At 37.8% G+C, this 69342-nt stretch overlaps 3 protein-coding genes across 6 annotated transcripts in view; 1 reads left to right on the forward strand and 2 right to left on the reverse strand.

Moving 5' to 3' along the window:
* Positions 1-813, reverse strand: part of LVRN (laeverin) — a 47045-nt gene extending 46232 nt beyond the window's left edge. Inside the window, exon 1 of the mRNA XM_026069477.1 lies at positions 763-813. Coding sequence (XP_025925262.1) covers positions 763-813 — 51 coding nt within the window. The remainder of the gene's footprint in view (positions 1-762) is intronic.
* A 21751-nt stretch (positions 814-22564) lies between these two features.
* AP3S1 (adaptor related protein complex 3 subunit sigma 1) lies at positions 22565-57477 on the reverse strand. Of its 4 annotated transcripts, XR_003254136.1 has the most exons (8): positions 57256-57477; positions 53175-53266; positions 50376-50487; positions 44547-44618; positions 35714-35821; positions 26279-26421; positions 25415-25578; positions 22565-23823 (listed from the first exon to the last, which is right to left on the reverse strand). XR_003254136.1 is itself a non-coding variant. In XM_026069472.1 (7 exons), exons 1-6 carry the CDS (start codon positions 57322-57324, stop codon positions 26293-26295), a joined length of 582 nt encoding a protein of 193 aa, XP_025925257.1. In that variant the 5' UTR covers positions 57325-57477; the 3' UTR covers positions 25119-25578; positions 26279-26292. The 4 variants fall into 4 exon arrangements, 3 of the variants coding, with proteins under 3 accessions (XP_025925257.1, XP_025925256.1, XP_025925258.1); XM_026069472.1 differs by lacking the exon at positions 22565-23823 and having other exon boundaries at positions 25119-25578; XM_026069471.1 differs by lacking the exons at positions 22565-23823; positions 25415-25578 and having other exon boundaries at positions 25770-26421.
* An 89-nt stretch (positions 57478-57566) lies between these two features.
* On the forward strand, positions 57567-60601 carry ATG12 (autophagy related 12). The gene is made up of 4 exons (XM_026069474.1): positions 57567-57764; positions 57928-58064; positions 59738-59800; positions 60154-60601. The coding sequence occupies exons 1-4, from the start codon at positions 57596-57598 to the stop codon at positions 60211-60213; spliced, it is 429 nt and encodes a 142-aa protein (XP_025925259.1). The 5' UTR covers positions 57567-57595; the 3' UTR covers positions 60214-60601.
* The last annotated feature ends 8741 nt before the right edge of the window (positions 60602-69342 follow it).

The raw sequence follows: 69342 nt of genomic DNA on the forward strand, positions 1-69342 counted from the left end.
AAAGAGACACATCAGAAAAGGAGGATTCCAAATTCCTCATGTCTGCTACAGGAGTGACAGAGCAGAGCTCACCCCAAGAAAATGAGAAGAGGCTGGAGACTGCGACAGGTTAAYGAAAGAATTAAGCCAAGTTCAGCCTGAGAAAGATGGGCACATGCCACATATGCTACTAGTTTGTTCTGCAAACAGAAAGAATGATGTCAGTAGAGCACAGTAATGGGCTCCTGGCACACTCTTTGCTCTGAGATTAGCAAATCCAGCAGCAAGACAAGAAGAGATGGCAGCCTAGCCAGCAGGGAAACCACAACAAGTAATCACAGACAACAAAAGTACATTGTGCAAAAGTGTCTAAAGCTCCAAGCTTTGGGGAGCTTGATGCTAACATGGGGAAAGAGCACTGTTTTAGTGTGCCTGCCACACTGAAGAAGAGGGGCGTTGTGATTCCTCCTACTCCACTGCCTGTGGAAACGGCAGTGACCCAACTCAGTGAGCCAGTTAGCCAGCTTTTAAAAAATTGCATCCTTAGACTCAGTCTGGAGGAAGAGAAGCTGTTCAGTGACAAACTGGATAAATCACCTATCCTCTCTTACGGCTTGTCTACACCATCTACCACCATTACTTTCTAAATTCTGTTGTCACTTTAGTGACTTTTGGGAAATCCACTCGGTTACTTGGAGAGAGAGAGGTTTGGTGTATTTTCTGATGAACTTCACTTCCTAAAGCAGTCTTCCCACTGCTGTCCCAAGTTGGTCTGCTTCTTACCTTGATGGACCTCTTTGGTTCACTATACTTTCTCTGCTGCTCTGGTATCATACTGACTCAGTGTCACATCCAGCTTTAAGTACCAGCGTGCAGCCCAATCTTCCTCTTTTTCAAGGATTTATTGCTAGCATCACATACACACTTGGCCTAACACCACTCACATCTGGTTCTGGATGGACAAGTGCAGAGATCAAGGATTTCCTTACGGTTTAGGGAAAGGATAGGATGTCACCCTCTCTTGACAGCATCGCTGGAGAGCTCTTGCATAAGAATAATAATGGACAGCAATCAGACACATGCTCACATTTTCAGTCCCTGCCCTAGCATTATGAATGGGTCTTATTTTCTTCCCTGGGGAATCATTCCTGACAGGAGTGAAGTAACCCTGGGTCCCAAAAGATCCATCTCCCACAGCCTGAGCCTGACCCCGAGGAAGAGATAATCCTCAAACCCCAAACAGATGTCCAGCTTAACTGTACCAGGATTATCATGGGCTTGCTTACAAAAATGTATTTTAAAATAACTTTTGTTCTGGGGGCCTCTTGGGAAGCTATTGGCTGCTTTTCAAACAAGTTCAGCTTTTATTACCAACCCCACACCCATTTTCTGGAGGCTGCGAAAGATGTCCAGGATGAGTGGTGTATGTATGCTTTGTAGCATTTCCTTTTCTGAAATATCAAATCCTCCTGGTTTTGATTACCCTTTTCAAGAACCCCCTCAATCCTACCTACCCATCCTATTTAATATTCCCTCAGTCCCTTGTTGCATGACTTCTTCCCTCGCCATGTGCTCAAAATAGGGTCTGTGCCAGTAAAATGTGAACTCCGACGTGTTTATTTTTGTAATATAACAAAGTGTTCCCTTTCAGATGGCTACCACTCCATAATCCTCAGCTTCAGCTGATGGCACCGCAGAGGTTATAAACAGATACTTCACATCAAAGGCATTTTTATTGGAGTGGCTGATCCACAAAGATGAATCTTAGCATAAAGAGTAGATGGCTTAACATCTGAGCAACACCTTGAGTTTATAGCTACTTTAATCCTTGATGGGGTGTTTTTCCACAAAACAAGACATTCCAAAATGCAGAGAAATGATTAAGACAGGAGGTTACTTTTTAATCTGACTCTCAGAATCACTATCATGGAAGCCTATTTTGGAGAGCGCTTTCTGTTGGTTTGCATATACAATAAAGGGAAACTATAGCAACACGGAATGATTTTGGCATGAATGGTGAAAGGCAAGAAAAATCATTCCAGGACTGATAAAAAGTGGCACTGTTGTTCAGTGCTGGCCTTCTACTGCAGCAAATTTTAGGAGTCCATTGTAATGAATACATCACTCATATCTTGATGATATTCTCATCACTTTCTCTGCAATGTGCTAAAACCTGAGATGACATCTTTCAGAGTAAAGGCAACCCACAACATGTGGATTTTCTTATTAAAAAGGCAGTAGTTTAGGGCATCCATAGAGACACCAAACTCCACACAAGTTTATACATAAAAGTAAATCCAACAAACATTTTCCCCCGATGTTATATAGGCAAGGTTTGAGACATCTCACCTACATCCAGCACTTAATTCCACATAATAGATTAAATGAAGAGGATTACTTCCTCTTCTCATATTCATTTTCACATACGTATTACGTTTACTGCATCAAACTTATTCCTGCTCGACAGTGATATGTGAGAAAAGTACTGTATCGAGTTTGTAAAGCAAGAAATAGCACTGTTCAAAAATAATCACTTCTTATTTTCCTCTCCCCCATTGTCCACCACTCTTCTCTCTGCTCACTTCAGTGTGTTGCTAACCCTGGGGTGGGAGCCTCCAGGAACTTGCTTAGGCAGAGAGCACATTCTGATCTCTTCAAGGGCACTGTTAGCTCAGAGTTTGTGCATGGAGACCTTTGGGATTCACAAAACTCAGAGGTGGAGCTGAAGAATCATGTTCAACATGCAGAGCCACAATCTGAAAAACACGTTCTTTTCCTTGAGTTTGTTTACTGGCATGATACTCGTTGGATGTGGCTAGTCATTGCAGATGTTTCTCCAACTCCCAGAACGGCCAACTTTGCAAAACATTAATAAACGGTGCAGCCTTTGACCCTTCTGCCAAATCTGACTCTTCTCTCCCTCATCCTTGTTCCTTTTCATTTTTTTGTTGTTAGGGCTGTATTTTCTTTCTTAAAGTTGGGTTACAATCAAGACAACCTTACACCCCACCCCTTTACAATACTCCTTCAGATCTCATTTTAAAAGAGTTGGAAATCTCAAAAGTTGAACTCTAACATCTCATCTCCATTTTGATTTTGGAAGCAGAAGCAGCAAAATGCAGACCTCACATCAACTGAGTTCTTCCAGCAAGTCTCTGGATTGTAATCACTGGTCAATGGTATAATAAGATACTGAGTGGGTGCAAGCTAGTCAGGAAATGAGTGTAAATGGCAGTGCAATTGATATGGCATTAAATGGGTGTACAATATCTAACAACTGCTTCTTGGGGCCAGAAAGATGTAGTCAAATGGAACAAGCAACACTCATCACCATGTACAATGCACAATGGTCTCCCAAAGAAACAGCTGCCCTTATCTGTCTGCTTCTATTAGCTGCCTATCCTGAAGCACATCACTTTCATTCCTCTTGGTAATTAATTTGCCCTTAAATTATTCTGCATAGAATGCAAATAGAAAAAAGTTGCACCGTTTTACCCTATACTCAGTTTCTTTACTTCCCTCTATTCACATTCTACAAATTATGAGATCAGTCCTATAGCTAGAGAATTTGCTCAGGCAATGAGTAATTTCTCAAAAGAATATTATGGGAAATATCCCAAACAAACTTGCTGGACCAAATGCAGCTATACAGGACTCTACTTCTGAATAGAGACAACTACATATTGCAGTTGCTGCAAAGAAGCACTTTGATTATTTTTATTTCTCAAACTGGGAATATTTTCAAAGTTTAGATAACAAAATTGTTGAATTTATATAAAAAGAAAATGAGCTAAATCCCTGCCAGCACATTCCTTTTGTTATACTAATTAATCATTCTTCTCCTTCACTCACATAATAGATCCTTCAGTTGCATAAACATATTTTATTGTATCATAAAATGGCAATCTGGGTTCAAATATCTTACTGGTTTCTTGGTGTGGGTAGTATGTAGCAGAAACAGTGAAGCTTGGAGTACTTCCCAAGAATTATCTCAGTACTCTCCCAAATTCATTGTGTCATTTCTAAACAAAGTGGTGTGATCATAATAGGCAGGAACTGAAGACTTCACCATGGGGAATGGTGACTTCATTTTCATATCAGGCCTGTCCCTCTGAAACTGGGACCAAGCTGACTGTTGCCCAACAACTGTGTTTACTGTTATTTTYTTCTCTGTTGCCATGCTATAACCATCACTACCACCACAGAGGGGTGTATTACACAGGTTCCCAATTATCCCAGCGCCCCATAGCTCATTCGCCCTAGACCAGTTACTACAGCAGCACAGGGAAGACAGGGCCAAGCTAAAAAGTTCATCTAGAAGATGTTGACCACTTACACAGCTGTCACTTTTCCTTGCTTGTGCTCTCATTAGAGCATTGCTTATACACCCAGTGTTGAGAGGCAACTTGAAATCTTCATCATCCCGGTTTCTGCCCAGCATTCGTGAGATAACGACACTTGCCAGCAGGCTGAGGCAACCAAAGACCTCAGGAACCAAAAAGAACCTGTTTCCTCACCTACCACCAAACCAGCCATAGAAATGGTGTCTAGTCGCAAGCCAAACTCTCGCATGTGGTGACCTGAGGATACCCATTTGCCATGCCAGCACTTGCCAGCACTGTGACTGTTCTGCCAGATAACGAAGCTTTCCTGAAATGAGCAGAATGGGGAAGAAGTACCGTGGCAGGAACCGAGTGATTAATTTGGAAGTGGAAAGAAGTATGGAATGAAGGCACTGTTAAGTGTGAATTTGATGGGTGAAAGGAAGATCTCCAAGTATCTCTACCTGAGGACTGTCATACATATTGCCAGTTGAGACAGCACAGGTTTCTGAGAAGCCCTTGTAAAAAATTTTAGCATGGCACTGCTGTAAGTATACATCCATTATTACTTTTCTGCCAGCTGAACTAGGAATGGGTTTTATGACACCTCTAGAAAGTGATACCCACATCTTTCTGCACACACCTGATTAGTTAAAGGAAAAAATAGTGAGTGTGAATATGTACAGCTAAAACTGCAAGCATTTAAACATTCTCCTATTTTGTATTGTAAATATTGTCAGCAAAGCACTTTTGTTTCCAGTTGCAAAAGAAAGAGGCAGACAAGCAGCATGACAACATTTCTGGAATTTTTAAGTTAAAAACAAGAATTCCAGGAATAGATCCAAACAATCAGAAAACTGGAACAATAGATTCCCAATGAAAAAAAAAAAAAAAGAGAGAGAGAGAGAGAGAGGGGGGAAATTCTAAGCATCTGCTCACTTATTTACATTACATGTTTTAAATATTTGTAGAAAGACTGTTGCCTCAAAACCAAAAAAAAAAAAAAAAAGAAATTAGTAAAGGTCTAATGTTGCATCCTTTAAGCTAAAAACTTTATGTAATACACTTCTTTCTAAAATACCTAGAAAAATCTTTGTGGTTGTTTCCAAAACTGTCTTACCTTTTCTCCTTTGTCCAAAATTGAATTGCTGTAATAAAATCACTGCAGAATCAAAACATACCCACAAAGAGCTAACTAAGCATCATATCATACAGAAAGCACCACCTTTGCCAATAGCTTCAGAAATCAGATCTTGACCACTCAGTCCACAACAACCATCTGGTGAAATCAAGAGAAGCTGTGCAAGCAGAGAGCTTGCTGCATTCCAGCAATATATGCAAGCAGCAAAACAGATTAGAAGCAGCAAAGTAATACAAGTGGCTTATATTTGGCATTCTGATACTGCAGCTTTTTCTTCTATTATTTTACTTGTTTCTTTGCTTACTATCCAAAAGCCTTCATAACTGAAACAGCATCCTGAAGGTTGAATCCTTAACTCTTGTCAACTGTAGACAAAAAAATTTTGTATGTGCAACTGCTAGCACAGCTACCCAGGCAAACCTTCCTACATAGCATAGGTAAAAAAAGAAAAAATATATATATATGTTCAGCAACAGATAGGAAACTTTAGTTTCAATGAAGAATACAAAAAATAATACAGTGCATTAAGAAAGAAGCACAATGAAGTAAAGCATTTCAAAAGTACTGAACTGTATCCTTTCAAAATTATTTTCATTTTGAAATGTATTTGGAATAATTCATATTTTAATTTTAAACTGTTATTTTGGTTTGTATTATCTTTTTCAATATCAGTTAAGAAACAATTAACAATCAACTATCTATCATTTACTAACCTCAACAATTACTGTTTCATATACCTGTTACTAAAATACCTATTACAATTCTAATTACAAAAGTAACTATGAACAAATATACTATAAATAATAATTTAAGGAATAAAAGCATATCTAAAAAGATCTAAATTCAATGCGAAGCATTTAAATTTCAGTAAAGCACTTCAACTAAAGTGAAACGAAAGCCATGTAGAAATGGTGGAATTGTTCATGAAGCGGGTGTGCTGTTTCAGCCAGCTCTACCCTCGCTGGGGATGTGATTTATCCAGGCAAGTATGTTACCGCATGACTTTTGCCACATTAGCAAACCTTCGACTCCACGTTATAAGAGAGGGTGCAATTTCATCTTCCAGTGTCTCTGGCAGCAATGCTGGTTTAAGAGATTCCCGTCCTCCCTCTGCCTCGACTATTTATTCCTGCCTCTGTGCAGCTGTTCCCGCCTCCTGTGCTGAGCTGATGTTACCGCCTGCGAGAGGAATGGGAAGGATAATGTTCAAAACCCCCCACTGCTGCAAAGAAATGGAGGAAGGAGGAAGAAGGGAAGCAAAGAAATGGTGAGGTGTTGATTGTGCCCCTTGCACTCATATTGAATGAATTACTCGCTTCTCTGAAGCCAATGCAAGTACTGCCGATGCCAGCACAGTATCACTGAGTGCCCATGAGTCACGCGGCTTTTCCCACTTCAAATCCAGGAGACTGTCTGAGGGCTGACAAGCAGGAGCTAGCTCAGGGTTAGCATTACAAATTTGGATTCTTAGTAAGAATAGCAGGACAAAGCCAAACTAGTGCAAATGATATGACTTAGACTCCTAGACCTTGTGCTTAGACTCTGCTGCGTTGGGATGAATGACTTGCATGGAGGTTGCACCCACTTTTTCTAGGCAGCATTGGCTGAAGAATGCACTTCACTGTGACAATAACATTATAACAAAGAATCCACCTTCAGAGATCAGAAAGGAACCGAACCATCTTATTCTCAGCCACATCAATATTGCTATTTATCCTGAGCCCAGAAAGCACAAGACACAACAAGAGCAGAGTCGCGTGGCTGAAGCACAAGGCACAGCCTAGAAACTTGGGATCTTTATCAGTTCTACCTCCAAGCTGCAGCAGCATCCCACCAAGTAACATCTCTGTGGCTGTGTTTTAGGCATTCTCATCCATTTTTCACTGTCTCAGAAGCAGTTGTGAGGTTTAATTGTAAAATGCTTTGAGATCTGTGGCTGGGAAGCACTATAGGAATTCTGCATAAATAATGATTGATTCTTAACTTGCTGAGTGCTGTTATAGAGCTTACAATGAATATTTCATGTCAGAGAGGCTTATATAGTCCTAAGATTTTTAATGCAAAGGTAATAAGCTTAGAAAGCATTACACAGAATCTTTCTCAACTAAAGAAACATGTTAACATTTTAACTCAAAGTTTGGTGCAATAAGTAGGTGTTTATTTTATTTTTCAATTCAAGTCACTGTAAGATGAAAAACTTTATGCTGATACAGAGTTAATAAAGAATGGAAAATGTAAACCTCTGCCTGTGAAAAAATGTAAAGGATTTCTGGAATGGTTGGGAGGACTTCTGTGCAATGTATGGGTCATAGAAAGCTTCTGCTTTTGATCAAGAGACAGGATATGCTGCAATGGCCATGGAGTGTTTGCCAGCATGTGGTACAAAAACAGCAGTCAGCAGAGAGTCATAACCTTAGTTCTGGCTTTACCATGTGTTTGGAGACACCTGGCCACAGATCTATTCCCTTTATCATTTCACATCTTGCCTGTTTAACATAGAGAGCTTTACCCTAGTTTCAGATATACTCAAAGAAACCAGCAGTAATTCAAACCACTCAGAAAGTTAACACAGCCTGACATGCAATAGGAGCATCAGAAAAGCCCCACACTGGCTCTCTACATGCTAACTCAGTGTTGCTTAAAATGTGGCTCACAAGAGAGATGTGAGGATTTAGAAAAGCCCTAAAAATTGTTCCATTCAGATGGCTGAAATAATCAGATTCATTCAGTTGTAACACCAGGAAAGATCAGAGGTCCCTTTGGGTTCAGTGAGTCTGCAGAGAATCTGTCTGGCTGGAACAGGTGAGAATAACATCCTGGTCAGAAGTACCAAGAGGTTTCCCAGACGGGAAAGCGCAGGAATAGATACAGTCTTGGTGAGAAACTTTAGGCCAAGATTTATGCTCTGTTATTATTATTCAGTAACCAGTAAAGCCAAATCCCATAAAACATGTACAGTTACATGGCATGCTGTATTTTGCAAGCCAGCAACTCTTTTCTATGCTTCTGATGTCATGGAAAAGCAGAAGTACAGTTTGAGGGGGTAACAGCATGCTCCAGATCCCATAAACGCTGAGAAACAGCAACAGGTTTTTGTTCTGAATTACCCTTTTAGGCTTCCTGTACTTCACCTGTCTCTTTGTGTCTCCTCTCATGAGCTCCTTTTCATCTCCTCTTTCCCTCATGGCATGTCTACCTTTCCCTTGCACTTTCTAAGGGATTACTGAAGTTGAATCCTACTGAAGGCTGGAGAAGGCAGGGAAGAGAAACGCTCAAACGGCCAGGTAGCACAGATCCACAGGATGAGGAGCAGACTGGTAATTCGTCATGCACCTATGACAAAACCAGTAAGAGCCCTTATAAAGGAAAAAAAAAAAAAACATAATGTCTTATGGTAAAATTACCCAGCTCTGAAGAGCAGCTTATGACTCTGCCAGGCAAGCAGCTGCCCCTCTCCAGCAGGGATGGCAGGATGACCAGCAGCGGCACCAACTGTTAGCAAGGTTGCCAAAATGGCACAATGGACATGGATAACACACCCCTTTGCCAGATAGGAAATATTTGGTCCAAAAGGAAACAGAAGGATAGAAAATAGGTTTTCAGAGTTTTAGAACACGTTACCAGAATTTTTCACCTGGTCAGAGTAGTAGATTTTTCACCAGCCTTATTCACAGAGTGAATTAACCATTTTATTTGAAATTTTATTTGAAATTTTCCAAAATAAGCAGCAAGATGTGACAGATATCTGTTACTGAAAATTCCAGCTCAGCTGACTGAAACTGGGAAAAATTGTAAGCAATTCATTTGTCTAAGGGGAAGAGTCAGTGCTCTCTAGTTTTTTATACTATAACAGGGTTACTACAGTTCGGATTATAGAGTATATCTGTGTCTTGTGATTTTGGTCACAACACAAACCACTCATTCCTCATACACCATGTTTATGACATTGGTAGAAATCCAATGTCCCTAGAAGGACAGCGTACATACTCTTCCACATTATTTGAATTATTTTGATGGCATGGGTCTATTGACTAAATCTGTCCTGGACCAGTGATTAGCCTGAATCAGAAGCATATTTTATCTGTAAGTGCTTTAACAGTAACTGGAACAAACATTTTGTGAGCTGTAAGAAATGCTTATGTAGTTCTGAATTTTTCAAGTTAGTTATTTGTTTCCATTGTATTTACTTGTACTGAATAGCTTATACTTTTGGATCCAGTTAAAAAAGCCACTTTTTAAGTATGCAGTCTTGTTTCTTGAGACTTAAATATAAATGCTATAGCCACAAGAAGAAAGTTCTCCCAGTGTGATCAACATTAAAAGACCTCTTGGGCATAATCAGATTACACCAGTTACAGGGATGTGGTTTATATAAGACATAGGAATCATATTTTAAATCCCAGCAGCAAGCAGAAGAAAGGACATCAGATAAACCATTTTCTTATGTGAGGTTTCCATAATGACAGCAAAAAGGGAAAATGACATGAGAATGAGTGGAAATATACTCATACAAGAAGGATTTGGATCAGTATCTACATACAGATTAAAACAATTTTTTCCTCAATAGATGAAGGTGTCTGGACAATAACTTATCCAACATGGTGATAACATCACAAAACCCATAAACACAATCTCCTAAGTCTGTTGGTCTATGCATTCATTTGAAAATAATCCATTCATTCCATAGACTGGAGTTGGCGTGGTTGAGCTGTGGAATAACACCGCCCTCTTAGTTCAGTGACAAATAAAACTTTCAAAAGCCTGAACACATTTATCCGATTCCAAATAGTAACCCATCTAGGAAGTCAGAGATATCTTTGATTGCTCTGTTAAAGGGGACAACCATTTCAAGAAAAGTATCTGCACAGTGTGACTCAGATTCTACTCCTTTAAAACCATGTAATTAGGACGATGGAACTAAGAGCAGATACTAAACCCATTTGCAAATATCTCCTCCAGCTCAGTGACACAGGAGGGGAGCCTTTTGGCTTTTATGCTAAACCTCACACCCACTAGATTATCTAACTAGTAGATTACTCATTTTATTTTCTCTATCTGGATTTTTATATCACAACCATTATACACCATCAGAATGTCTCAAATAGCTTGCACTATACCTAGCAACACTAAATTGCAGGTACTGTTATTAGTTATATTCTCAGCATACCTTTACAAGGAAGAAGGCTTTTTCAGTCCTCCCTTCTTCTCATTTTGAACTTGTTGATCCATTTCAGCCAATACGACAAAATCAGAAATCTCAAAGATAATTAATTACGCATTTGCTAAGGAGCTACAGAGAGGGAAAAAAAACCACCCTACTGCTGTTCTTACTGAAGGCAAGGCTAGAGACACAGCTATTACTGAATTGGAAATGCTGCCAGCCCAGGARGGTCTCAACTTACTGAGATGCAAGTGTCTTGGGAAGCTGGAAAGGAAACGGGCTTCTTGCAGGGAGAGGTATTGGGTGACAGAGGATACAAAGCTGGAGGAAATCAGGCTTCATTAGTTCCACTGCTCATGGAACAACTTTCCTCTCTTCTATTTGATTCACCATGTCTCAGCAAGTATGTGGAAAGCAAGTATTTTAATAGTGTACAAATATTTTAGGAAGTGTACTCTAATATGGTTTCTCTTTTTCTTGGTGTGATGTGCTGGATGTAGCTGTCATGGGATACTGCTGTTCAAATGTAATACTCAGCTAGGTAATTTCTCCCTTTTTGCAGTCACAATTGCCAAACAGCTGGGCAAAGGACCAAATCCTGAGGCAGGACGCTTACTCAACCCTGAAAAGCTCCAAGTCAGTGGGAGTTTCAAGGTACTCAGCACCTTCCAGGATCACATATTTCAGTAACACGTATGTTGGCATCTTGTTATTGAGTGGTTTACACAGGTGTCCCTGACCACAGCAAGTTATGTTCAGGAAGACACATCCACCCAGATATTGGCTGCTGGGCTTTTGTTAATACTTAACCTGTGTTTCTTTCCTCAACATCTCTAGTGATTCTCCCCCTCAGCATTGCCTTGTTTTGGAAGGCTTGACTCTCAGAGGCCTAGTTCTCCAGATCCACTGGCAAAGAAGCTGGGCTGGGACTTCCAGGCAGCAGGAAGGCACTCCATTCATTTTTTCTTGTTTTAAATCTCGTTCAGCATTTTGTTCTCCTAAACTCTAGAAGCCGACTCAGATAAGCAGGTACATGGAGATGCACAACTCCTGATCTTAAGGCAGAGGCGCTTGCCAATACATTCTTCTACAACTGGGCAGACACCAGTTCTGCCTCTGCTCTAGGTAGAAATTTTTTGTGTGTGAAGAGATAGCTTCAATTTAGACTGCTTCTCTAAGGACCTTTCTGTTTGGAGACAGAGACTGCTGCCTACAAAACTTTCTGGCTGCTTTGGTCAAGCCTCTTTGGACAAGGTTTGGGAGCACTTCTGCCTTCCATGGCCTCAATCCCCTTACCTGGCTTTGCTGCCATATTATGACTCCTCCAACAAAATTCATTGCTGCCAGAAAGCTCTGATCTCATTACACTAACAGCACAAAGCTTTCCTATGGGTTGTATACTGGAGGAACATTTGGCCTTCCATTTGTATTACCATTATTAATGGTAAATAGCACTATCCATTATTAATCAATAAAAGAATTACCATCTAACCAAGGAAATGCACTAGGAATGTCTTATGTACAAGCAACCCTATAAATCAAATGCAAGGTGACAATTCAGTCAAAACCATTCATAAAACCAAAACAAATCAAACATCATCATGTGGGAAAGGTTGTGGGACCTTCCTTGGCAAAGGCAGCTGTTGCTGGGTCTTCTTTTAGTAATGAGCAGAGAACAGCTGCAAGTCTGTTCAAAAGGGTGAAAGAACATTAAAAGCAGAGATGTTAAGCTACTTTATGAACCTGGGCATACAGCAATAGTAGTTAGGTGCTCACAAGCATTTCAAAAAATACGACCTTAGAGCCCCTCTTGTCTTTGCACAGCCATATTTTAAAACACTTAGGAACGTTATGATTTGTGGTTTGATACAGTCTGTGGTTTTAAAACCATGCTGAGTTTGTTGTTGTTGAGGTTACCTTGGAGAGATGGTCAGGTTTGTTTTGGTCATTCTTTGCCAGTCTTTGTTAATATGTGCACTCTTTGGAGCGGTTTGTGCAAACTGCAACATCCCAAGAGCCTTCCAGAATTACATGGGTCCCAGAAGATTTGGACTGTCCAGAGTATGAAAAGGCATTGAGCAACACTGGCACATTTGATTCCAGGGTTCAGACCCCCATCCTACTTTCAAGACCCTTCCTGAGACTTGGATAGCCCCTTAGTCCAGTTATATAAATACAGAGTTAAATGAAGCCTGACGTTTTGTTTAGGACTCACAGCAAGGTCTAACTTTCAATTTCCATCGTTCCCATCACAACAGGAGACTCTGAAGTGCAAGGATTTCAAGGACACTGCTTGGATCAGTCCTGCTCTCAGCCTCAGCAATATCAGCTGCAGGTTTTATGGTGCTCTTCTGAACGTGCAGCTATTGAAGAGGCACTTTCAGCTCCCACTGATTCTGCATGCAATGCTGAAGGTCTGGCACTGCTGAAAGTTCAACTCTGTTTTTTATTAGAACGAGCCTGATTTTTGGAATCCACATTCTTCGCGGTTAGTCCTCTGGTCTCCAGGTTTCCTGACACCATCGGTTCCTGCTACAGAACATAAAGGAAGGCAAATCTGCAGCTGGTATAATTTGGCAAAGTCAATGAAGAGTCTGGCATGTAACCTCTCCCCCTACAGCCATCATAAACTAAATGAAGGGTTAGAAGGATATAGAGGAGGATAAAAGTGTTACATAAACAAATCATGGCATCCATAAGGACAAGCATCCTTCTGTATAGCATGAGTTGTCACCTGAAATAAAGACTCCTCTCTTTTGAAAATATTTAATTTTTGCTATTGCATTATCCAGAAGACAAAACAGCTCCACTTGTATTAGTTTGAGATGTTACCTACAGAAACAATAATCTTTGCTACAGTGGTTTTAATACAAGATAGATGAATGTGATGGATGTTGTACATTTTCAACTGGAGGAAAACACATGCAAGTTAAGTGGAGGTCAAATTTCTTGTGGTTGAACCCATGAAGTAAATACAGAACATATTTTGTTTGTTTAGATTTTGGGGGAACAAACTGTTTTTATAGTAGTGTAGTCATATTACACTAACGCACTGTAATGTACTGCATTTCAAAATCACATAATTATAAAACAGAGAATGTACTAACATCCAATTAGACTCAATCATGAAAACTGGAAACAATTCTGAAAAATAAAACTCTTGAAAGAAATCACTTTTATTTTCTAAATCACAACATACAAATGAGGAAAAAAACTGCTTTGAATGCTGATGTAAGACTTCATATCACTAGGATCTAATAGGGAAAAGCAGTTGTTCATGCATGAGTTTCTAATGAGTCTCATTCAGACTGGTGATTTGAAATGGCTGCATTTGAAATATCCTTTCTTGCTAAACCTCGCTAGCCTCCTCCTGCTCCGGGTCTAAATAACACAATTGCCTTAACTCTCATACTTGCGTTACATTAGAAGAATGTATCATAAAAATAAAGATCGTACATCATATTGAATATGACTGTTTAAGGCTTTTTTGGACTTATAAGGCTAGTATTTCATAACTGTTACTAGTAAAACTAAAGACAATGGTATCTTAAGGCAATTACGGTTCAGAAATGGTTAGCAGGAGAGTGTGGAAACAGATTTCCTGTTCTGAAAACTTTTCAAACTTAAAAACTGTTTCCTATAGGGAGAAAAACAAGATTCTTCAAATTTTCCTGCCAAGAAACAGCAAATGAGAAGCTCAGAGCAGGCAACAACCCTGTGCATAAGGGAGTCTCCTCTGACAGGGCAGGAATTTGGTTCCTGGTTCTTTCCCATACCAGCTGATATCATTATCACAAGGGTATAAATACTGTAAAGTAGCTCTTTCTGGCTGATTCTAGCTGGATGCAGCACCTCTGTACAGCTAATCAAAAAAATGACTTGATTCCAGGGTATCAGCACTCCACATAGAGGTGCTGCTTTGGGAGCTTCTTTAGCTTTAAGCAAAAATTGCATCCAGTGAACACGTTCAGCAAAAGTCCTGTCAACTCTGATCTACTCATTAAAAGTTGTAGTTGCAACTAATCATCATTTTCCAAAATCCTTATGTTGCAAAATTCCTAACCTGCTGTATCTATGCCTCACTCCCAAGATCAGCACACTACTTTGTTTTGACTCATAAATGGTTGCATTTCGGAAATTTAGATGTGGTAGGGAATTCCAAATTTTTAAATAAACAACAAAGTTGAGAGTGGAAATGCTAGCCTCTGTTTATGATCCACTGGAACAAAAGATACATCTTCAAGGTATCTAAAAAAGGAAGAAGGTTAACTTATGAGTTTTAAGGATACAAATAAACACAGTGTGTTTCTAATTTTATCAGTGAGTCACAGTAGAGTGCAAATTAATAGGATATAGGATTAATAGGATTTTTGTCTCTGCCTGAAGTCGGTCAGCCTCTTTCTTTCAAAGCTGGGGAGAGTATTCCAATGTAGCCCAACCTCATGTATATGCTGAGCAGGACTTCCACACTTGTGCAAAAGCTCCTGAAAAAAATGCTGTGCTTTTCCATCCCAAAGTGCCTCCCACTTAACTGAGCAGTGGAGCTGAAAAGGGCTATATAAGTGTATTGAGGATGACCCAAAAGCCTCCCAATAACGCCTACTCAGACCACCACAAACTCAAAAAACAGATGAAAACTAAAAAACATACTTTAAAAAAGTCTGTTTTTCAAGGATCACAATAAAAGAAATAGAAACATGAAATTATTTAAACAAAACCCAAACTTCAGAATAGGGATCCAAGTATTATGGTCTTGACAATCTCTTATGAAACAACCTTTTGCAGGTGTTTACTGCTATTATTTCCTCATTATGGGTGTACCACTTTTCCTATCAGAAGTACACTTTAAAGAGCTATTGAACTATATCTCTAACTTCCTGGCTGTTTAATTTTGTAAGTTTCTGTTCATTAGGAAAACACAGGAAAAAGAAGAGAAGTTTTCTAAGTTGGAAATTTCTTGTAGGTATCTGGGTTTTTTTGGTTTTTTGTTTTTTTTTGTTTTTTTAACTCCAGAGATACCGTGGTAAATGCTGTTTAATTATCACAGTTGTGATTATTGCATCAATTGCCATCTAATGGTTSACCGTGCGTATGCTGCACAGTCATCTTGACTAACCTGCCATACAAATAAGGCTACGGTTTATTCAGCTTAGACAAAGTACACTTTCATGGTTAGGAAAAGAGCTTAGAGAAATAGTAAGAAAAGACTTAGTTACACTTTTATTGATTTCCTGAGGCTACTCCTGCATAGCATTTTAGAAATTTCACAAGCTCACAAACTTCCAKTAGATCTTTGATCCCATTTTCCTCAGCAGGCACCAGGAATAACCACTTGATCCCTTCCTTAGTTCACATTCCTCTCTCTGCTAGTCCCTCTACCCAAACAATTCCATAAGCAGAAGGGCACACCCCTTAAGCATAACTTGCAATACCATTTAACTATATGTTGATATTAAAGCAATGCGTTAATAAAAACAGCACAGTCATGACATTCTCACTCCAAAACAAAAAGATTTTATGGCCTTCATTTGGACCTGTACAATTTGCCAAATATACTTGCATAACTTATGCAAATTCTCTACCCTGAATAAAATTGTTTTTTTTCTGGAGCAATTACTATGTTCACAAAACAGGTGTGATGCATTTTTGGTATTAACATTTCTTTTATGCCGGAAAAGTGCGTCCACCTGCAGAAGACATTTCAGACCATTCTGAAGAAAAAAGTTCCCCCACAGTCCTCCCCAGTGGTTTTATATGACCTACACCATCAAATCAGTCAAACAGGTCTTCAAGAAACTCACAGCCCTTCCTGATTTTCTTATCTGGCAGTCCTCCAGCAAACCCCACCTGGTGCAGCAGGAGTCTCCCAGTAGCATCTTGATTCTTACCTTCCCATCCTATATTCACCAGTCACCTTCCCGTTTTTCCTTCAGACATTTCTTCGTATGCCCTCTGTGTACTTGTCCTCCTTCCCATAACTTTCTCCACCCTCTCCATCTCTCAAACTCTCCTCTTCCCACACTCCCCTCAAATCCTATTCTTTCCTTCCAGGAGACTCTATTTTTCGGTTTCTACTCCCATCCCAAAGTTTTCTCATTCTTTCGTTTGAATCCATGAGATTCTAACACTGTCTTTGTCAAAAACTGCTTCTTGCCCATTTTGCATGGCCACCCCAAAATCCATCTTCTTTTCTCAACATAGCTCTCATAGCTTCTTCCTTCTTTCCACCTCCACCCTCTTTCCATCACCATCACAATTGTTTCATCCACAACTGGGTCTTACCGGAATAAGAAGTTCCATTAGCTATGTCTGCTCCTCATGCTTCCTTCAGACCACTCTTGCTCTGCCCTCTACCAAAGCAGAGAGATGCAACAGGCATGGAAGATGTACACAGGCCAGTTACACTCATGATTTGCATACTCCTAACTCTCAGGAAGGAAGCTAAATGTCCCTTTCTGCAGAAAAACTGTAGCTACAGCTGCCTTGCCAACTAAATGGGCAATCTGCAGCTCCGTATATGTGCTGTGAGCCAGCAAATTAGAGGATTTGCATGGACATGAAGCTGTGAACCCCAGCTGTGCATCAGACCGCCTACAAGCCAGTGCTCCACTTGAACTGCGTCCCCAAAACTCCTACCCACCAAATCTTTGCCGAGAAGAAAAAGAGCTCTACCAAAACTCTGAAGGCAGGGGATGGATTTTTACACTGAAACACAGAAACATTAGAGAGAGGGGAAGAAAGAGCAATTTTGTCAACGCAGAGGAAATGTGGTGTAATAATTAACTTGGGTACAACATAAAATCACATTATAATATATTTGCACTGGCCCTRTACTGAAACTCTATCTGCTAAACAAGTCTAATGTTTGATCATTAGTCAGTGAAGTTCCCGAGGCTTTGGCACAATGTTTCAGTTTAATAAAACGATTACATATGTGGAAAGCCACTGGCAGCGTATCTTCTGGTGGTGGACTGCTTTCCTTTTCTTCGCTCTTTTCCCTAACTTGAAACATCCCCTATTCAGCCTCCCCACTGCTGCTCAGAGACAGCTCTGCTTTTGTCATCCACAGCAGGGTGGGTCTGCAGCCTGAAATCCCAGTAGCACAATTTCAGCCCTTGTAAAGCTGTCAGTGTTGTCAGGGGGCTGTATGCAGTCCCCTTTGAAACTCGAAAGAAAGGGAGGGGAAATTGCATCACCGAACCACAAGAAACAGGCACATATGTGCTGCACACTGCAGAGCTCACAGGAGGCTACGATCTTCTTAGCTCTTCTAATAAATCTAATTTTGGTGCCAATGCTTTCCTTCTGCGTCCCGGCACTATGGCTAATGGAGATGTGATCCACAGAATCAGCCTAGGAGGGAGAAGTGTTTTCACTTTGCAAACTCAAAGTCATCACCACTCTCATATCCATTATCAATGCTAAGACTTTCCAGTGGTGCAATCTTCCCAATATATCCTGCTGATTGAATATTTGGGTTAGCATACTTTAGATAAAAGCTTGGATATTTACAGCTAAATCTTCCTGACACTTTTCAGACAAGTCTCTAACTTTTCTGGGCCCTCTAATATTGAATCTCTGTCTCAATATCCCATCAAACACTTCTCATCTGCCACTCAGCTTGAAGATTAACTACTGCGTATCTTCATTTGAGCTGACACTTAACTGCTATTTGGAATCTGATTGCCAAAAAATTTGATGTCAGGCAAGGCCAGTGGGAACGACAAGGAAAGGCATTTTAAATTCCACAAATATGTTCTCCTGAGAACAAGTATTAGTGCCACACTGCACACCAACTGGTGAATGGAAGTTATAAACAGCTACAGTCAAAGTCAACTCTGACAGGAACATATGACAGCTGAATTACTAAATGCATCTCTAAAGCATTAAACAACCTGTTATTTTCACTTTTGTTTTCAATCAAGAGACTTTGCATTGCTTATATGCTTTTACTTTTCAGTTCACAGAAATCCAAATAATATCTGAAAAATTTTTTTAAATGGATACCAAGCAAACATACTAGTTTTGGACTACTGTTCATACTTTTTGTGGGCAGAAGGGATATTTTGTCTTTCTTAGAAAACATATATTACTTGAGAATCTCAGACTCTTGGCACTGACATTAGCATATCCATTGAAGTAATGCAACTACCCTCTCCTTTTAGCCTGTCATTTACTGTAACAGTTGGCACTGCTAGGAAAGGACTAGGGAAAAGAGGAAGCTAAGGAACTTGACAGTTACTACTATGTACCTTGAATATTCAGCTCGCCAGCAGCTCTATCAGCTGTTTKGTCTCAAAGACTGCATAAACATGATATAAATAAGTTCTTACATTTAGGAACACTTTTAATGCTATGTAATAGTTACTAAGAAACAGCAAGTTTTCTCTTTTTTAATATTCAAGTCCATTTGCTTCCTTCTTGTGTTTTTCTCTGTTACTGCTTCCTCATCACTCATGCCAGCTTTTAGACTAAGAGGAAATTTTTGTCAGAAAAAGTAAAATTACATCAGCCAACAATGGTCAGAAGAAACACATACTTTAGAAGCAGTTTAGAGCTTCTTGCTTATGTCTCCACCTGGCAAAGGTCTGTTTTTGCAAAGGTTTGTACATTTATATATATATCTGTTAATCTAATGAATGATTTTATAACTGCCACACTTTTATTCTTAGGCTATAAAATAACCCATTTAGCTGCTGCTTCTTTTACAACCTTTCTTATGCTTAGTGTCCTTCTGACCTTTCCAGTAGCACTCTTTCCAAACTGTTCTACAGATTACCAATTTCTGTTCATCCAAACCTTCTCCTGCATATTTCTCTCCTGGGAAACCTAAGAGAGATTAGATCCATCACACATGTTTGTGAAAGAATGAATTTAAAATAATGTCTTCATACATGATGCAAAGCCCTACTGAGCTACCACCTTACCACCTTCTCTTCTCACACCCTTTTACCTCCCTTACTATTCTCTTGGATATGAATATTTAGTAAACTGCAATCTAACTTAAATTACAAAGGTACTGCAGTGACAGTGGACTACCTAAAAGGGCTATAATAGATTCCCACGACCTGAAATTTCCAAGGCCAAGAGGGCTCATACACTGTGGGAATACTTTTTAGCTTTTGCAATCTACTTCACTAATGCCAGGAGAGAAGAACAAGCACTAACCATTTCTTACACTGCTACAGATTTCCTGGGTGATTCAAAGTTGTAAAATGCTTTGGCTATTCCTACCAGCACTGTTGGTTTGCTCCTGAAGATTATCTCAGTGATAGCATCTCAGGCTCAAGAACTGTAATTCAGGCCTTTCTGGTAACTTCACATCACCAAGAACCATAACACCACATGGAGCTTCCTCAGACAATCAGTCCCATAGTACAAGCTTGCATGGTACCTTCTGGCAAGATGTTCTCATATTAACCTTATCCCTCTCCTGTCTGCACATGACTCCAGCATGCAAGTCTACATAAGGGCTCCTCCCTAACCATGTCTATCTGCCAGTGTTTCAAAGCAAGTGGGGAAAACCTGCACCAGGATGCAAATGTCTCTGCTAACATCCTTCCATATTGTTTCCCAGGGCAACTGCATGCTGCATCAGCACACAACATCTTGCAGAGGGCTGGCAGCCAGGATGTGCCCTCCTGGGCTTTGCCAGAGAAACTCCAGTTCGACTTTTCTCTATGTACTTGTATAGACTATCTGCTCAAAAATGGTGGGATTGGCCAGGTTAGCCTTTCGTGGAAAAGGTGAAGCAAAGATGTAGATGCTGTTTACAATGGCTACCAAAGGCAAAAGTTTGTCAGACACACAGATCATGCAGGCATCTTGCCACACACTCTGGCCAGGCAGGTACCTTGCAGATAACTGAAGCTCTGAGATCTGACTTGGCTCCCCCAGCAACTCTGCTGGCTGAGTGCTGAAAATCACACCAGAGGAGGGTCCGCGGATTGGTCTGAGAGCCAAAAGGAAACAAGATGACCACACACTAACCCATCCAAGCAGCTTACAGTCATCACTACTGACCTGCCTTTAGCTCCAGCTTTGGTGACATATTTATGGTCCTGTTCAGAGAGTTCAGAGTGGAATACACTCCTAGCTCAGTCCTGCTGGCTGGCCTGGCAGCACAGCCAGCCTGAAAAGGGGGGCATGGGGGACCCCTTTGTGCTGCTCAGTTTCCAAAGAGCCAGAATGAGCAGGAAAGCAGTGGAATACGGCACAAGCGCATCTGTCACCCTACCTCAAAACCTCTAGCATTCTAGCTATGAGGGTACCCAGACTGTACACAGGGATACAATTGGACCCCAGGGTCCTTCCCAACTGGGCCCCACTGTCATGTCGCTCCTAACACTCAACAAGGTGAAAAGCTTACGTAGGCAAGAAATCTGGCTGTTGCACAGCCATGACTGCACCTGCCTCTCCCTTTCTACCTATGAAATTAAGGAAACAACATTACCTTACCTCAAAAAGCATTTTGAGGTAAACAGTAAACATTAAGAATTGCAAGGTGTTCATATATGCAGTAATGGGACAGATTATTTCCTTAAATGAAAGGATGGAGAGATTTAAAGTTTATCTTATGATAATTATACAAATATATGACAAAGATTCTTTTAAAAAAATTGTTCAGCCTTCATTGTTTCTGGCAGTACATGGTTGCTTTCCTTACTCTCAGTAAAATTTTAACTGCTCTGTGCAAAAGTTGAAATATATTTTGTCCAAGATCTATGCTCTGTTTTTCTTTAGCAGAATTATAAATAGACTATGATTTTATTTGTGACATTTTAATTCCCAATTTCACCCAATAGCTTACATCTTGCACATGCTGGGATTCAGTTTCAAGCAACTTTATTATGTAACCCCTGCAAAGTTAGCAAGCTCCCCTTTGGCTGTCAGAGTAGGACCTACTAAAATCTATGATTATTTTAGCATTTATTGGAATGTGCTATTAGAAAGAAAAGGTCAAATGTGCTCCCGGGAAGGCAGGGCCAGTTTAAGTTTCCATCTCGAACCCATTTCTCGCATGCAACAAGCAACCCCTTCCTCCACCCATTTCTGTCAGGCAGGATGAATCACAGCAGCAACATCTGTTTTAGAGAAGGAATTTCTGATACACATTTAATGTGTTGTAAATATTTGCTTTTCCATCAAAATGTATTTGAAATGGCAAGTCACTATTCAGGAAGAGAGGGGAATACAGTGACACATACAGTGATATGCTCCGACTGCACTGTCACCACTGCAGAGAGCATTCTCAAATCATTCTACAAGAAGACAGTTCTCTTTTAGGGACAGATTTCAAAAAATTTGTCAGCAGTACTCATTACCCATCTCACTGGGAAAATGGACTGCGTTGTTTTAAATGGCAAGTTTACTGAGGTAACTGAAAACCCTCTATCAGTCTATGAATTTGCACCCTTTCTGCCCTTTCTTCATTCATTTGGAAGGATCCATTCCACGAGAAGGAAGAAAATCATCTCCCTCTCCATGTGGGCCTTAACAGAAAGTCCTAGTCTCCCATCTTTCCTCTCAAGTACTGAAAGAAAAGGTCTGTACCAAAAGGTCTGTACCAGAGAAGAGAATTTTTCTTCTCGGGGGGGGGGGGAGTTACTCACCAGAAGCAGCAGTTGCTGCTATAGACTCATGAGATCTAATCTTCTCCCCATTACTAAGTTACACATTAGAGATCTCCAAATTTGAAGGGTATAATTCATAATAAGAGAGGATGATCAGTCATGGTACAGAGACAGTAATCTGAACAACCCCTACATCCAAGCATCCAGCTTGCTTTCTAAGAGCACTTCCTCCTGCCCCCCACAACACAAACAAATGCAGGAAATATTGATCTTGCAGAAGAGTATTGAGACAAGTAACCACCTGTGATGATGAGGAACCTCTGACACTACTAAAAGAGGTGGTGTGGGGAAAGGCAGCAAAAATAGATTAGATAAGGCACCCCGAATGCTTAATCAGACATTTGTATTAATGTTACAGAGTCTCCTTAAAAAGTATCTCTATGCACGATTCGTCAAGGACTATCAAGAAGTTGTACAGACACTTACTATAGTTAAATTGCTATGAACACATGAAAAAGTTGCTCCCCAGGGAGCGTAACTTACATTAAAAATGTCATTAGCAGAGAACAATTCAACTGAGTAGGAAAGAAAACCAACACATGTGGAATTAATAATCTCAGATACTGCTTAATAACATTTCATTTGCAAATTCTCAGAAATGACCATAGTTAGTAAAAGCATAGAGAAAAAATCTGGAGTAATTCCRGGGGAAGGAAGAAAACTGAAAGCTATTTTTTGAGATTCTTCAATAACTCATCTGCACATACTGGCACCCTGATGAACTTCACTTAAAAGGCAGTACTGTGGAGGTGGAGTATTGCAAGTTAGTTGCTTGGCTTCTGCAGCCAAAAGATGACTCAGGAGGACCTCTTCTCCTCTTTCTAAACAATAGCTAGTGCAAAAGACTGATGTTTAATATATTAAGCTTTCTTTTCTTATGGTTACAAAGGCATAAACAGATTTTAAAATTTATAATCAAGAGCTTAATCCTTTGCTTTGTAAGCCTACAACTTATTTCCATTTTAAAATCTAAGCAGCACTTTAAGAAGATACAGAAGAACTAAGAAAAACAATTTGAAAAGCACATCATTCTCATGAAGGTGACAAATACAAGCACATCAGCCTCAGGGAAAAACTCTGACTACCTGCAACACAAGGGAAGGCCTGGAAGGTCAAGAGTAAGGATGCAATTTCTATCAATCAAAGATTCCATTTTCCTGCAACAGGTTTTGATTAGGGACTGGTAGTGTCGCATGTCACATTAAGAGGCTAAAACCTCCCCTGGCAGACTAATGGTAGTCCAACGGCAGCTCTCTTCTGACAAGGGGAGAGACAGGTTCAGCTACAAGGAGGAAGTCCATGGTATCACATGATCTGCTTTTGTTTAAGAAAATACGATTACCATTTGGTTTTTCTATACTGTACTTCTTGTGTGCATACTTGTGTGTGTGAATTTCTCTTTGAAAGGACTTCAACTTTACTGTCAAAATCTGATCAAGAATTTCTTCCCATCTAAGCGGTTTCTCAATAAGGAAGCTTCCTAGTCACAGCCTTGCATTAAAGATCTGGCAGCCAGTCACAAGCAGAGGAGCTTCCTGAGAAGTTTGGTGTCTATGGAAGAGCTGTCCAGAGAAGATGAATCTATTCCTGCAGAAACAATGGTATCAGGTAGAAGCAAGGTAGTACAAACAATGGAAGCTCAAAATATGGTTATGAAATATTATTTGTACATATTTTATAAATAAACATAAAAAAGAGATTTAAAATACAAGTTCTCGTATAATTGCTAAGTTCTAGTTCCCTAAAATTAATGGAAGCCTGACCATTGACGTAAAAGGTCAGAAGCTCATCTGAAATATGCTTCATGTCAAGATGTGTCTCAGAGCTATTTCTCCTAAGAATTTCAGAAAACATTCAATTCAAGAGAACCCAGAAAGATTTCACTGTAACGAATTAAAAATATTGTAAATATATGATTAAATTATGAGCTTACAAGTCTGAAAACAAACTGACCAAAAAACAGAGGACTTGGAGGAATCCCTGAAATTGAGTTCTTCTCACAAATAGCCAGAATACTCTGTAGGTCAGAGTACCAGAAGTTTCAAAAATTCCTATTTATCCTTATGCAGCAGCACTGACTAAATCCTCACAGAAGAAACAATGTAGAAAACTTTCAACACCTTGACTCTGAATATTACACGGTCYTTGTGTTAAGCAGAGAAGCAAAAGTTGGCAAAAGCAGGTGAAACTATAACAGTTCCAGATTTGTACTAGCTAAGCAAACTTTTAAATACTAAAGAATACTTTACTTCATGGGTTGGGGTGGGGGGGGAAACTGCATGTTTCAATCTCTCAATTTTTTTCACTGGAGGCAAGAAACTGACAATTTTCTACTTGAACCTCACCTGGAATTTCTCAAGGCCTCACACTAAGGAAGCTAATTTGAAACAATAAACTGTCTTTTCAAGAGGCATGGAGGAAGCAATTCTATTTTCAAAAGCATTTACAAGATATTCAGTGTTACTTGATGCTTAATAAATATAACAAGAACAATAGATATACCTATATATATAAAGTCCCACTTCATTTTTTAAAATATATTTAAACTTATTGAATTGTATTGGATTTTCTGCTTCAAAATTAATCACTCAAGAGCCTCTCTCAGAAATGCCCTCAAAAGGCACCTATGGCAGTTATTACAGCTCAAACCAAGAAGAATAAATTCGGAATCAGATCACATACGTGGTATGTCGTAACTGTCATTCAACTGAAAGGAAAACAACGCTTTGTTTGCATCAAATCCAAACTTCTAGAGCAACATAGGACCTGTCAGACCAGTCCTGAAATGTCATTGATATAACACTACTGCATTGTCATATATAGTTATATTTGCATACTTTAGTGGAGAAGAAAACTTTATTTTATGAAAAGGAATTCTTAAATATCCCAATGATATTTTTATTTTTCATTTTTAAAGTCTTGTACATCACACAGAGCTTAAAAGCATGATTATAAAAAACAACAAAAAAATCACTTTCTTTCCCCATCCCCCCTCCTTTTTTTTTTTTAATCATAGAAGAGTTTAGAAGAAGAGCTGAGCAACTTACACAGGGGTGACAGTACTTAGAGCCTCAGAGGCCTCAGCAATACTAGGTATCACATAAATGACACCATGCACAGAGATCCTATTAAAGTTTCATCATTTATCCTCCCAGAACGCTTTTCTGTTTCACATTACCTGATGCACTTATTTACAGCTTTGAGCGGTCTAATTTTCTCTGCCCCATTCTGTAATTCCTACAACACAGCAACTGCAGAGACCCTTTGGAGTCCCCTCTCTCCCCAAAGCAAAGTCAGACATCATGGAAAGTCCACCAGATGGTATGAGTGTCTTCTCAACATCTATATGTAAACAGAAGTTATCAGATCTTCAGTAAAGGCAGTTTTTTCTTCAGAATAATAATGAATAGCTTTTGTGAGAAATGTGAAGAGCCAGTATGTTCAACACAACATTCCAGTGTAATTCTTTCAGAGATTAAAATACAACATTAATGCTTGCTACAATAGTACTTATATACAGTCAGTTGGCTCAATCAATAGGAAAAAGTGATTTATTGCAAAGAGTAGATTTCAGACAAACAGGTATCTAGAAGTCCAGTTTGTAATGATTTTATTCAGACAAAACAAAAAAGTTTAATGTTTTCATGCAACATTTGCTCTTGAGTCTTAAATAATTATGACAAACAGAGAAATAGTTAAGGAACGCACTAATTAAAGACCTTAGTGAATATACAAAAACCTCAATATTATAGGTTATACAAAGTAAAGAACATCTTAAATACTTTCCCAAAATACTGCAGCAGCCGAGACACAGTGATATGCCTTACAAGGGCATAGGAATGTAATTTAGAAATCACACGGGAACTACCCATTTCCTTTAATTTCACTGAGCAAGACAAAAGCAACGTTCAACTCCACACAGATTTTTCACATGATATCTATACAGTACCTTGAGTTTTATCCAAATAGTAAAGTTAGACATGTCATTTATTTAGTAAACAATTATGTGGTAAACCTCTATTACATTTTTTCTTGTTTTTACCTGGAGTAGTCATGTTATTTAAAAGAGGGCAGGTTTGGCACTTTTATACTGATGTCACCAATATTAATATTTCTTGGGATCTCTGGCAGATTCATATTCTTTACAGCAGAAACAGCCCGGGCTGGAGCTCCTGCTAAACCAGCCTGTATGTAAAGCGAAGAAGAAAAATACAAGTCAGGCAAAGTTGGTTACAAGAATCGCTAGCAGTTACACAGACAACTAACTTTTAAAGTAATTCCATGGTTACACAATTAGAAAGACCAGATGATAATTTTGTTTGGAATGAAATGGGTTATTTGGAAATATTAAACCAGAAAGAGAAAACAGTTCACACATTTCTTTTTATATGGTGAAACATGTAATGTCAACTTGATGGAAAAGTATGCAGGGAGGAATAGGGGGTTTATCCAAAAGTATGCAATATGCAGGTTATAAAACAATCTGAGGTATTTAAAGGACAATATGCTGTCTTTGTCTCTTACTTATTCTAAAAGTTTACACGGTACATAGCTGACTAACTTTGGTTACAAGTTCAGAATAAGTTACTGAATGTCAGTTGAACCACATTAYTTAAACGCATGCAAATAAGAGGTAAATCAAGCTGGCTTAGCCTGAATTGAAAAGGCTAAACACCTTGCATTTGTGGGTGATAAAGGGCATGCAGAAAGATAACTACTACAGACCAACTGAAGTGCAATAATCCATCATCCCACAGTATCTAAATATGAGCTAACATATCTACAAGGCCCTAGGCACACTAGAACATTACCTAACAACCTGGTTATGCCAAACTGAACATTAAAGTACCTATTCTGTGTTAAATTCCTTGACTGGAGTTTCTCTCTGCATTTAAAGCCCCAGCTCTGTTGTATAAATACATAAATTTAACAATACAGAAGGTTTTTTTTATCACTGATTTCCACTGAGTTCTGCCTTTTAGATAAAATAACTGCCAAGTTTACATATTAGGGTTTATTACTGCAATGCTAACAGAAATGATTTGCAACTCAGAAGTCTGAAGACATACAGAACACGATCTTTTCCTACTGTATCTGAAGTATACTTTTTCAAAACTTTGTTGCTTTAAGGGCTGTTTAAAAAAAGCCAAATAATTAAGTTGTTACTGTATTTGCTACTACATAGAAAACTAGCATTTATTATAAACAAGGCAATGTTTCTCCTAAAATTTCAGGTTCACTAAATATATTTAGAATTGCCTATATGACTATTTCAGGCTTCCCTCACAACAACAAAAATGCAAAAAACTTTTTTGTTCTTGCTGAAAAATATTTTAAAGCCTGGTAAGGTTTCAAAACAAAACCTATAGCTTGCAGAAAAATACATCATATTCCCGATTCTATGAATATATGAAAAAAATGTACTTTTTATTTTGATGTTTTAAAAGTAATATTAAAAATATTTGCAAAAAAAAATTGCAAAAGTAATTTTCAGAACTGAGTGTGGCATCTTGTAGACCCAGTAAAAACTAATAATCTACAAGAAACAAAGTAACATGCTAAGAACTCAATCTAACAAACAAAAGACTAAACCTGTAGAAATGGAAGGTCTGTCATTCCAAGAGTATTAAGGACTGAAGAAATCAGTGCATACACAGAAAAAATAATTCTGAGAAAACAATACAGCAAGACAAAAGGAGAACTAACTTCTGGAGAAGTTTGTGATTCATAGCTGATTATTAAATACTGTTTGTCAATAACTATTGCTCAAAGTATAACCTTTTCAGATTCATGAGTTCCACTGAAATTCATTGCAATTACAGAATATAATTACACTGAGGAGTACATTTGACTTCTGTCATATCAACTCGTACTAATGTTCAAAAGCAGACAGACACCCAACGTACTCATAACCATTCTCACTTTTACTGCTCTTTCATGAGAAATAAACATAAGGTCTAATTAACAAAAGGTTTCCACTTCAAATCCTACCTACTGTTTTACTCTAGATACGTATAAATTCTCCTCCCTTCAAAAACACCCATAGTCAAAACTGATTAAAGTTTCTGGTTTTGAACTAAACCCCTTATGTCATGTGGAAAGGCTAACGCATCATAAATCCCTAGATTTTAGTCACAGGAGGATTCCCAGGACCAGGAACAGAGGCCAGAAAGCCAGGAGCCATCTGTTATTACATCCCCCCTGCCAAACACTTCTATCTGAGACATGCCAAAGTGGGAAGGACACGTGGAGAGAGAGGAGAAATCTCAGGAAATCATAAACCTCTAAGGCAACCACATAATTTGCTTTCACTTTGGCCCTGACATAATCCAAATTGTCGGTTTGCAGAGAAACAGCGTAACCAAATAAAAGGGTGTAAAAAAGTATTTTTAAAGTGTCTTTTTCTTTGGCTTGTCTTCATGTCACCAACAGTATCAGGTCATTTACTTCATGAAAGGATTGGAATTGAAAGAGCCTTTGAAGGGGAAAGCCTAGACCTAACATTACTGATACTGAAAAAAATGCAAACATCCCAAGTCTGCAAGCCTAAATCTGCAATATCATGAAAAAGCAGCATTAGACATCGCAATTTTTTTTTGCTATTTACACTTTCAAAAATAGCATAGAAGACATGATGCCACTAGACATTGCCCTTTTATGTTTGTGAATTTTGAAATACCCATTTTAAACTTGAGGTAACTTCCGATGAAGTTTTATCAGATAAGAAAATAAATGCATTTCCTCTCTAACTTGGGTCTGTCATTTAAATTTTAGAGTCAGTAACTGGAGGAAAAAAAAAAATCCTTTGAGCAAAACCAAAGCAGGCCATGTAAACTGTTTTCCACAGAGAAGGTGAAAATATTAATAAAGTAGTAACAAAAGCAATGAATTATACAATTTAGAACTTAAACAATGGGAAACCAGAAAAATATTGTAAGTGATGGACATGGTCCACACAAACAGGCATGGCTGGCAATTTAAGAGAGATGCCTTCTAGGTGACTAGGATGGAGATTCCTTAGCCTAGTTTAATGAGAGTTAATTATTTTTAATGGACATATAAAAGTTTTAGTATAGCTGGTCATTATTTTTACCTACCTGCAGCTATCCTCTTTACACAGACTTACAGTCCCTGCCTCCCGCCCCAATGGCATAGGATACAATGGAGACACAATTGAGAATTATTTAAAATACCACAATTGACACAACCATTGCCCTTCCACCCCCCTATACAACCACAACTTCCAACAGTAATGTTCCATTAGGACCATTCTGGAACAGGATCAGTGAAGATCCCTGACAAAAGTACTATGACACTCCAGATTACCTCTTTTTTGCCAGCAGGATTTTCTTTTGCTATCATATATGGGAGTAGAGATACATTTTCAAACTATTGCACTCTCTTCTCCTGTAATTCTCTGTATTAAGTGGTCTTGTGATTCAGTGTATACATAATATTGACACAGCAGAATGCTATTTATCACAATGTCATAACCCTATAAAGCACAATACAGTCATACAGTACTTAGAGCAAACAGTTTTCAACTAAATGTCTAATAAAATGCCTGAAAAATACTTAAACTTCAAAACTGGGTAACTAATAAAAGTTATTTTTAATGTTACCATATCTGAATGCCTTTGCATTCCTTTTTAGCATGTCAAACAGTAAAGCACTATGCAGTCCTGCCATTTATCATTTCTTTTACAGAAAGTAAGCTACATTTAAAAAAAGACAAAGCTACTACAAGAAATATTTCCAGTCCAGTGCCCTCTTGAGCAGTTTTCAACAAGTACCTGATGAAAGAGTCATCACTGTAACACTGCACTGGATAAGTTTCAACTGCCCTTATTGTCAAATAATTCAGCAGGGAAGTTGGTGAGGTGCAAAGAAAAAGCTTTCACTTAAAAAACAAAAACACATGTAGCAAGCTTTAAACATGCAGTGAATGATGAATATTCACAGCAAGCAAATGACTTAAGCAAGCGAAAATGAAACTTCAGACATTCATGAAATTTCAGAAATACAGTACGAATTGCATACAGCTGGTATTACAAAGAGCCAATACACCATATTTTTGCCACAGCTGCTTTGTATTCTCAGTTTCATTTGTTATTGAAGGTTGTACTTGAATCTTGAAACACTGTATTTTAATAGTTTAGCTTCAGTTACTGCAAAAAATGCTTGTAAACGTGATTATATACTTTTAGAGTGAATGAGCAATGCCACGTAAGCAAAACAACAATGCTATTTTAAAGACTGAAATAGACACATTTAATAGCAAAACTTCTATTCTACTGGTCCTAAGTGAGAAATATGAACTGTTGCTAGTTTACTAGGTCATTATTTACTATGAAAAWCACTTTTCTTCTTTCTAATCATCGTCTTTCCTCATAATGCCCCACTGATAAGTTATATGAAGGTGACCCCAGAAACATTGATTTTTTTCCTAATAATCTGAAATTTTTTAAGAATAAGTATTGCAGATCATAAATTTWGTTAATACGCATATTGCTTTTTTTGCTATACAAATAGGAGAAAAGATTCAGACTGACACTGCAAACAGCTTTACATAGAACTAGCTATCATTAAAATAGAGGTATAAAAATACACAGCCTACTGGAAAATGAAATAATGAATTTTTGCAAAATAAACCACTCTCTTCCAGATATACTGGAGGCACTAGGATCTCTCTGCTGCTGGTGTTTCATACCAACCTTTCTTTCCAGAACGAGTATGACTTCAAAGCAGCAGGGTTATGAAAGAATGAAAGGATGCAATACATAATATAAAGGAATGATCATGTCCCCTGCTTATGAGGTTAAATAAATGAACATAATTAGAGAAAAAACAAAATGAAGTCTGCAAGTATATCAAAATGAGGCCAAACRGATAAGAAGACTTAAGACATACTCTTAGAAATTTTAAGCACTTGAATCACAAAGAGAATAATGGATGGGAATGATTAATTATTTGTTTGTTTGTTTTTCATTGCCAGACCCAAAAATAAAACAGAACATGTGCGAGCAGAACAGGAAAAAAAAAAAAGTAGCTTTGTTCAAATAAAAAAAAAAAAACAAACGGAAACCAAGCTCCCTACTCTTACAATGAAATATGGATATATTAAAAGTGTTGACATACTAGGTAGAGGAAAGTTTTTCGTTTGATTTTCTTCATGTGCTATAACATGCTTCAAATTTAGGTAAAACGTTTTATACTAGCCAAAAATATTTTTGAACTAATGCTTTAGAACATAGTGCTATTAAATCTAATTACAGAGTTATATTTGCTAAATGTTAAAGGCGTTACATACTCTATCCTAGAAGGATCATGCAAAAAGCCAACAGCAAAGCTATATGTAAATAAAATAAATTTCATCTGCTTAAGATTCCAGCTATTTAAAATACCTGTAGTTTGAATACACAGATACTTAAAATGAGTGGCAATGAATTCTGAAATAGTGTAATTATCATTACTGAAATTCAAACTATTGAGCTCAACTGAATGTTTCAAACAGCAAACAGGGGCACAACAACCATAAACTGAACTTCAAACATGCATTTTCCTCCTCCTTTTTCAGTTCCCTGTTCACATTCAGTGACTGCAGTTATCAAGATCTCTCAAAGCAAAATCCAGTGATCCAGACTGCAAGGGCAGCAAATATACATTTGAAGTTTAGTATGTGCTGACTGCCCTTCTCATTTTGTTATGTTCAATACAATTACAGAGTTGAAAGATCACTGTTAATACTTCTACATAATCTTCATGAAGCAAACTGATTTTATTGCATAGATATAAAACTATTAAAGTTTGCTTTAAGTTTTGTTCACCTGCAACTTACTCTGAAACTTCATTTCTCTTTGCAAGCAGGTAGAAGTTCTTTATTTTTATCTGAAATACTAAGTTGTGAAGCAGGAGAGTTCATATTATGCATTTTAGATTATCAGGGACAAAACACTCCCAATCACAAAGTTATTTCTACTACATCATCACATCATATTTTGCTATCTGTATGTTCAAGTTTTATTCAGATTAGTTTGGAAGATTTTTAAGTCCATACAAGTTCATATTTCTTTATTACTTAAACAATGATATAAAGAAAAGTTAAATTCTAAAACACAGGAAGAGAAATAAAATAAAAATATGTCAATGGAAAGCTAGTAAAATACACTATAGCCAAGAAAAAGATGAGGGAACTACAAGAAGAAACTAGCACAAAAAGTAGGCTACAAGGACTTGTATGGGTATTTTAACACATAATTTTTGAGTCTGGCCTACATAATTTATTGCCTTTGACATCATTTTGCTTTCCCTTTTAGTTAAAAGTACATTTTTTCTCAAAGTCAGCAATACCTGTGTCTACCTGTCCTGTCTGGGAGACTGAAAGATAAAGGTCTGTAAGAGAGAAGAATGGAAAGAGCTAGAAAAGATCAGGAAGTTTGGAAAAAATGAGGTCCAACTTAAAGTCTAAATCACACGCAGTCGAACACTCCAAATAGAAAAGAGCTAGCCCAAGTTTACCTATAACACTTTTAGCAGCTCTAGATAAAATCCCAATGACCCCTCTCCCAAAAGTTCCCTCCCTTAATCATAATGAACCTCTGGATTTAGGAGGATTGACCAGAAATCCATTCACAGATAAACACTAAACTGTAAAGGTAGGGAAATGCATTAAAAACAACATTTCTCAGGGTGGAAACGAGACTTCCTTTGTAGCCAGTCCAGGCAACAGAAAAGCTGAATCAGAAATCAAAGCCAATATAATTTAAAGCATTAATCTTTGCTGAAAACAGAGTTTTTGAACTAATAATGTTACTCAAATATTTGTGAATTAAATACATTTGATCTTTTTTGCTAAATTCCAATTGAAAGTCCGTTTAGAAACCTATTAGTATAACTGACCACATACTTGATGTCAAATGGCTAGGTTTTACACATTAAGAGATAGTCATGTGGATACAYTACAAAATTTAAATCACTTCTGAAAATGTAGCGAAGTCATAATTTCATTAGATTCATCATTTCAGCTATAAAATAAAAAGCAATTTAACCTTAGCACAGCCACTTTATGGATGCAAGAACCATGACTGAGGTCTAAGAGACCAAGCACACTAAAACTTGAGAGCTGTGGCATATGTGGCAGTCCTATGAACTACAGGCTATATTAATAACAGTTTCTGAATTTTTGTACTAATTTATTCTTTCTTTCAATTAAAAGTGGTTGAAAACTAAGAAGATCCACTAGTTTTGATTTCTTAGTGTCCTCCATTCAAAACAAATTATCTATTAAGCTATCACTCGTTTTGATTTACACAAACCGGATATGTTTGTATCTTGAAAATACATGTTCAGGGAAGAGATGTTGAAAGACTTAAGAGTTTTGATCAAAAAAGATCAAAGGAAAAGAAATAGCAATCTAGAAATTTCTGAGCATATACATGCAACAAATGATTAATGATCTGAGTAAATATTTACCAGGTATTATGAAGTATCTAAGTATTATAGTAACTGAAATTTGAAAATTGAACTGAACTCAAAAAATGCATTTGTGGTGAGCAGATTATGAAGTGTTCTACTCCATCCCAGTCACCAAGTGTTTTAATTTATCACTGCTACTTCTTTACTTTCTATAACTCATTGCCGAATCTAAAAGAATAAATTGCCATTTGCCTTCCATATGGCTATAAGCTCTATATGCTATTTTCTACCACCTAATTTTATACTAAAGGCATCTTACAAGAGAGAATGACTTACAGATGAATAATGGGAAACAGCAAGAATTGTGGCTGACTACACTGAATTGATGGGTTTCCGATGACTAGTCAGAGACTGGTCTACAGTTGATTTGGTAACAATTAACATGATTAGGAATAAATACCTTAATTAAATGCTTTTAGGTAAAACTGATGAGCCTAATACAATGTAGATCATAGCTGCTTAATTATTTCAGCTTTGGGGACTTTAGATTAACCTTGCACCAAATAAGGAAAATACATGTATACACAGGCTATTCAAATATAGCCATAACTTTCAAGAATAATAGCAAATATTCATCTCTATGACCAACAGCTCATTCTGAGTTTGTGAAAAATGTTAAAATGAACATTTTGGATATCTTCATAACCTACAATACAGTCCTTCTGGATATGTACTGCCATGCATGAGATCATTATCATACCTAGCTTTTTCCTGTTTTTCACACAGTGCTGTCCTGTTCCTAGACACAGTTTGAAAGTTGTGTGAAATGGACAGTTAAACATATTGAAAGACTCAGGGTGGCACAGTGTCAGACTCAGAATTAGGAGAACAGTGTACATCGAACCACAAAAAAGCTGAAGAATTCACTTCTCTCTTGGTTTGGTAGATACATTTAAGGTATAGATACATTTAAGTTATAACTAAGAAGTTCTCAGTGTCTTCCCCTCATTTAGTTAAAATTTATGCCACCTGCAATATTTCACTCCACCTAGCTGACCTCAGCTTTAGAAATAGTCCCAATTCTGCCAGTTTGTTACAAATTTGAATAATAACAATAAGCTTCCCAAAATAGATAATGTATTCTCTAGAGTTAGTGTCTCATCAACAAGAATCAATCACAGACTCAGCTAAGATGTACTAGCAGTATATTGGCTAACAAGACAAGTCTGATGATATTAAAGAAACAGTAATATTTTGTGTCACAGCTGAAGTAGTTCCAAAAGTAGTTCTTATTATTCCAAATTTCTTTCTAAACACAAGTTCAACAATATTAAAGACAAGCATTTTAATATCCAGTTTTGCAAAATCCAAAGCTTGACATGAAATTACATGGCTATCTTGTTCATTGAAAAGGAGATTCCCACAAGTTATGCAAGTATCCCTTGCTCAGACTGATATGGGCACATACAAAATATGATCTTCCCATCTGAATATGCTCACCTGAAGACCAAATATTCATATTGTCAAAATGGCAGAATTCATATTTCTTTAAAGGGATTAAGACAGGCTTTAATTCTATCACATGTCCATTTCATTCCAATTTATTATTTTGTGCTGCAGTATTATTGCAACACTGAATATACTGCCATTTATTTCAGGTGCTAGAAACATACTAACAGACAGGAATATGTAATATATACACTTCAGTTCTTACCTAATTTCATTTAAATTTTATACTCACTAGTGGCTTCCAGCATAAAAAAAGTGCTAGAAATAAAAGGCTTTTTGTAAGASATACTTATAGAACTATAGATGTAGCCCAATAACAATGACACACACTGCTATTAGGTAAAAACAGCAAAACTCATTAGCTACCCTTCTAAACAATTATTACACATGATGAAAGGCACCACATACTAACCTAACTATACATTGGCAATTTTTGGCATTATAAACAAGCAGCTGTATATATGATGGTGTTAAAGSACAAACAGCATTATATAGCGTGCACTCATTATGATCATATTTTTAGACCAGACACTACACAGTGCTTCATTCTTACCTCAGATTTCTCCAGTTTATTTTGTGCATCAATTTGAGTGACAATTTCATTCATGTTGGTCTCCAAAACCATTCCACCCATGACCATTTCAGCCAATATATTATGGACCTAAAAAAAAAATCACAAGAAAATTTAAAAATGCAAAATGTCATAAGCACATCTAGACACTGATTCATCAACCCAGAAACATATACTCAATTAAGGTTAACAATTTCTTTAAAATTATTTGAGTAGAAAGCTCATAAGAACTTGATGATTATTTCTCCAGTATCTGTGCTCATAGTCCTGTCACAATCTCATCAGCTTCACTTCTCAGTGCTAGAAGAAACTTTAGCATCCATCTTTTTTATAGTGGCCGTTTTCACTCCAAGGACTATCAACAAGAGTTCTAATTAGCATCCATAGTAGTAATACCTCTAAGGAGCAAGTTCTGTGAGATTAAGCAAATTACTCACAAACAGATATGTAAAAACAACTTTGGGCTAGATCTGTGAAGGAACAGAGACATTGAGACGCTCACCCAACATAGACACCAAGACGAGGCTCAGAAATAGAATTAATATACCTGAGCTGACAGCCTACATTGCAAACAAGGAGACTTCACATCTAGGACTGGAATTCACAACCAGGGCTCAAACTGAAGGACTAAATAAGCCAGAGGACATTAATGAAATAGATATATCCAAAATCCATCTTGTCTGCATCTCTGATTTGGGGATATGAGCCCTGGTTCCCAAACCTCCGCTTCAGACTCTGTATATGCACTTTATCTAATGACTAATTCAAAAAAAAAAAAAAAAAAAAAAGAGCTTCCATACACTTTGCAATAAAAATCCAGAGTTAATAAATTGTAATGTAATATATAATATTTCAATCTCATCATAATTCTGAAAACAAGAAACATTTGCTTACTTTTGTGAGCTAAAAATACAGTACAAATAATCTGATACTTCGAAGCATAATTCTGCTATTATTTTGGATATTGTTGTCATTTCCCTGTGCATCAAGGATAGAAGTAAATCTCTAAATCAAACAATTGTAAAGTTAAGCGGCAGTAGTCAAATATCAAAAAACTACCATACTTCCTGTTTTAGTGACATACCTGAAGAACAATATTGAAAAGTTGTTCCCCTGATAAATCATTCCTATATTTCCATAGAAAAATATACTAAATGTTTAGTGAGGCTGAAAAACAGCTCTTTTCTTTCAGCTTATTGCTGCTGAATAGAGCTTTAAGAGACAAATTTTACAAGAAGGATCAAAAATCCTTACTAAGCCATTCTTTTTCTTCTGGTAAGTATATAATATGCGCCTGATAACATACCCAACTGAAAAGCATAAAATAAAGGTGGGACCAAAGAATTAATTCTCCTGGCTTGCAATGAGATCAGTTTAAAAGCTTTTAACATCAGAATCAGAAAGGAAGATGCAAACATGGTAATCTGATATTAATATGCTCTACACTGACAAACTCATTGACAAGAAACATATTACCAATATTCACTCCTTTTTAGCAGTTATTTTTACTTATTGCATAAGSAAACAGTTTATAGCTGTACAAAATCAGAATTAGTGTGTACATATATATATACACACAAAACTAAGAAACAAAGAGGTGGCCCATTATGATAGGGTACATGCAATATTAAACCCTAGAAAATTAGATGAATTTGCATTTGGCTGCAAATTTGAAAAGAACGATTTCTCAGGCAACCCAGGAAAGATACATTATATTCAACAGATTCAACTGTGGCGGGGGAACACACACAGACCTTTCAGGCAATTCTCAATTTTACTCATATGGAAGGCTTGATAATGTAGGCTGATGATGTAAAAAGTTGACTTAAGATGCTTTGAGATCATATCTTATCAAAGATGTTGATATTGAAACCATTATAAAGAATGAATATTAAAATAGACAGAAGTGGAACRAATTTTGTTTCCTTAATGAAAAAGTTAACAATGACCACTATCATAGAAGAAATGGCATTCAGAAGATGACACATCTCTACTACTGGCAATGATCAGAAAGATTGCTATTTTGAAATAAGTCTGGCTAAAAACATTATGGAATCATAGTTTAATTTAATCAACATAACATTAGATTTGATAATTCCCTAGAGAGGAGATGGTAGAAATGATGGGTTTTAATGTTAAACAAATGTTTTTGCCTCAATTGATCTCCGTCATGTTCTATTCCAAGATCAATGATGCTTTTAAGCCTCTTCAGCCACTGAAAACAAACCATAAAACCTATGAAGTTCTTCATAATATAGTACTTATCTGGTGATTTTTGTTATATTTTATTTTAACAAACATTTACTAAGCAAGCATTTTAACATGCTATGAAATGTAGAGTGYTTTCCCTTTTCTAATTTCTGCATGGGCAATATACTGACTTATGGCAGGACTGGTCAGTAATTCATGTCTGTCCCTACACAACTCAAGTGGATATAACTTTTGTTTGTTTGTTTTTTTAAGTTTCACTAAAAATACTGTGCAACAGCACAAATACCATCACTTTCTACTGCATATTATAGATCTGAATTTTATTTTCTTTTTAAAAATGCAACCAGAACCAAAACAGCAACTGCAGTCCCCACCTCCAGACCGAACTTAAGGGGAGTATTTCTTATCTTGCTCTTTCTGGTAGAGCTGAGGACATCAAGGAAAAAGTTTCAACTGCAACTTGATAAAAGCCCTAAAATTCAGAAGTTATTAATTTAATGTCAAGGAGGGGTGAAAACAGAAGAATATTCACAAGCTGGCAGAAGATACAGAGATACTGCCTAATAGATGCCAGTAAGTGGCCCAGTTGGATAACATTAGTGTAAAACAGTAGTGGTGCAAGGTAAGCACATTTTTCAACCCATCATCTGTGCTTGAACAAGACTACAGTGCTGAACTTTCAACACTGTCTACTGACGTTCATACCTTTGTCGCAGCACAACAAACTTCACTGGGCAGTTCAAAGAGCTTGTAAAAATATTACAGGAGCTTAATCAAGCTACGGTACAAACTCCAGTGAAGCTTTCCTTAATATCCAATTAGCAAGACCACGTACTAACTGTGCAGAATGAAGCCTAGGATGAACTCTTTCCTTATGAAGCAGACAATACTTCTGCTGAAGCTTTGGAAAAAAATCAGCTACAAATTGTTTAACATGGAATAGCACAGGATACAGTGGCAGTGCCTGAGGAAAGACCAGTTTATCGAATCTCAGCCTACAACAGTTGTGTTCCAACTAACCTCAGAAAGTGAGTTTATTAACTAGCTCAGGAACATACTAATACTCACTTCTCAAATATGGCAAACGCTTTAAAGAATAACTGTGTTTGGATCACAGGCATACAGGTGTCCAAGCAAATCTCCAAAAGCTTCAGAAAAATAGTGTCAGTAATATTCATGTTTTCTATCATCATTTGGATTGAAATAGATACTAGACAACACTAAACATATTTCTTAATTACTCATGCCTAGATAGGAATCTATTCAACTATGAATACCCAGCACATGCAGTAGCATCTTTGTATATGGTTTTTAAACACTTAAGCATGAACAAAGTGCTGTGGACTCTGTATGACAGTTCAGGGAACAACTCTATGATAAGTGCTCTCTGATTCATTTTGTATAATATGAAGGCAAAGAAAATCATGGCCCGGCTTGAGCAGGAAGGCTGGACAACTCGACCTTCAGAGGTCCCTTCCAGTGTAAATTATTCTGTGATTCTAAGAATGAAGAGGCAGCCTGAATTGTTTTACTATGTATTAAAAAGAAACAAAATATGCTTCTTGAGTATATAGGCCATTTGATTATATAGGGCAAGGTTGCAGCCCAACTGCAACCAGAAAACAAGGTTAACAGTTGCATGATACAGAAAAAAAGTGCGTCTTACACGTTCAAAGAATGCATCTCACTAAGGCATCAATTCCCCTTGGTACAAATCTTGAAAGAACCACATAAATGTGCAAGCAAACTGCAAACTAAGAAGTAATTGAAAAGGTAGGCACTTAAGTGCAAGCACTTAACACATGGAAAAGGGTAGAAGGCAAACTTCAGGTTTCAGACCAGTTATAGTACTGATGCTTATATAGTATAGATAGCAGCTACAGCAGTATACTTTTATGACAGGATTAACAAGCTAGAGCCTTTGGTGGATATTGACATTATACTTAAGATTTATACAATGAAGAAGGAGAATGAATAGACCAGCTTCTCACAAAAAATAGTTCATAATAGAAATTGTAGTATTTGTAAATCTGTATATACAATGAGCATTAGAAACAGTCAGAAGAGCAGGCATATAAAGTTCTTCTAAAGCAGAAAGGTCCACGAAGTTCTATGATACAGCTGCTTACAGAACATTAAGAAAATACCTTCCTTGATCTTCCTAGTCATAAAGAAACTATTTCATTATTCTAGCTGTTAGTGTTTGTAAGGACTGCCTTATTATCATTCTGCTCTTAGAAAGTACTCTAATATACAAACCAAGGCACCATGAATTACAGCTGAGTAGACCTTTTAGTAGAATTACTACTGTGAACATTTCACATTACAGAATATATACATTATCACATAAGAAGTTGCTTCATGAAATATGAAACTTAAAATCTCTGCTTATGCTCAAGCATACTTACAAAACAACATTAAGTCGGAGGCAAAATGCACCTAGCCTAGTATTTTGTTTCAAAAATCCGGCAGTTGACACTTAAAGAAATCATGTAAGAAAATTTAGAGTACTACTTTTTCTGATAAAACCTCTCTGCTCCCAAATATCTCCAATTTAAGGATTCCTGAAATACGGACTGAGTTGTATTATTGTACTTTATAGCCCTTGTTGGATTTTTCTTTGTTTAAAATGTCTAACCACCTTTGAATCTATCTATAACAGTCTTGTTATCTATGATAAACAGTGACAATGGAGTTCCATAATCTAATTATGAGTCACGAAAAGTACACCTTTTTCTTTGTTTCAAGCTTACTTCTTGCAAATTCTATCTGATATCCCACTATTCTTGTTTCTCATAAAACACAGGTATTGTTCTTCATCTTCTTCAGGTCCTTCAACACTTCTATCATATTTCTTCCTTCTCTGCCTCCAAAATCTTGATTATTTAACCTCTTCTTTCCTGCAAGCTGTTCTGTACCTTTGATCATGTTTGCTAACATTCTCTGTATTTTTTCCTACTTTCACTATGCAGAATATAGTAGGCAGTTCTAGCATGCAGTATTTTAAAACGTGTATAAACCATGGATTGACAGTGGCTTAATGAAATCTTGCATTTCTCTTCTAAAGGAATGCTTTTCTAAATAATAGAATAAAAAACATTTTGAGTTGTTAAGCTAGCATGAAAGGAAATAATGATTATGACCAAAAATATTATGTAAATATTGTAACACATTTATTCCTTTCCCTTAAATATACTTTAAAATAAATCAATAATAGCAAAAGTTTGCTACATGAGCAGTGGCAAGATTAACATTTTTAACATTAACCATTTTTTTCCTCTTTTTCACTGCAAGTATATTTTATATTACTGAATATATGTCATTTTCTCTATTTTTTTTCTAATCAAGTACTTCACTATGTATTTTCCTAAAGAAACAGAAAAGTTTTTGAAATAAAAAGCATTAAGTGGCAGTGAAGCGTAATATACCTGTTTAACTGAAAGACTGATGGCACACAGAATACATATTTTACATTTATATTCTAAAAGAGATCAGGCTGCTGAGAACATCAACTTTTTAAAATCTGAAATTGCCATTTTGCAATAATAATTTTGAGGTACTTTTACAAAATCAAGAGTGCTTCTTACTTCTATTCCATTCTCTGTCTAAAAACATGAATACGTGCATTAACAAATGTTGAGGAGGAATGCACCAAGAGCTCTCCCTGGAAAATCTGGCAGATGTATTTTCTTGTCTTCAGAACTTTGCAGTCTGATTCTGGATGGTTCACTGTTCTAGTCAGAGAATAAATTTTTGGGATACTCCCAGGGATACTTCAAGTGGTGCCAAAAACTTGTAGAAAAATAAAAGTATTTCCTTACATCCCTAACTGAATGGATTTCAGTATTTTATTTGTAAAAGATGCTTATGATAGCCTTCTATTAAGTCTTTTCCATCAGGAAGCATTACACTGCTGGACTCAGTGTGGGAATCAGGACAGGACTGAAATAAGCCTTCTCTTTGGGAGAAAGTTGTACTCCAGTTATAGCAAGTCCTTGTTTAATAAAGCTTATTTTGGGGGGGGGGCGGGGGGGGGGAGGGAAGCAGCTGCCTAATTCCCTCCTGCATGAATTACTCCCCCCGCCCCCAAGTCCTCATCTGCTACGTTAGATAACAAACGCTATCTCATTTCCTCCAATATTCCATTTGCCAACTTAATTTCTAGCAGTATACCAATATTCTTCCTGAATGAGCATCTATCTTGGCTCCAGGTCACGATGAGCCTTTGCTGGGTCCTGTATATGGATGGCTGCCCAATGAAGATAAATTTTTCCTTGTAGAAATGCCACAATGTTCTTCCAAATAAACAACAGTTAAACTGCTGAGTTTGCATAGTTTAAGTCTTTTAAGTCTTTTTGATGCTAATCGTTTTTAAAAATAAATGGGTTCTTGGGTCTTGTTTTGTTTTTTTAGACAGTTCTAAGAATGAGATAGGAAGATAGTCACCTTCCGCATCTCCATCAAGCGCTGAAGACAGATCATACATAGAGACTGTCATACATAGAGATTAGTTAATTCTTTCTTTTCTCAACTCCAGACCATTCAAAACACAAGCATCTGAATTGTTTCACCCCAAACAGTTCCTGCAGTTAATTAATAAGCACACACTATAACTAAGACTGTCTATACCAAAGACCCAGCAGCAATCACTATTTTTCCCTACTGCACAGTTGAGATCTATCAACAATCTAGGCCACAAACATCTGATGAAAGTAAGTTATCATGTGCTAATACAGAAAACTCAATACATTCTGCTTCTTGGCAAGGTGACTTTAGCAGCAATTTAAAGAGAGAAATCTCAGCTGTAATTCCATTCTCTCACATACACATCTTCCTGTTTTTCTAGAGATTTACAAGAATAGTAAAACTTAAACTGTACCAAAACAGAGGGTTTTGTTCCTAACTCATAGTATGAAGCAAGTCTTACCAATCGATTATGCAGAAAAAAATAACAGAATGGAAATGACAGCAGATTAGTCATAACTGCACAACACTAATTTTTGGCAGTAGCCCTGCATTACAACAAATGTTCAGCTTTCCATGCTGTATTCTCTTGCAGATTCATATTCAAGTAAAATCATTGCACTGATTAATGCCATTTTCAAAAACTTTTGAGCTCAAGGTTATACTGATCTTTCATTTTGGAAATGGGATACTTTTGCTAAAATATCTAATTAGGAATGTAGAATTTGCATGTTGTTCAGAGTTTGAAAATTCTAGCCCGAACATATAACGGGATTCTCATGTCATGTCTTTACTAAATTAGCTGAAATACTTGTTGAAAACCATTTGTCAAAGGGAAGCCAAAATTTAAGAAAATATYGTCTCGTCATTAGTAATTTTAGCAGTTAATAACTTAACTACTTTTCTTTGAGAAATTTACTTTCCGGAGCACCCCAAGTTATCTACAGGAGAAACACATCCCTCATCAAACATAAAGTGTAAAAAATTACCTCTGTTAAGATATGCCATTGAGTGAAACATGCCACAGAGCAAAAGCTTTGACTGCGTAGCAGCCACAGATGTATTCTGCAGCTAAGGATAAAGATCAAACTCCTTGCTGCACAAGACCTGCAAGATTTGGGTTTTCTAAGCTCAGAAGGTCATTTTATAAATTCTTTTGAACTTTAATCAGTGGTTTTGAAAACAGTCAAAGGAGTGTTTGCTTGGCTGAAAATCCTAATGACCTTTCATGAACATGGTATCAGTTCAAACACCTACTCAAGGTCACTGGCATTTCAGTGTCTGCTCAAGGTACAAGTGTTTCTTCCTTAAGAACTTCTTGAGTTTGATGCAAGTTTAGTCAGTTTCAAAGTATTAATTTCACATAGTAAATTTGTTACTATTTTTAGTCCACTTTTAGTGATATTTGTCTCATTTTCCTTTCATGTCTTCTCCTGTTGATGCAAAAAGAGGTTTACAGATGGGGAAAAGTGACTGTGCAGAAACTGACAAAATGCAGGCGCAAAAGGTGGCTGAAGGAACGAAAATATTATTGCTGTATTTTCAATTCTTATCATTCAAGTATTACTTATAGCAAGAGGTGGCAATGTCCTTCTAAACAAAAGATTACAATAGTAATAGCTTTTCTCTGAACTAGTTATAAGGCCCTTATTCCAGAAAGCTGGGAACATTCAAACAAGACTGTATTTAATGTTTGAAAAAAGACAATGCCAGTTTGAGATTTAGAAGAGAAAGCTCCACACAGCATCCAAGTTACACAATCATGGCATATGAAAGGCAACTGCCAGATTTAACTGGAAAACCCCTGCAAAAATTCCAATTCTGAGTAATGCAACACCTAAACATAAACAAAATAGAACAAATTATTTCTTAAAATCAAGCCCTACTCTGAAAAATAAAATAATATTCAGGTGTCTCCAATTTTATAATTATTTATGCAATAAAACTGCACAAAACTCCTAAGCACATTATTTTATTTTTCTTTCAAAAGACATATTCAAGCATAGTTTTCAAGTTTTGAAATTAATATGTTGATAAAAACTGTCCAAATTTCACTGACAATAAAAGTAGGATCAGTTGAGCATCAGTTGAACCAGACATTTTACTTCACAAGAAATAATACAGGAGTTCATCACAGTACCTTGTCTACATGGAAAATTAAATCCAGTTCACAGACATTTTCAAAACATTTGTCTAGTGTTTCCACGAATACCTGTAGAGGGGGAAAAAAGCCAAGGTCAAGCTTTAACAAACTCAATTGTTCCATTATGTGCGATGTTCAACAAAAGCAAATATGGAAAATAAACACCATGTAGATTTTAAGACATTAAAAGCACCCACAGAAATTATGTGGTTAACATTATTATGTCAATAATGTTACTTGTAGTCAGTTGGAGAGGGAGAAATTGTATGCACAAGTCATTTTATGTTATAACTCTGTTAAAAGACATAAAATGTAAAAAAAATAAGTTGCATCTTGGAAAAACAGTAACATAACTGTGCTACAATTTTCACAGCTGTGATTCAAAGCTTTCCTTCTCATTTCATTAGAACCCAATTACTAAGCAAAAACTTTTTTTTTTTTTAAAACCAATTACTACTTTGCAGGCATCTCTGTTAACCAGACTACAGTTAACTTTGCCACGCAGAGACATCCAGAATGGCTCCATGCAGGCTGGTAGGGTTTGTCAGCATCACTGCTTCTGGGAACAGTTCAGGGAGCAGTACAGCAGCTTTCACTTAGTTTAGACCTGCCCAATTCAGGAGGGACCATGGAAAAAGTAGCTTAGTATCACACCTGCTGATCCTTTCAAGGCATGCCACCACATAGACTCAGATAGGTCCAGCAGTGTGCACCCAGGTAAATAACCCTTCCTTGAATCTAGAATATAAAAGTTCACAAAGCAGAAAAATCCAAGCAACTGCTACAGTCCAGCCACTGACGATCTCTGCCGGATATGGGCTGTGTGTTACACTGCCCTGGTACCTCTGTAACACATTCCTTGGTACACAGTTTTAGTCCAATAACTAGAGCCTGCAGTTAAGCCAGATACTGAAAAGATGTCTATACTTGCATTCCAACAGTTCCTACAGAGTTACTATATTCATTATTAATCTATGAATATGAAATCAAATCTGTGCCTTTATTCTTTAGCAACCCAGTCTGTTCACACACATTTAAAAATTGTCCAAGGTACTCTACAAATTCTAAGTGGTGAATCAGCTATTCTAGAAACTAGAGAGGACTTTGTTTTGGAGAAAACAGTACAAAAAGAATGATATGCAGTATTTGGTAAATCATATGATAAATTCCAGCGTCCAGTTTGCAAGGAACCATATCACTGAGATATTTAACAATATGATGAATAGGGCTGATGGCTAGCACAGATATAGCATGATTTTCAAAAGGTATTTTATTCATCACATTCTGTTGCTGCTAATTACCACTATTAATAATTGCCATTTTAAAGTCAAATTACATCAACTGATTTTCAGTGCATTTCAAATAAGGATTATTCTTTAATATCAATGCATAATTTAAACTAAGAACACTGAGCATTTTCATAAGCAGACTCAAGAGAGGGTCACTGACAACAATTAACAAACTAAATTGAGGGGTTTCTGTTAAATTTTACTGAAGCTAAACAAAGCAGACCTTTTTCTTCAAGTAGTAGTTAATTGCTGTGACAATAAGAGTCTTTATAAACAAGGGAGGCAAGCAAGTAAATAAATTATCTTAAGCAGCACAAACTACACAGTTCACAATTATGTGCAGCAACACTACTGACCAGAGATGCTCTCTCATTTTCCTTGTACCTTAGCAGAATGTGGATACAAGGACAGTGCTGTTTGACATTAGCTGCAGGAAGAAAATTGAAAATGCAGGATAAAGGTAACCTCTACCTAAAGGCTTCAAATATACAAGTTAACAGTTGAAGAGAAAATATTCCTCATAAATATTACTAAGTTTGCACACAGATCTATATATTCTTTGACATTCATGTAGTAACTTGAAAAACAACGTTACATACCAAAAAAAAAAAAAAAAAAAAACCCACACACACCCTTACAAAAGGCCAAAAGGCCCCTAAAGAGATGTGTATTTAGAAGCAGTATGTGTGTCCACGTATCAACAGTATGTTAACTTTTGTGATCTTCTTCCAGCAAGTAGGACTTATCTCATAAACAACACTTGATTCATAGCTACAATGGTGACTTTTTAAACCTTTACTTGTTACATAGTGAGAACAGCGCACAGCCTACAACTCCCAGATCTCTGCCTGCAATGCAGGACCATCAACACACACTAAACATTTTTGTAACGTAAGGGAAATCTACGGGCACTAAGCATTCTTTGGGTAGYGTTTTCACCAACTAAAGATTTCTAATGGAAACCTTTGAAACTTCCTCAATCTTCCATTCATGATGGAGAATTTGTCCAGACTAATGGCAACACTGATACAATACAGACCTATTATGAATTAGCGGTCTTTAAAAGCACTACTCTACATGGCAAACTATTTTTTACACTAACATTCCTTGTTCTGTTTTAAGACACCTCAGAATAATCAATGTTGTACATAAAATTAGAGCCACTTCGCTTCCGTTACAGTTTTGTTTGGGAGTCATATAAATTGCTTTAGCACAGCTTGTTATAATGAGCAGATACAGACTTTAAGTACTTCAGTACTTACTTCAGATGTGTCAGACTTGCAGATCAAAATAACCAGAAGAGAAAATACACCAATTGTTTKGGGGGGGGGGGGGAAGTAACCCACCAGCTCAAGAGTACTTTGTGATGTTATCAGACAAGACAAACCACCAGACTTTACATGAATCACAAAATCACGATCTGAGAGATTGCTGACTTTCAAAGAACTTCTAAAAGGAAAAAAAAGTAACAACAGAAACAAATTCTAGTGCAAAAGAAAAAAAAAGAAATAAAAGAATTAAAATGAAAATAAACTGTCTCAAACCAAGACCAGGAAAATAAAGATGCAAGAGTAAATTCACTTTCACTAAATAATTATGAAATGAAAGTGAATTTCTAGCTCCCCCTTGTGCTTAGTTTTTGATATTGTAGTCTTTCACAATTTGAAGAAAACAAAGCTCATGCACACCTCCATGCAAGAAAGGGGGGAGGGGGGGGACAAAAAACAAAAAAAMCCCTTCCTTTCATAGCAAATAAACCTTAATAAAGCCAGATATACACTGGAGAGTAAACCATAAGAATCAAAATATCAAATTATTATTTGATACACACACAACAACAGAATGCAGGAGCTCACTGTACTCAGTAATATGTCAAAAAACCTAAGACGTCATCTTTACCATGAAGAGCCTATTTTTTAATTAGGCAAATACTAAGACAAAAGAATAAAACACATTCAGATTGGGAAGATAACAAGCTAACTGAAAAAGCAGATACCTAATCAATTAAATGCATCTGATGCTAGATGCTATCAACTACTGTCAAATACTAATAAGAGCAGGTGCAAAAGATGAAGCATAAAAGAGTCAGGCATGACTCAGGTCAAGAAGATCTCACCCTCCTTTCTAGGCTAAATAGCAGTGGTAAACATCAAGAGAGAATTAATTCAGTCTGCCCATAGAAGATCCTCCCTTCACTGCTTTTTACTGTTCAAGCACTACTTGAAACCTCCAACTAGTTTAAAACATAACAATCTTATAATACAGCTTGTTCTCCATACACAAGCCTGATTTCTCTTCTGCTTTGACAGGACCTGTGCTAAGTTATCCCTTGCATATCATCGCAAGCATCCGAGATCAGCTGCAGCACTTTCATGGCCTTTTTAATGGGGAAATCCTTGGAGCAGCCACTGCATTTTCCCACGCTTACACAGTATGCTGTAAAACAACAAGCCTTGGCACCTGATATTGCAGCTTTCTTTCAATAAATTTAAAAAACTAGCATTCACATTCCACAGAGCAGGCCTAGATTACAGCATAATGGAAAGACTGTAGAAGTTGTTCTCTCTGGCTGATCAAAACAAAAGTGTGTTAGCTTTCAAGGCTAACACTTTCAAGGTTAAAACGCCAAACAAAGCGCTCTTTCCATTCTAGTTTTCATCCTGCCCTTTACCTTCCACTCAACCCCGGTCTAAACTAAAAGCCTTTGCTTAGAACTAGTTGGGTATTCTTCTACCAAAAGAGGTTTCCCAGACACTTGCCTCTCCTTCTCTTATTTCAATTAGCATAAAAGCATCTCTGGTCAGGATGATTTATCATTAAGAACTGAGAAATCCACCTTTCAAAATGAACTGAACTGTATTTTTCCCTACACACCTTAATGAACAACAGCAACTTGCAAGATTATCCACAGCTTCCTCAGGAAGACAGTGATCTCACTGACTTAGCTACTTGCTGAGACAATGCACCTTGAAAGTACAGCAATGGGTTAAAAATCTTAAAAAATGTTTAAGTTGATGTAAGCATTTACGTGCTTTAGGGTAGTTAGGTACCACTGGAAATTTCATTCAATTTTTCCTCATGCCAGTCTACAGCTACTTAGAATTTTCTGTGTATTTTATTTCCATGTGTTTTAACATTACACTCCATTGACAAATGGGAAGAGTCTGAAATAGCTACAGCTAATCACATAATTTACACCGAATCCAAAAGACTGTAAAACCTACCAAGCATGGTACAGATGCTGACCTACCTCCCATCCAATTAATTAAAACCAACAACAAATAGAACCTTACAAGCGTTTTTATTAAGAAAGAAAGATACTTATGCTGTTCAGATATTGCAGAATGTGTCTATGGGCAAGGATGAAATAAGAATCCAGAAAAACAATTTCTGTCTCTGCTACCCACACACCCACTTGGAAAGATAATTTGGATCCACTGTCCAGAACAGCACTAAACACTGAAGAGCTGTTCTCAACACTAATAGGTCACTCTGAGAAGCTGTTCTTGGTGAAAGGTCTGCAGGGAATTGTGAAGCCTTTGAGGCTCACGGTGCTTTTTGCAGTGAAATAATCAATAGATAGAGGCCCATGCCTCAAGACACCACAGATTTTAGTCATGTAATAAATCAATTTTCTTGATGTGCAAGCTTTTAAAGGTTATAATATTCCAAATACATGTATGCAATGCGAATGTAGTTCAAACAATTTATTACTATTGAATCAAGTTTTAAAACACTTAGCTATAAGTGAATGAGATAGAGACATGTTTTGATGTAATGACATACATCATTTTGGGCAGGGGCTGTGGGGGAAAATTTTTCACCACACCTGACTACACTAACAAACTTTAGTGAAATTGTTCACATACAAGTTTAAAGTTGAAAAACCACTAGTGTAGTCAAGAGTTCTCTTGACAATAAAAGCATATTACCTGACACAATTTTCCTTGCTGAACTGGTACAGACATATTTACCAGCTTAAGTCATACATGCCTCAACAGAAAGTAGTTGAATAGTATTTACAATCATTTGCTAAAGCATAACTGACTATAAGCTCTTAAACCACAAGGATATTTTGGTAAGTTTTAGCCAAAGAGGAACTGGATGTTTTAATCTGATAACATACACACATATAAATACGTACACACACACACACACACACTTACTACAGAGTGGCAGCTTTATGTATCAAAGTTCTTAATCTAAACTTGTCTTGATTGAAGTCTGAACTGCACCATGTTGAACTGAACATTTCTGGAGCCAAAACAAGGCCTTGCAAAGCTGCAGCAAAAAAATGGCTGATGAATGCTCAGTAGCTTTCATATGAACTGTTTTCTTACTTTATCAACAACTTGGGAAACAACTTTTTCAAGGAACATCCAGAAAACTGCAAAATATCTAAAAGTAATACTCTGCACTTCGGGTGTATTCATAGTATAAAAATCACCTTCACTTTCAGAAAAAGGTCAATGTTAAATATCGGAATTCTAAGGTACATAGAAGTAGAATTCCACTTAAAAGAAAACAAAACACTTACTTGTATTAGGTCTAAAATGCCAAGTTCACTTTCTGAAGAATCCACACAGAAGACAAAATACAAGGTGGCATAGTGTCGGTAAATTAGTTTGTTGTCGGATCCACCTATTAATCTAAATGGGAAAGAAAAGAAGAAAGCTTAGTCAGCATCTCAGGATAAGCTGGGCAAACCCCCAAAGTTTCTTCAGTTAATAGGAGGCCTATTGTTAATGGCTGAAGCTTTCCCAAATCCAACTACACAACAGCTTTTATTTTGTGATATAATTAAAATGGAAGAARAACAACAAATCATCAAGAGAGCCCAAGTTACATTTACCACACAAGCACAGTTACTGTTATCCATATGAATATTAACTATGCTGACATATGCACCTTTGTATTACAATCAATTCAAAGAGATCACGCAAGCTACTGTTCATCCAAAAATGGTTACTAGATGTAATTCCATGACACACTAGTGGGCACTGTACAGACATTAATCTGCATTACTAAGAATAGAGCATATGCCTAAGCATCATTCCCTGCCCTTCTCAGAGAAGAAAAATATAATGCAGACTGGTATTTGGATTAAAGAAAAAAGCCTTAAATTGGGTTTATGGTGTGCATCATAACCAAGAATGTGTAACATTGTTGTGCTATATAATATTTGATAGTACAAGACAACTGTACTCCAACCAATTGCTTATGATGCAATGTTAAAGTGCACAAAAATTTAATTTCTTCTATTGCTCACTGAACATCAAGTTAGTGAACAAAAAGAGATCTCTAAGCAGATATGTACGTTCACTCTTCTGCTGTAGCCTTCCCCAAGGAGATACATATATCTGTGAGATGTTCTTTAGATCATTAACATTTGCTGTCAGTGGTATGAGTGCTGCTCAAATAGAAGTGAAAATAATTTGTAGCCTAGAGCTACACAACTATGAAGCTCATAATTCTCCCTTAACACTGTACCAGAACTGGATCGCAAGCCCTGTGAATAATAAAGCATCCCTGTATTTTTTGTCTTTATCACAGGAAGTGTGTAGAGGCAGGGGGAGTGGGGGGGGGGAGTGCAAGGAGTAACAAATCTTCCAGGATACTTTTGCTTAAGCACTTCGCCTTGCATTAATTCATGCTTGAGGGAGAAAACAAAACAGAACTTTGTTCCTAAACAGCAGAAATTACATTTAAGTAATATCAGGCAAAAAAAAAAATCACAAATTTAGAATTGGAAAGAAATTACATGTAAAGTTTCCTCTTTTGTGCATATTTACCCAATTCATCCATATGCTTCAGTACACAAAGTTAGCATACAGTTACTGTTGAGGACTTTGGGCAAACCATAAAACAATCCCTGCCCTGAGAAAAAAAACCAAAAAAAATATATTGAAATGGCAACTCTAGAAAACAGGCAGCAGGAGGRAAGCTGGACTTGTATCCTCTTCCTCTTGGGTTTTTTTTGCTGCATAGCTATGATTTTTTGAAAGCCACGAATGGCTTGTCTTTCACTTTCAGAATTCAATCCAGCATGTTTCCAGCTTGTAACTACCTCCAAAAACAGAATCACAGAATCAAAATCTACAGCTGAGCACTTGAAAGAGAAGGATTTTAGTAAAAATAATAAATAATTAGGGTTCATCTTGATCAGGAAAAAGACATCATAGCTGACATGGTACAGGTCTATGTTTAACCATGACTCTGCATACAGTAAATTCAGGCATTAACACATTAGCTTTCAGCCATTAGAAATTTCCATTAATAGAGATTATGACAGTATGTTAAGTGTTCTGTGTTTATACAGAATATCATAAGTTTGCTCCATCAACTATGGCCCCTTTTCCTAGAAGGCGGTTTTTCGTAACTATTTAGCCTTCATGACCCAAAATAAAATACTCCTCTATTTCAGAATTTCATTTAATTAAAGCAAGGCCACACAAACAAAAAAAAGGAGACATGATCCATGAAAGTATATTTTGGGTGTGCCTTCTTAAAAAAAACAAAAAACAAAAAACAAAAAACAAACACACAACAACAACCAACAACTAACCTTTATAATCTATACTTCAGAAGAAAAATCATGCAAAAAGCATTAGCCTAAGCATGTATCTAAAACATCTGGCCCTGAGACATTTTAGCCAATAATTTTAAGGGGACCTTTGCTCAAAATACAAGAAGAACAAATCAGGTTCAGAAAGTGTTAAACAAGGAACCTTGGGATTGACTACTAACAGCTAACATTTAAAACTCAGCTTGGTCTATCTATACTAGTAAAAAAGTCTTGATTAAAATATGCTAACTAGTGCAGTTTTAAAGATATCTTTTTCCTAGTTCATACAGCAAGCTTGAACTTTGACATAAAGGTAGGGAAAATTGTTACTGGAGACTGTCCACTCAAATTTTAGGAGCTCAGATCTAAACACCAGCTACAAAATATTCAAGCTTTCTCAGTGGATAGGACAGCTGCCAATACCTCTTAGAATAAGGCCAGAAATCTTAAGCCAGACTATAAGGAAGTTGGTTAGGTATCATCTGCCTGTTTCTTCCCCACCTTGTGTCTGAAATACTTCTATAGCCACTAACTCAATTACAGCAGTAGAAAAAAGAAGTTTTATTGCTTAACTCAGTTACATTTACATACATTTCAGTAGTAAAGAATATGTATACTTAGTGCTGATATAACATTGTTACTGGTGCATTAAAATATTTCAAGTGACATGATGCTTACATTACAACTGCAAAAACAGTTATGCCACAAGCAGTAGTGATAATCTTTGCTAGATGAAAAATATTGGACATTTATTTTGAACTTTGTACTTACAAGCCTCCTTCTAGGAAATTACAAACATTTTCATCACGTTTCGATACTAAATGGAAAGTTTCTCTGATAATTTGTTGCTGTGTATCTTCACTCTGCAAAAGAAAACATTTTTTGATGTGAATCTAAAATGAATTAATTAGCAATGCACAGCACAGACCACTAATAAATACAATGCAAAGTATATGAGCATCCTCAAACTATCAAATTTTGATGCCTTAAGTCTGCTAAGCGACAAGCTGCACATTATTTTTATGTCATTTCAACACCTCTGGTAAAAAGAGACATTTTTGCAAGTTAAATTGAACTAGCAGAGTACTAAATTACTGTGAAAAACCTGTGAAAAAAGTGACTCTTTTTAAGAAGCTTAAACAAACACAAAGACTTAGAAATAATTCCTTCAAGTAAATATGAAATATTCTGAAGTATTCAGACGTTTTTATATCTCCACTGTAGGCTGAATGTTTACAGACACACTTTGAAATTCATTTCAGCCACTACCAGGGCGAAAACACAGCCTCACAGCTTGTGGGGAAAAACAAACAAACGAACAAAAAAACACCTCAAACCCACAAAACATCACTCTTTCTGAAACAGGTCACACTACAATGGTATCATGAGCAGCACCTTCTGTTAAGCCACTAACTTACCTTCCAACAGTCTTTTACTGATCACATCACTTCTAAAGTCTGAATTCACTGGTCCCTTCCTAAGTTCCCACTGTAACTGTCCTTCTACCACCGCACACATTCGCATGTTTTTCCTACCCTTCTAGAAGGGCAGGCTCATTTTCAACAAGTCTATAGTCCACTTCAGCAGCCAAAAAAAATTACATGCAACTCTTCAGATCCTGTGTTTATTTTATAGCACAGAGCCCCGAAGTCACCAAACATAAGAGTTACTCCCCCAACCATCCGAGAGTATAACTCAGCATTTTAAACCATTACATGAACAAACATTCTTTGCTGAGGTGGTGCATGTATCTTAAAAGTGACTTCAGCCAAAACAGTGCAGTCCCTTGCGTGACTGCTAATGAAACAAAGCCTGGCATCAGCCTGGTTCATATTTATTCCCCTCAAATTCATGTGTTATTTTACAAACAAGCTCTAGAACACACAAAGACATTTACGAAAAACATCAGCAGAAGTAAATTGTTCCATGAAGCACAGATCAAGCAATACCGGGTTCCTTTGCTTTTATAGCCTGTGTTCCCTAAATTATGCCTGCCTTGCTCTAGTGCAGTAACTTCACCTTCTTCCCCCATGTTTTCTGACATCAGGAARGAGATAACATGCATCTTCTTCCCTTAAGAAACTGAGATACATACTTCTCAGTAATTAAAGCATAACTTCTGTATTCACAGAATCTGCCTTTACTTTCAAAGTTACTCACAAACTTGTTCTGAACTTTGAAGTTAGGCCACTGGTCTATATTTTACAATATAAAACCACGGCACGTACATCTTCCCATTTAATGGCTGAGAATTATTATTACTCTACTTAACTGCAAAGAATTATTAACTTAATCTTATCCAGGAGCAACACTTCCAATCTTCTGTATCAGGCAAAAAAAAAAAAAAAAAAAAAAAAAAAAAAAAACACAAAAAACACACAAAAACCAAAAAACCCAAAACCCCCCAAAAAACAAAAAACAACCCCCCAACCCCCCAAAAAAACAAAAAACAAAAACCCAAAAAACAAACCCACCAACCCAACCCACCAACCCAACCCACCAACCGCAAACAAAAAGCAAACAAAAAGCAAACAAAAAGCAAACAAAAAGCAAACAAAAAGCAAACAAAAAGCAAACAAAAAAACCCCACCACACACGCATGTTCTATCGGTTTTGTTGTCACCAAGGAAACAAATGCATCTTTCACAGATCTGACTCAAATTAATCTCTCAAAAAGGAGAGACACTTCCACTTGTAAAAAGAAATGGAGATTTCCCTCTAATACTGGTTCAATTGATATCAAAGTGCACATAAGTTTCAAAAACTCCATAAATAATCCTATGTTATTGAAGCCACACACAAAAAGATAATTAAGACAACAGTTACACCTGTTTATATACACCACAAAGATTTAGAAAAATCACTTAAGTTAGCACAATGCAAAAATAGTTTGTTTGCAAACCACAGACTGCTAACTCTGGACAAGAATATTGACCTAATTTTTAGTTTAGCATATTATGTAAATTTTCAAATCTGCAAAGTGCTTCTTTTATACAAGCATATTAGCATACTGCATGCACTGAAGATTTCTTCTAATTCCAATGATTAAAGTAACTGGAGTAGACTGTAGCTCACAAGAAGAATTTGATTTTCTCCCACCATTCACTTCTCTCCTTTCCGCACCCAAGACAGTGCATTTAACAACATTAACAAAAGACACAAAAAGTGAAATTACAATGGAAACTGAGAATGGAAGTGAACTACTTCACATTAATTCCGGTTTTACATACCAATGTCTTTCATCTACCTATCCTACCAATTAACTGTTACCTTCAGACTGACAGGAAAAAAAGAAAAGAAAAAGACTTTTTTAGTAATTTACTGCAACTCTGCAGTCAAAGTCATCATGAAAGGAGTGGGGATGCACACAAGAGGAATGATTGCTTATCAACATAGGTAAGTGAGACTGCTTTATTTGGATTTTTGAATTTGAAATGGTAAATGAAAGATATCAGCATGGTAACCCAATTCAGGAGAAAGAAGAAAACTGGTTTAAAAACATGTGTTAGAATTTCTCAATATTGTCCCTCCTATGACACAGGATGAAATTCAGTCACCCATGGCAATGACCTGTATCAGTTACACTCCTTTATTAAAATGCCTGATGGTGCAACCTGAACTCTCACAGTCCTTGTTTCTGCTCAGATGTGTACAAAGTAAGATATACCCCTTCCAATAAAGTTAAATATGACTTTTTGTAATGGCCAGAATTGTAAATAACTAGCTACAAATAAGAGTAAGTAACAGCATTACTGAAAAAGAATAATTTTGTTTATTTAACTCTGAGAAGCATCATATGTTTTCTGAGAATCATCATATGTTTTCTTGTGTTTTATGTCCAAGGTCAGCCCATGCAGAATTTTGTCTGCTTGTTAGGAAATGCAGTACACAATTAAAACATTATCTTAAAGCCTCTGATTCTTGAATTAAATCAACTGTTTTCAGTTTGTTTCTTAACTCCCTGTGGCTACACTTTCTTTTCCTTTAGACCAAGTGTTTACACTCCATTTTCTGAGCTGCTCTGAAAGTTATTTCCTCCCCGTAAAAGAATATATTTTTTCAATCCATTACATTTCCTTGTGTCAGAATTATTTTTGCTTTCTGAAAGTTTTAAAAGGAAAAGCTTCTRCTTATTGACCAATTACTTTTAAAGGTCCTATAAAATTGTATTCTCATCTTCCCAACTCTAACACCGCCGCCACAGTGTGGAGACATGTAGCACTACATCAGGGATGCAGAAAGTTAGCCTAAAAAGCAGTACTGAGTTTGTAGTAGTGATCCCACAAATAAGATTGGAGAACCTAATTTGCCCTTGACGGAGGCTGCCTTCTATTACCTTCAGAACTACTAAAACATAGTTTCCAGGAAAAATAACATTTGATGGGAAAACAGCTTTCTTTACGGTCTCATTTTGTCACCGAAATCGCCTCTCAAAGAATCCCAGCGCCTTCTATTTTTTCCCTTCTCTAAGCCCACGTAACTGTCTTTAAGCACAAAACAGCAGACAGCAACACCCGGCAAAGCAGCCGGGGTGAGACCTGGAGGCGGCCTGCCCCCAGCAGAGGGCCGAGCTGTCCCCGTTTACAGGTTGTGCCAGCTGGGCCCCTCAGTTACTAATTAAGGCGAGGCGCGGGGAAGCAGCAGCAGGCAGGAGCAGCGCCGCCCGCTCCCGGTTCTGCGGGACGCGGCCACGTTCCCAACTGCGCCGCCCGAGCCGGCAGCCCCCAGAGGCCCGCGACCCGCCGGGCACACCCCGGAGCCGCCCCGCGCCGCGGGGGCCGCCCCAGCCCCGAGCCCCCCCGGGGAGCCCCGCGGCGGCCCGGCCCGCCCCGGTGCCCGGCGCCGCCCGTACATAGCGCTGGTAGAACTTGGAGAGCCGCGGCTTGCCGTGGTTGTTGAAGATGAGGATGGCTTTAATCATGGTGGGGCCGCGGCGGCCGGGCTGGCTGCGCTGTGCTCCGCCCTGCCCTCCCCTCCTCCCGCAGGGCGGCGGCGGCGGCAGCTCGCGCGCCCACGTCGCCCTCAGCCGTAGCCGTTAGCGGCGGAGCGGCTCTCGCTGCACGTGACCCGCCGCCGCGTCACCTAGCGGCCGGGCGGGCGGCGGCGGCCCTCGAGGGACAAAATGCCTTGCAAAGCGAGCTCGTTAATGCGGCGTCTTTCGTCACTTCCGCCGGCGTCTTGCCGGGAGCAGTATGGCGGAAGCTGGGGAGTCGCCGCGTGTCTCGCCTGAGAGCGAGGGGCGAAGGAAGGGCGGGGAGGACACCCAGGAGGGCGGAGGCGCGGCAGGGGCTGCCGACCCCGCCCCCCTCTCAGCTGTCTCGCCGGGCACCGAAGAACCCGCCGGCGACACTAAAAAGAAAAGTAATGGGGGTAGAAATCGTTATTGAGCAAGGTGGGGGGGCGGTGCTGCTGCTGTGATGGGCAGGCGCACTGGCCAATGGGCGGTGGGAGCGCGTGGTTCCGACCAATGAGGGGGGCGGGGGCGGGCCTCGCGCGGCGCCGCTAACGCCCGCTGCCTCCGCAGTCGACGTGCTGCTGAAGGCGGTGGGGGACACCCCCATCATGAAGACCAAGAAGTGGGCGGTGGAGCGCACCCGCACCATCCAGGGCCTCGTCGACTTCATCAAGAAGTTCCTCAAGCTGATGGCCTCCGAGCAGCTGGTACGGGGGGGCCGGGCCGGGCCAGGGGCAGCAGCCCCTCTTCACCCCACTTGCCTCCGCTTGCCTGGGCGCTCCTGGGTATCGCAGGGGCAGCAGGGGAGCTGGTGCAGAAGAGGGGTTTGCACTTGGCAGTGGATTCAAGTTGCTGGAGTAATGGCTTTACAGGGAGACTGAGTCTAGACCGTGGCTCCTAGCAGGAAACTTGGTGTAAGGGCAGCAGTAAAACTCTTCAAAGGATGTCCCACGGTATAATGCTGAGATGAGCCATAGCTGCCAGAAGCAATACCATGTGGACATGATCTGACTGTAGTTTGAGCCTCTGTATTTTTTTACTCTGTCTTCATTTTTTCTCGTCTGATGCTGTCATGCAGGATGGAGCTGTGTGCCTCTTGTGCAGCAGTGCATTTCAGTGAAAGGTTCATATTGCAGTACAGCTCTAAAAGTCAGGTATATGGAGAAAGTGTTCAAGGCTCTAAAGTGTTTGGGATTGCCTTTCTGAATACTGGTGGCTGTTTCCTTCACTTCTTTTTTTTCTTTTCCCCCAAACAGTTTAAGACTACTGTCATAGAACAGATTTTTTTTTCTCTTTTAAAATGGGTAGTTTGGAAATATTTGCTTTTTAGCAAACCCAGTGCTGATATTGAGTTCATTCCTCCTAAGAAGTCCTGGTGCCCTTCTGGTAAAATAAAAGCTGAAATAGCTGGAACAGATATACAAATACAATTGCATTAATTTTGCAGTTAGTAGTAAACTCTTAAAATCCATATACTTCAAAGTTTTCATTTAAGATAAAGTTAAAGCTAGATTTGTTAAAATATGCAACTGCATAGCTAAAGTATCAGATAAAATCACTCTCCTTGGTCTGGTGGCTATTTAAATCTACATGTGTAAACAGCTTTGCTAACAATCTATTTCACCTAGTGATCAGTAGAAGGGTTTTTGTTGTTTTTCTCCCTCCTCCCGTCCACCCCCAAGGACCCAGGGATTAACATCTCAAAGAAGAGTTCAGATTTTTTTCCCTTGCTGGTGGATATTCTCAAGTTAACTGCAACCTCATTGACTGAGCAAAAAAGGTAGCAGCACAGAGTCTTCCAGTGTGGTTTCACCTTAAGGCTAACTTCAGGAACAAAGCCCTAGGAATTTTATGACTTTCTTTGAAAATAGTGTATTGATATCCTACCACACATGGCCCTCTTGTGCTGTGGATCCCAAGGCTCTCTTTTTGATGCTGTTTAATAGCTACTATGTATGTGTATATACTTGGAGCAGGAAGTGTGAAGGATGACTTCAAAAAAGAACGAAATAATTGTAGTTTCTGTGAATGTTCTTCTAATTGAGCAAACTTACAATAGTGGGAATGAGTTGGATACCCAAAATAAGAGCAAGAACTAAACTATTGAGTTAACTTCACACTGCCATATGAGAGACTAAGGGTGAGCTTGCAGAAGGCAGCAGTGGGCACACTTCCTTTGGCCAGTTAGACATGACTCCTGGAAGTCATGTTGCCCCGCTGCACCAAAGTGAAAATACTAACCAATGGTAGTTTGATGCGGATTTTAAAGATTACAAAATAAATGGGGAACAGAGGATAAATTTACCCACCCCTGGCTGAAGAATGTTTCTTCTATATGCCTTACAGGGAGATCTTCATCTTCTGTTTTCTTTCCTTGCAGTTTATATATGTGAATCAGTCTTTTGCTCCATCCCCAGACCAGGAAGTTGGGACCCTCTATGAGGTGATTTTTATTTTGAATATCCTTTCTAAATGTACTTAACAGAATCTGTCAATATAATTCTGTCACTTTAAATATGCTATTGTGCCTAGCTATGCTGGTAGTACCTTGGATTTAGTGTAATATAGTTGATGTTCATGGATCTGTATTAATATGATTTAAAGTGACATTATTTCATACAATCTCTGGAAAAGCAATCCTTCATGTGCAGTATGTTATCATGCCTCCAATTATGATAAACTTTCTTATGACTAGCACTATTTCATGACGCATCTATCTAGTTTGGTTTTGTTTTACTTCATGTATGTGCTAGCCCATGAATAATCTAACTTTTTTTTTTTCCTCCCCTCTTGCAGTGTTTTGGAAGTGATGGCAAGCTTGTACTGCATTATTGCAAAACTCAGGCGTGGGGATGACTTGCAGGCAATACAGCTGTTTAGGTGCAATCTTCAGAAATGGAAAAGGGACTAACCTTCAGAAACTCTGCCTATAAACATACAGAAAGAAGGATTTTTTTTACGTTTCTGCCTATGACAATACCTTTCTAAAAATGATGCAGATGAATAGCATAAAAGAAGAGCTACCTAGGCTATCCAATCATGTAACTTTCTTCTAGTGCCATCTGGGATGCAGAAATCTGCATGTGCCATCTGTAGAATAGAGCCAGCTCTCTTGCTGCTGAGCTCCCAGTTGCTGTATTTGAAGGGAAACTGTTTAATGTCTTGAGGACTGGACCACTCTCTGTCACTCTRTGTGCTGTACTGAAGATAGAACTTCTTTTTATTAAAAGGGATATTTATTGCATATATGGACTGGGATTCAGTTTATTTCTGACGTGACGTGTTATGTGCTTTTTTTTTTTCTTTGTGAAGTCTTCATCTTGAACATGCACTATCTGATGTCATTTCAAGAAAGTATTTTGAATTTTTCTCATAATTAATATTTAGGTATTTGTATATAATTTAATTATTTCACCTTGTGCCTTCCTCACATTGTCAGTGCAAGTATGTCATTTATATTTGTTCAATTTTTAACTTAAATTAACAGTATGATGATATGCCTCAGAAATATTTTCTTCCCCCCGCAATTGTGTAGTAGTTTGTTGAAAAATGAGCACTTCAGCAGTTGACAGAGAAAAGGCTTTTTTTTTTTTTTCCTACTGTTTAACAACTGGCAAAAGCTGTTGCATCTTTCAGTTAATAAAAATACCATACACTGGGGATGTTAAAAACCTATTCTATATATTTTCCTTTTAGTTGCTGTTGTTTTCCTGCTTTGCCAGCTGCATGTTCCATCAAAGAAATAGAATGCACTTTCTATCCCTTCAATAAGTCTTAAAGTAATGAGGGTTTTTTCTTTCATCTTGGAGAGGGCTTGGTACCCTGACTAGGGTATCAACCTTTGCTTTTGGGGAGGGGGGCAGTTCTTTTAAAGTTGTCCGTTGTACAATCTTTTATGTTTGTTTAAGCTGTACTAAATTAAATGTTAGCTGCTTGCTTGAAGAATGTTGTTATGCTGGATGACAGTTTCGGTCAATGACATAATTTGGTTCTTCAGCAAATATAAACAAAATGGCCTGTTGTAGGTTAAAAAATGGTTGTCCAACTGACTGAGGTGATTGTTGCCATTTCATGCAACCTGTATATGTAGTGTGGGTGGCTCTTAAGAAGTCTCTGCAACCCATGTATTAGATTTTTCCATCCTTGCAGGACTTCTGGAGAACAAGTACTCAGCTTATCCTACTGATGTTGCTGCAGTTTGACTGCCTGTAGATACATATGGCATGATAACATAGGCACATGCCCTGAATGTATAATACATATGTTACACGAATAGTTTGATTAAATTTTAACTTTTCTAATGTGGAAAGCTTATATTGGAGTTTATTGGATTCAGCTAACAATGTAGAATTGGTTCCAAATTTAAACACTTTAAACATACTTTTGCCTATTCGAAACACTGATGTTACCAATCTTTGTATAGTAAGTCTTTTTAACAAAACTAATGTGGAGGGGAGTATTCTGTGCCTGTCCTCTTGAAACCAACTCTGCCTGCTCCCTCACTGTTAAGCTATTGTAACCTTGTACAGCCACTAGAGGGTATACGAGGACAAAGATATTTGCGTATTTTTTCTAGATTTTTGTTTTTCAKTGTTTTTTAATATGTCCATTTTGCCTGCTTTACAAATATAAGTAGGTTGCTCTTGTGCGTGGCAGTATGTTTGCCTAAGATAAGCTACTAGTCTGGCTCTCTCTAAAGAACGTTTGATTGCTCTTTCACCTCACTTGATCTTAACAAATGAAACTACTGGTGTAGTGCAAATACATGCAGTGATGCAAGAAAAATAAAAGACAAAAACAAAACACTAGGATCTTGAGGTGAAGGAGGATTGTAGGTCATTGTATCTTGCCACCTAATGGTAGAAGGTTGTTCTTCATGTTGAATCTATTGTTAAGCTTTATCCTCTGGAGTTTAAAAAAAAAATTGTTTACTTCAATCTCTTACAAGTTAGTAGTCCAGTCAAGTAAACCCCACAGTAATGATTTTGATTTCCTATATTCAGCACATGTATTTTTGAACTTGAACAACTTAGTCATATATTTATGAATTATGTATTAATTTAAGATTCAGCATGTTCTTTGAATTTATTTATTACAGTTTGTTCCTACATTTCTATTTCTAATGGTTTCTTTTAACTAGACACTCTTATTTTATTAACTGAGGAAACTTCCCCAGTAATTCTAATTCTATGGCTTATTTTTGTTTTGTCTGTCAGATTTTGAGAGGTGACACTAGTCCTTAAATCCCCTGTCTTGTCACAAGTGCAACACTACACTAAATCTCTATCAGATAGTACAGAGAAAGCAGAATCATAGAAGATAGAAGTGCTTCCCCTATCCAAAAGCAGGACTAAGTGTGCTTAAGTGTTCTTGGTAGGTTTTTGAGTAGACAAACATCAGTAACAATGAAGCTTTTCACAAGCTCTGTAGACAGTCTCTTCTAATGCCTGACACTACTATATTGCTTTTTAAGTTTTTTTTTTTTCCTACTCCCTTGCTGCTACCTATAAATAGGCATGACTTACCACATCCACAGATGAAGTAGAGATGAATATACTCTGTTCTCTGCCGGATTTTTTTGCATATAGTGATTTTCTTGACTCCTGATCATTCCATGTTTCTCATTTGGACTCTCTCCATCACCTTCATATCTTTCTTGAAGTACAGTATTCCAAACGGGATACAGTACCCTAGCTGAAACCTCAGAGAGAAAAGATATGTTTGTCATTAGTCCTAGCGTTCTGTAGAGTGAAAGTGGAGAAACTGTTTTCATTCTTATTTTTTCTCCGAACACCAACTCTTTACTATTTCTTAGCCCTAAGTTTGCTAGTAGACAGTGACTACTCACCTGATCCAGCTCTTGCCAGGTCTGTTGCTTGAGTACTGAGGTATCAACAATTCTCATGTACTTAATTCACTTGATTTATGTAATTGAATGAACAGAATAGGCAAATTGGGGAAAAAACAGTAATTTAAGTATTTTAAAAGATTGAGAAGTAATTAACTGAGCTGCTAGACATTTAGATGATTATTTGAAAATAAATTAGTAGAGCGCTTTTTTTTAATCAGCAGAACTAGATAATCTATAKGCAGCAGTTAGAAGAACTGAGAGTATTTGCCATTCACATTAACTTGTAACAACAGTCCTCTAAATCTGAGGCCCGAATGGCAGCTACAAGGTACAGGGGGAACTATAATACAGGCATGTGCTGATTTTACAAAGCTGTTAAACAGGCCACTCAAGGTTGTCTCTGCTGCATTAATAAATCCCAGGTCCCTCTATCCAGCTTAATGATGCTACTGCTGTTACACCCAGTTGTTTTGCAGCTTCTCAAATGTGTTAAACAGAAGTGGTCATGGTACAAAAGCCACTGTGGTCTCCCAAATCATCTCCATGAATGGGATTACTTCTCCCTACTTATAGTGATCACCAAAGAGGAGGGCTTTTTGAAAAGACTTATTTATCCCCTATTTATTTCTAGAGGTAGCACAAAGTTTTTGGCACTGATAGTATCCACAGGAGTTGCTCAATATCAGAAGGTTACCAGGGCCATTGGGACTTTATCTGAAATCCAAGTATCAGGTGGTAAGTGATCTTACCTGATCTTATCTATTGCCCTGTTTGTTCTGTGAAATTCTAATTTGTAACTTGAACTAGTCTAAAAGCAAGAGGAAAAACACAGAGGAGCTAAGTGAAACTAAGGTTTCCTCAGTTAGGAGTGAAATGATAACTGATACATCGTCATGTCACCTGTAGGCATATTAAGCAAATACTGGTTTTACTCTTTAATTCCTGAAGAATTACTGCTAAGGTATTAACAGAAGAGATGTCTGTGTTAAATCTCTCCACAACATAATCTTGAAGGTACTGATCTCAGAGTAAAACCGAGGGGAGAAAAAAAAAGCTTACCCAGCAATTCTGCAAACTCCTCCTGGACTCTAAAGCAGTTTCTGTTCATCCATCGCTGCTGCTCATAGTCATTGTGCAGATCAAATCCTGATTTTAGTTGTACAGGCTTTTGTCTTATGCTGTTCTCGGCTATTCTGAAGTCTTCATTACTCTTCAGGGATGTTGTACGGAGATTACTCAAAGCACTATCTAGCCTACAGTATCTTTGTACTTTGAGATGAGGCAGAAAAGAGAAAAATACCTTTAACTTTGGATTTTGCGTGATAATTATGACTCTAGTATATAAAAGGCCATGTGTAGAGGAAAAAAAAACCACATGTTTTTAGCCTTATTTTGTATTAGATCATTAAGAGAATAAAAATGTTTGATAAGATAGCATGGTGGATATGTGTGTTCTTATCTCCTGAGACCACACTTCAGCTTTGCTGGCATCATACTTAATATGCTCCCAAAATAAACTAAACATCAGAAGATTCTATGTAATTTTCTTGTTCCTGCTTTGCATGTGCTGCAATAGCCATAATAACATGAAACATCAGGTACATCTCACTGTATTTTAGTCATTAGAAAACTTCGATTCTATGTCTATCTAGAGAGACAAAAACTGATTTTAGAGGTTGAGTTGTTCCGTCCTAAAATAGATGGCTAAGAAAGGCTGAATGAATCACATTGTTGACTAACACGAGTGCTGAAATAAGTAAGTTAGATGTTTAACATTAAGCCTGTCAGACTACATGTGCATTACTAAATTCAATAGTGCCAGGAACCTTTCTGGGGCACTGTAGCTCAGTCATCTGTACTGTTAATTGGTAGAACAGCTGCTGGCACAGATTTTGGCCTGTGCACAGTTCATGAATTAGCAAGGTACCTTTTCTGGTAGGCACCTTGGACGTGACCAGCCTGTTCTGGAGCTTAAGAGAGTTTAGTAACACAGATACAAACTGTTCTTTGCCAGTTGGCTTCTGTGCCAGAGAACAGTCCTTGGGATGTTTGTTAGTAGATACGCAGTCCCAGTTTCGGTTGAGATTTGATTCCTTGTAACCTCATTGAGTAGAATTAAACTTTGGTAAAAAAGTCCATCTTCTTCTAATCTTAGGAGCAGTCTCGCAGTTTTTTTTTTCAATGGTTCTCCAGCTTTCCTTCCACGTAATCATCACACATATACTCACTCTAAATGCCTAGCAACAGCTAGATTCTGCAATACTTTTTTTTTTTTTTTTTTGGTTAAGGATACAGTTTGCAGATGGTGAGGAAATACATCTCAATTCACCCATACTTTTCTGTACTGGAAGTAGATGATGAACCTTATTCAGTAAGATTTAGGAAGAAGTGCAGTAGTCTCAGTGTCCTTGCTCTGCATCTTCTCATGGAATAATTGCACATGAAAAATATTTATATATATCAATCAGACTGAATGAAACTTGTTAAAATATCATTGCTATTATTTGAATAGTAAGGGGACATGGAGGGCTTTAGTATTAAAAAAATGAAAAAATAAAAATAAGAGGTTAGAGTTAGATATTCCAGTTGCAAAAAGCAATATGTGAAGTTAAAGTGGAAAAAAAAGTCTTTCCCTCAAACTCAGCTTGGTAACAGAGCTAATAACCTTGGCAACTCTTGGGAATTAAAATGCATTAAGAGCTCTCCAACCCTGAAACAGGAAACCTCAAAGATTCCAAATAGAAAACTACATAGTAAATATTGTCAACACAGAAAAGTCTAGGCAAGACTTTATTTAACTTTCTCATATAAATATTGCAAATTGAAAGAAAAGGAAATTTATTTTAAATTGACTTTTTCTCACAGACAGTGTATAAATGTCAATATTTTATATTTTATTTATAACATTTACACCAGCTCAAACTAAATATTTGTTCTCAGATTTTTTTGTGAATCATTGTGCAAGCAGCAGTCTGACACAAAACCTGTCGTGTACTGAGGGATGTATCTGACTTACCAGGTTACACGACTGAGGGGAGGCTGCAGAGCTGTTGCACAGCCCCAGAATGAGGCCGCTCCCAGGGTCCATTTGGATGTGGGGCTCCATCCAGTCCATTGATTGTTTAGCTTGGTGTTCCAGATGAAAGTGTGTGAACTGCTGCTTTAGGTGGTGACATTGCTATACATTTCCAAATAGCAATCTGGGTTACGTTTGCAACAAACATACACTTATGTTTCCTCCTGATTCTAACCCAAAAGGTTTATTCTGTGCAAATGGTGTCCTTCCAAGATCCCAAAGACATTCACAAGAAATAAAAGGGGCAGATCTCTAGGTGCCGTAGACTGAGTCACTTCAAGTTTTCAGATGCAGACTTCATTAAAGCATACAAAGCTTAAAAAAAAAAAAAAAGCAGTAGCCCTGTTGTAGGATGTAGTGCCTTGGGACTTTAGTACACAATATTGTATTTCAGTAAGGCAAGTTCCCCTGGGGCAGGTCATTAGCCTTTTATCTATATTATTATCTGCTTGATGAAATGTTCTGGTCTCATCACCCCCCTCAGACAGTTATCGGCATTGAGCCATGTAGCCCCAAAACCTGCAAGGCACAGTGCCCTAAGGTGCCACACACTGTGCATGTGAACTACAGCTGCAAGTCCAAACTTTAACTTACACCAGTTTTGCAGTCCTGTGCAAAAGTAAAGAAACTAAGGTGAGCAGGGACTTCATAGCAATGGTAAAGGGATTCAAGTCACAGTATCTGGAAGAGGAGGCATAAACTCTCCTTACTGAGTTGAAGAGCTAGGCTCTCTTCAGGCTAGCGGGCCAGAGGGAAGAGATACGTCCAGTTGTTTGCTACAATAGCCTGAGGACTCAGGCACCTTAGATTCCATTTTCGATTTGCCCACAAATTTCATTTGGAATGATAGGCTGACTCATAAAAATCTTCAACCCCAAGCTACATGTCCAGGTCCAAAACACAGTGCAAAAAGTGCCTTATAATGGCATTCATGAATTCCAGCAATCTAATAAAAAAATTTCCTGAATGAGCCAGTGGAAAACTTGTGAGCAGCACCCCAATGGGAGGACAGGTGCCCATACCTGCTTGGCACCTTCAGCAGGTAAGTCTCTTTTGGAGTTAGAGGTCCTGTTCACTGATTGCTTGAAGAGCTTGCATTGTCTTTTGGATAACAGTCTAGTGATTAAAGCATTTGTCCAGGAAGCAGAATCCCTGTGGATAAAGCCCAAACTCCCATTTCCCAAGACTGTTTTAACTACCAGGGTATCAGCAAGAATGGCTTAGTGGTTTCCTCTCTGCCTCTCAGTGAAGTCCTATCATTGGGAAGGAAAGAATGCAAGAATGATTGACTTTGTGGTTTACTGATTATAGTATTTATGCTCCAGAGACTTTCTGTGCTTTCCACAGGGGCTACATAACGTGAAATACAAAAACTGTCCTTGGACCAAGCATTGAATTTCAGGATATCCCTTTATGCTTCTTCCCTAAAGCTACATGCTTGCTCTTGCTTTCTCTCTCTCTCTGGCCCAAAGAATATATATTCACATTAGGTACTCTGGTGTTTGAATATATGAGTATGTAGTGTCACTGTGTGATCATACAGATGTCATAGCTTGATACAGATTCACTAGGACCAAGTGTGATTATGTATCTTCTCCAAGAAACACCAGCGAGTGCCATCATTAAGCTAAGGGCAAATAGCTTATTTGCCTGAAAATCAAGATACAAAAACCAGCTTGCAGAAACTAGCAAATGTAATTTCTGCAGAATTATTTAATGGGAATGTGGTACTAAGCACCTGATAATCATGAAAGTCAAGGACTAAGACAACTGGCACTACCCCAAGACAGGGTAGGGTGACAGATCTAATTTGTGAGGCAGATTGGGTACAGTAGGGTTCTGATAAAAAATGAGGGTGTAGAAGGGACTGACTGTGTACTTTTTACCTTTATTGATATGTGACTATCCATGATACCATTACTGGTGCACAGTCTAGCTCCTGAGGAAACGTTGGTGAAATTCATGAATACCAGCTGCAGTGCTGCATCCTGCATTGAAAAATGTCTAGATGTAAATAGTGTCATTTGTCTCAACTTTGATCTTATTTTCAAATAAACTTTAAGTAATTGGTCTTAAAAAAAAAACCTAAGATTTTTTTTATAAAATTGAAAGTTACAGCATCCCTTACATTTGTTGGAATATAGCCTCCCACATATTATTCTAATGAACAGCTGAGATACTTGTGCAACAGTTCACTTCTGCAGTTATAAATGTATAATTTTCAGCAATAAGAAGAAATGGGTAAAATGTTGTGCACTCCTTCATGAGAAACAGAACTGAGAATGTGAAAACAATTCCCATGCTGTGTGGACTACAATGCCCTCTTTTCTTTTTTTTTAATTTTCAGTGATACCCTCAGTGACTAAGGCTAGAATCTGCTAATTGCTGCATGTACTCAGATCCTTGTGCCATTCCTGTCAATGGGACATCAGCAAAAAAGTAAACTGTAGAGCCATAAATATTGTACCTCATGATTTCTATGCAATCAAGTAATCAAATCCTATAGAGGTTTTTCAGGATCAATGAACAATGCTGAAGGACTCAAAATGAAAAAAAAGTGTGAATACTTTTGCATAAGGATTAAATAGAAGCGTAACATTTTCTATTCCTACTAGAGAAATTCAAGCTCTTAGTTATCAAGTTAAGGAAAAGCTTTGGCAAATATATGGGTGGACATATCCAGCCTAAGCCATTAGCTGTAACACAGAGTGATGTAAAATGTCCTTTTGCTTTTAGTGGTAATACTTAAAGGCATCACTAATGCTGCCATCAACATTGGGGCAAATGAATCAAGTTTCTGAAGTTTCTGGGATTAACAGCAGATGCATAATCCGATTTTTTTCTGGATTGTACCTATACGCCCTGCTAGCAGTAGACCCGGTGCGAAGCCCGCCCGGCCGCCCGGCCGCGGGGGATCTGGCCCGCCGAGGCGCGCCGGGCCGGCGGGTCCGCGCCCCGCGTCTCGGGGCACCTCGCGGCTGCGGAGGGGCGCGGCGGCCCGCTCACAGCTAGATTTGGCCGCAGGGTGCGTGACTCTGCCGGAGCAGGACTTTGGCGG

The sequence above is a fragment of the Apteryx rowi genome, unplaced genomic scaffold (assembly GCF_003343035.1).
Source record: "Apteryx rowi isolate R43461 unplaced genomic scaffold, aptRow1 scaffold_299, whole genome shotgun sequence".
Lineage (NCBI taxonomy): Eukaryota > Metazoa > Chordata > Aves > Apterygiformes > Apterygidae > Apteryx > Apteryx rowi.

Excerpts from the sequence above, each read along its gene's own strand:
- AP3S1 (XM_026069472.1), bottom strand. The coding sequence starts at position 57,324 with ATGATTAAAGCCATCCTCATCTTCAACAACCACGGCAAGCCGCGGCTC. Across the intron at positions 35,822-44,546 it reads TAATTTTCCATGTAGACAAG|GTCCATAATATATTGGCTGA; the intron begins GTACTGTGATGA and ends TTTTTTTTTTAG. Across the intron at positions 26,422-35,713 it reads ATAAACTGGAGAAATCTGAG|GCTGGTTTAGCAGGAGCTCC; the intron begins GTAAGAATGAAG and ends CTTTACATACAG.
- ATG12 (XM_026069474.1), top strand. The coding sequence starts at position 57,596 with ATGGCGGAAGCTGGGGAGTCGCCGCGTGTCTCGCCTGAGAGCGAGGGG. Across the intron at positions 57,765-57,927 it reads CGGCGACACTAAAAAGAAAA|TCGACGTGCTGCTGAAGGCG; the intron begins GTAATGGGGGTA and ends CTGCCTCCGCAG. Across the intron at positions 59,801-60,153 it reads AAGTTGGGACCCTCTATGAG|TGTTTTGGAAGTGATGGCAA; the intron begins GTGATTTTTATT and ends CCCCTCTTGCAG.